The sequence below is a fragment of the Rhinopithecus roxellana genome, chromosome 3, assembly GCF_007565055.1.
Source record: "Rhinopithecus roxellana isolate Shanxi Qingling chromosome 3, ASM756505v1, whole genome shotgun sequence".
In the NCBI taxonomy this organism is placed as follows: domain Eukaryota; kingdom Metazoa; phylum Chordata; class Mammalia; order Primates; family Cercopithecidae; genus Rhinopithecus; species Rhinopithecus roxellana.
The window spans coordinates 179099329-179171417 of record NC_044551.1 but is presented as its reverse complement, the minus strand read 5'-3'; positions in this window follow the sequence as shown (position 1 = coordinate 179171417).

The following is a 72089-nucleotide window of genomic DNA, read 5'->3' as shown; positions in this document are numbered from 1 at the left end:
AGTCTTAGGGAGACCAATTCATTCACTGTTTATTTAAGTTACTATATTAGCTCTATGATACTGGGTTCAAAAAAAAAAAAATTAGATCCTCAAATGGAATTTTACTCCAGACACGTGGGAATGAGGCTGAGACCACCTTTTATCCTAGCTCACTCAATTCTCTTCCTTCCCCTAGGAGCTTCCCAGAACTGGGTTGTATAGCACGGCTTCCCATGTTAGATGTTGGAGTTCAAGAACCAGTGGGTTTGATCTATCAAAGAGGAATGTTTTCTTCTTTTGAAATCATAACCAGAAAATAATATTCTCATGTCTGATTGGTTAATTAGCAACAGAAGCAAACAACACAAGTCCAGTTTGAACTCCTTAAAGATGACATTATCTTCCACAATGGTTCTTTCAGCTTCTTTCCTTTATTTGCACTTTTTCTTAAAGAAATTATGCTTTTTTTAAATAGAGACACTGTCTCACTCTGTTGCCCAGGCTGTAGTGCAGTGTTGTACCCATAGCCTTTTACTCCAGGGCTCAAGCAATCCTCTTGCCTCAGCCTTCTGAGTAGCTAAGACTGTAGGTGCATACCACCATACCTGGCTATTTTTTTTTTTTTTTTAATTGTTTGTAGAGATGGGGTCTTGCTATGTTGCCCAGGCTGGTCTGGGACTCCTGACCTCAAGCGACCCTCCCACCTCAGCCTTCCAAAGTGCTAGGATTACAAGCATGAGCCACTGTGCCAGACCTTTATTTGGACTTTTCAGTATCCACAAATTCTCAAAACATTTTCTATACTTTGATGTTTGGGAACAATGAGGATCTGAAATTTTGAGAACCAAAAAAAAGAATGTATATTTTTACTGCTATCATTTTTATTCAAAAGGGGAAATCTTACTTCTTTGAATTCCTTAAATTGCCACCAAATAAAGGTGGGGCTCTGGCTCACTCTCTTTTTCTATTTTCCTAAGACTTTGCGTTAAAGCTTCTATTCAAAATCGTTTCTCATATGCATATTCCCTAAGACTCTTTTCACATCAAAGTTACACTTTGAAGCTTTCTAGCAAAGTAGCAGCTAGGCAGTCTATGACAACAGCAATAATTTATTTGCGTGGCTTTATCAGAGAAAAAAAATTCTCCCTATTTAAATAGCAGTTTTAAAGCCTAATTAACTAAATTGATAGCGTTATGTATGTAAATTGCCATAACAGAAGAATAGAGTATGCAAGCTGGGGTAGAGGGAGTGGGACAGTCTGTCCTGGTAGAATAATGAGTTTATTAAGAGATCGTACGTGCCCAGTGTCTTTTCAGGCCTGTCCGTGGGGTTCTAATTTTTATCAGGGAGATGTGTATGGAAATAAGATCTTACACATTTAGACGCTAATCCAGCCACAGTCTTAGGAGGAAGAGACCTGTTCATTATTTGGAGATACATTACTTTGATGCCTTTATGTATAAGGTATAGTATGCCCTTTAAAAATAAGATTCTGGAAAAGAAAAACAATCTCACCCAGTCATCCCGGAGGCCAATAGCTGTGTACAAAATACCTTCAAAGTGCTTTTATGACCTTGTAAAGCCTATGTGTCTGGTATATGTATTATAAAGCTCTAATAATTATTTCTGTCTATGGAAAGCATAGCCACAAACAGATGCATTTAGTATAAATTTACTCAGATATATTGAAGTATTATACTATTAAATATATTGTTTGTATAAGTTATATTAAAATGTGATTTTCCTTTATAAAAAGCTTATTTAATACATTTTTATTTATATATTTATATTAAATGGTTGTTATTAGGTAGAACCGAAATTTCTGGTGCGTAGTTGGCTGCGTTTGACCTATAAAAACAGTCATTCCATGTGATTTAATATGCTAGATATAAACGGAAATACCATTTACATTGATATGTAGTCATTAAAATCGAATTTGGGATAGTTTTTCTGGTGATTCTTCATTTTGATCATGAATCCCGTGAAAGCTATGGATCTCTCCTTAGAAAAATTCACAATGATATAAAATTTGGGATCCTATTTTAGGGTGTTCACAGCATTCTAAGCAACAACATGTAATTCATGCAATGCCTCTGAAAAGTCTTTGACCATTGCATGAGATTGTAGAGGAAGACAGGCACAGGAGGACCAAACAGCATGTAGAGGATACAAGGTCTAGGGAAGATGGATGCAAGGACACACGACTGAGCTGGCACTCACAGGGATTTCTAAATGACCACTGTTGGGAGAAAAACTACAGGCTAGGGCCATTAGAGTTTATTCTCTGGATAATTAATGGTTCCCATTGGCCTCTCTTGGCTTCTTTCTCTAAGGCTTGGGTTTTCTGCTGGGGAGGAAGGCAAGAGCAATTTCTCTTTCATGCCCCTAAACTGTAGACCTTCGACTGAATTTCCTCTCTGTCCTACTCCTCCCATTTTTCCCAATGTGTTATTTGGTCTCTGAGACCGTTTCCTTGGCAATCTGAGTAAACGATGGGCACGGACCTAAATAAAGGGCCTTAGGAAAAGCCTAGGAAAGAATGCTGAGTGCCCGAGATAAAAATCTTTGTTGTGAGTGTGAGTTTACCTTGGAAGAATAAATAGTGTAATGGGCTCTTTGAGCTGAGGCAGCTCTTACAGACCGCCCGTCTTCATTCACCTCTTTGAAATGCATGGTGACAACGCATTGATATTGCTGAGGTTAATGACTGACTGATTAACAACAGAGAGCACATTTGCAGGCAAATGAGCTGTAATAATTGTTGCAGGAACTCCTTTGAAGAAAATGTTTTCAATAGGCTTATAAGGGCTCTCGAAGTGGCTTTTTCGCTCTATTCAGACTAGCCGCTCCCCTATTTGTTTTGTTTTTGTTTTTGTTTTTTACCTTCGGTGCTCTCTCAGGATGCGGAGGAGAAAACTCCACCAAGGTTATCCCAAATAACTTAAAAAGCGAGTGAAGTTGGTCATCCGTATGAAGTATTTCAGACACTAGTCTCGTTAATTGGGTGGAATTTACACTTTTAGCTGCTTTGATCTGTAGTCCAGGTTTGCTAATTTAGAAGACATAAGTTAGAACTTAAACTTCAGAAAGTCTCAATGTGCTTATGTTCCTGTGCTTTTAGAAAGAGTGTATTTGTTCAAAACAGTAAAGGTGGAGTTATTATGCTGTTTTTATTTGTAGATATCAAATGCATAGAGCTACAAAAAGGAGTTACCTCTCAGCTTTTTAGAAACCTGTATACAATTTTGATCACTAGAAGTACTTAATTCCTATTATCTCCAAACCCCATCAAATTGAGCATGATTCTCCTCCTCCTCTTAGGAATCACAACTTTGATTACGTTTAATTGCCAATGCAGTGGTGACTGTCAAGATTTAGCATGCATCAAAATCACCTAGAGGGCTCTAAAAATAAAAAGTCTTTAGGATCCTAACTCTGGAGTTCCTGCTTCATTAGGTCTGGAGAGGGGTTCAAGGATTTGTATTTCTAACAAGCAAAAGTTAATGCAGATGCTGCTTGTCCTAGGAGCATGCTTTAAGAACCACTGTTCTAGATATGTGGTCGAAATTGGGTGCCTCATGGGCTAGAGAGATGCCCACTGCTGGTCCTAACCTCTCCCATCCTTTAACCCACTATGCTAACCCCTTCACACACACAGACACAGTAGAGTCCACTGCCTAGAGAAAAACAACCAACCACCAGCCAATCACCCTGGTATTCTTGTGAGGTTCTACAGTTTTCCTTTTATTTTTGCTTTTATTGATTTACTTAGTTGACATACATTTATTCAAAACATCCTGGGCCTAGGTACTAAGCTAAGGTCCAGGAGTTACAAAAGTGACCCTGCCATCCTGGGAAAGGCAAGATATTAATATGCCACAGAAGAATCAAATCATTGTAGCACTGGGAGGATGGGAGTACAGGATCAGACTTCACTCATCCACCTACTATTTCCATGTACTTTTCTTTTAATTACTTCACTTTAAAAATGTATTCAATGTATTTTAAAGCTCGTCATTGTATCATGACCACAAAAGTTGAAATCAGTACTTGTTTTAAATAGAAGGTAACCAATAAATGAAAAGAGACATCTGCAACAAAACAAATCCATGAAATTCTAGCTAGACTCTGTTACCTGCAGGATGCTCTGTGCCTGAGGCCTTATTGGTTTAAAAAAAAAGAAAAAAAGGAGGGTCAGGGGACTGAGAAAATGTTAGAGAGATATTACAGACATTGTAGCAACAAATGGAGATGTTTTCTTTGATCTTATCAGAATTGTTGAAAGGAACACTTCTCATGATGTAATTCATTGTTATTTATTGCTATGTCAAATGCGCTATCTATACCTATTGTAGAGAAACCAGTATGATTTGTTTCCCTCTTTCAGGAAAAAAAAAAAAAAAAAAAAAAACAAAACCAAACAAACAAACAAAAAACAGCTAGATAGAGCAAGAAAATTCAAGAAAACTGGGGTTGACGGACAAGAGTGACAGTTTTAGTCACCAAGAGAACCTGAGACAGCCAGGGTGACAAGAAGTGTCTGACATGGTGAGCAGGACTGGGAGATGGGCTTGTAGTATGAACCATATCTTCTTCACAGACTCACCCCAGGTCATCTGTATTGCCTCAGTTTGGAACAGTATATCGAATCTAATATTCTTAACACTGTAATGACCAGCATCTCATATAGGACAATTTGGCAAGTATTTCAAAAGACATTTTTATTGCCCAGAATATCTATCTCACTAGGAACTGAAATTGTAGTCAGAACAGCAATATTGGGGTCTATATTTTATTAGAAGACTGTTTATGTGATGTATGCTTCTGATGTAGGAATTGCAGAATATCGTTTCATGTTGCAAAGCACCATAGATTGCAGTTATCACCTTCACTAGGCAGAAAAGTAAAGAAATTAACTGCTTTTTGTTTTTGTTTTTCTTGGCCGTTGAGCTTGCAAGTTACTGTGGACTTCTCTGTTACCACTGGGATGAATCTAGCATAAAATGAGATTTGACCTCAATATGGGAAGAGTGAAAAGTGACAAATAATAACATATCGCTCTGCCTCTAACACCATGCATACAGCGTAAATCTATGTTTATTGGAGTAAAATAATGATAAAATTAATTAAAACTCTTATATTTGCATTAATTTTTTTCTAACTTTGATATACATGATCTGAACTTCTTCTTTTTTTCCCCTAGAAATAGAGATAAATCAATTTATTCTTAAACTCATTTAACAAATAATGAAACTTTGTACCAGAGAATAACTCAACATATACAGGTCACTCTTTCAATAGATGGCTTAGTGACTATTAGAAGCCAGTTCTGACTTTCAGTCTCTGCCCAGTGATGACTAGTTGTAATAGCAATAGTATTGGTAAGAAACATAACAAGAATAATGGATGACACTTATTGAATGCTAATTAGGAACTAATATTTTTATAGGAATTATTTCATTCATTTTATAGGAATTATTTCATTCTCACAACAAGTTATGGATCAAGTATTATTATTACTCTCCTAATTTTACAGATGAGAAAATTGAGGCTCAGAGAATTTAAATCATTTAAATCATTTGCCCATGGTTAATAAATGCCAGAGCTGTGTCAATAAACCATAGTCATTTTAACTCTGTGAACTTTGAGATTCTGATGTGTCTCTCCTCAAACCATAATGAATATATTTTTAAAGGATATCTAATTCTTGAAGACAGACTTTGTTACGGAACAAGTATTAGCTGTTAATGTTCATTTGTACCCCAAGAACCAAAGCACTAAAGTGATCTCCCAATCATCTGAGACATTATCTTCAGTCCTCACCTCCCCATCACATAACCAGAGATGCTCCTCTCATTAAGTCAATTTCTGCTGGGAGTTAGTAGCAATGCTGTAATGGCTTTGTACCATTATTTGCAGGCAATATTTATATATAGAACTGTTCCTGTCCTGGATCCCAAGGCCAACAGCTTCAGGGACTCCTAGCCTGCTGGTGGGGAACAGGGACTTGCATTCCCCAAGCTGCTTCCTGGGAAGTCAGTCCAAAAATGTAGACAGATTCTCAACCTCCTATTTACCACAGGATGCCCAAAACACTGAAGAGCCCTACAAAACCTACCATTTCCTTGGTTTCAAAGTATAGTAATTATATAATTTTCTTTTTAATATTAATTTTAAGTAACCAACTCCTAAATGAGAATGTTACCTATGGATAATATTAAAATTAAAAAATGAAAAATAGAGATGAAGGTGACACTTCCACAATTCCATTCTTTTGGAGACCATCGTGGTTTTGACTCTGGTGTGTGTGCACGTTCATGAGTATATGTGTGCCCATATACCTCTGTGTGTTTTATTTCCCCCAGGCCATTTTCTAGTCATTTACATGAATCTATTCCTTAGAAAATATATAGTATTGTTTTCTGTTATTTTCACATAAATTGTATCATAGGAGATACTGTACATCACTCTTTCATACTAGTTTTCCTATTCTAAGTGATTGAAAGAGTTTTCATGAATGCAGTTTTTACATCATTCTTTTAACTACTGCCTGGCCTTCCTTAATATGAACACGCTATCATGTAGCCATTCTTCTACTGATAAATATTTGGGCAGATTGGAGTTTTTTGCTGTTATATACAATGTTGCAGTGAGCATCCTTGCCCATCATATTGTTATCCATATAAGCAAAACTTTTTCTAGGAACAATAGAGATGAGTAGAATTCTGCATTAGGACATGCAGATCTGAAATTTCAATAGCCAGTACCTAATTGCTTCTCAAATAGGTTGTTCCAATTTACACTCCTACTAGCCACACAAAAAATGGACTATTTCCACACCCTTAGAGGCATGTAATATTTTTAAACATCTTCTGCTTTCTTGTGAATATTTGGAAGGGAGGGAGGTAGGGCTAGCACAAGATTTAAACGTACTAGTGTCATCCAAATTGCCTGTATAAGGGCTGTGTTTCAGAAAGGATGAGGCTGGGTTTGCCTGAAATGTAACCCTTTTAACTTCATCATTTAGCATATTTTAGGCTCTTCACCTCACTCACCACTTCAGAGCCCTTTCTCATTTATTTCTGCTCGCTCTTACACTAGCACCCTTGGTAAAAAAAAAAGAAAAAAAAAAAGAAACCTCCAGGAAATAGGGGGACCTGACAACACAATGATGCAATTAAAAGGCTAGAGACAGCATTCAGGATTTTGTATTGCTAAGGGAGATATACTACATTTCAGTGTATTTAAAAATGGATTTTTTTTTTCTTGCCCTGGAAAATAGGATCGAAAGAGTTGCACTCACCCTCCCCACTCCCCCGCCCCCAACCTCAGGCACTGCCTAAGGAATTAATGACCCGCTGAGGTTAATGAGTCTCTACTCCGGGCCATCAACTCTCCCAGATGGCCATTAATCCCCTAGAAATGCCCCACGCCTTGGTGGTTACTCCTTAATTACGGAAGGCATTAAGAATCAAGAGAGAATCCTAAGCAAAAGGAAAAGAAAAGGCCATTTTTCATTGGTGCTCAGCATGGGACACCTCAAGTCCAGGTGGCACCAAGAAACACAACCATATTGTGATTAAACCAACCGCTTGCAAGAAGGAGACATCAATCTCTATTTTCTCCTGTGATCATCCAAATTCGAGGAGGCTATTCGAGGCTACCCCAGGTCTGAGACCAAGCAAATAACTTGTGTCCAATGAATTCTTGATTAAAATGTCTGAAGACCAATACCTCGGATGCATTCAGGTCAGATGTAACTTTATCTTCATGTCTGCAGGGAGTAAGCGCATGTCTATGCCGTTTGATTTTTTAAGGGAGTCTCAGACTTCTCCCATTCCTCCATCTATTTATCCTGACTTACCAGTGTCCAAAACTAACCTGTTAATCATTCCCTTGGGTCACAACAGTGGATTTTTAAATGGATTACTTACTACTGGAATTGTTTTTCCATGTGTCTTATTCATTTTTTTTTTTTTTTTCAGCTGATAGGATTAAAAGCACTAGCCTCTACCATTATGTTAACCAAAGCAGCTATGTTTTCATCCAGTTTTTATTTTGGAATTTCTATGTCTACAAATACTGAAACTTGTTAGATGAAAGGACTAAAGTTTAATGTTAAAATGCAGGTTTTTGCAAAGGCTGAATTAAATTAGCCCCAACCTAGTCTAAAAGGTAAATGTTTTGAATGAATAGACCCAGAGACTTTCTCTTTGTCTAACACTACAGCCATAGCAGAATCTTTATGGCCTATATTTGATATGAGACCAAGGGAGAAGTATTTAGAGGGTGAGGTGCTTGGGTGAGTAGTCGAAGTGGTACTAGGTGAGAGTGAGAGTTTGGAGAGTTGCCCAGAGAAAACCCAAAGCAAACTTTATCTACTTGAAATTTTTGTTCTAGGGCAAATCTTATCAAGACATATCTCACCATTATTTTTTTTCTAGCATGAAGGTAGCATTAGATTAGGTTAAGTTTGATATTATATGACACAATAAACCAACCTCTAAAAGAGATGAAGCCGTTAACAAGTCACATATAGAGCTTTGAAGTCAGAGAGCCTGGGTCTGAGTCCTGATTCAGCCACTACTTGCTGATAGTCCTCCGGGAAAGTGCTTCAACTCTCTGGGGAAAAATAATGCCTCCTTCATGTTATTGTGAAGCTAAAGCAAAATGATGCCTATAAATAATTGTTTATAGTTCTTTTTTAAATTTTTGTGGGTACATAGTAGGTGTGTATATTTATGGGATATATGTGTTAACAGTTCTTCATAATGTTGAATATATGAGATTTATATAAATAAATATAGTTATATATGTGTATATGTTATATATATTAATATCCCAGTATATTTAATGAAAAATAGCAATCATATTAAAGCAAAATACTGGAGTCAATATTACTTATTTTTTTCTAAATCTAATCTGTCATAAAATCTACTTTGTGCCTGTGTGTGTGGGTGTGATTGCTGCCCCTGCTTCCCTCAGTGAAATTTCTCAAATTATCTACTCCTCTAGCTTCTCTACTCGGACCCCTCAGCAACCTGGTCCAAGCTCTTAACACTCATTCCTATTCCACTGTCACCTATCTTTAAGTGACCTCCTGGCTGCCTGTGTCTCTCTCCTTTGACGCTTCCTCCTGAATATTGGGGTGGAGCTTTGTAACATACCAGGAAGAATCTAGATTGTTTTTTTCTTTATTGCTTGTCCAAATCCTCCACATCTTACAAGATTTCACACTAATCCCATCTCTTTCTTGCAGTTGTTCCAAAGCACCCTGCCATCTTTGGCTGCAGTCATATAAGCCTGAATTATTTACATCACTCATCTCTCATTCAGTTGAATTGTTACTTTGATTTTTCTTTTTTTTTTTTTTTTCTGCCTTTTTATTTTTGGAAGGTGGGTGGTATGTGTGACAAGCCTTGACTCCCAATCATCTTGCATATTCAATGACAATTGTTTCTTGTTAATTCATTGACAGTTCTACAAGTATTCTTTTTAGCATGTCTTTCATTTTTGAGGCAACCCACTTGTCCCCAGGAATAAAACACTTTAAAAGAAAGGCATGGTCCTTCTTTCATGAGGTTTATGGGTACAAAGGGAGATAGAGGAATGTCAGTGAAATAATCATTCCATGTGTACATAAGCATAATTTGCAAAAAGAACATATGAGAAAGGAATATGTTCTAGACTTGAGGATTAAAGAAAGCTTCCCTGAACAGCTGGGTGAGGAGTTACCTAACTAGGAGCTAACAACTGGGGGGCCAGATGGTAAGAGTATTCCATACAAAGGGAATAGAGATGTCACGGCTCAACGGCAAGAGGGAATTTGAATCTTGGAGTGTGGATTGGAGAAGCTGGAAAGGACAATGGACTTTGAACCAGGGAACAAGGGAGAAAAGTTGGGAAATAAAACTGGAAAGAATGATAGCCTTATTAAGGCGTCTGCTCTTTTTCTTGGAAAAATGATGTACATTTATTGTCTCCTGAGGGCTCCACACCTTCTGATACTCAGTAAATATATGTTTACTGAATGAATTAATGAAATTGTGATGTTTATATAAATGCTATTTGTTCCTCCTGGATAACTGAAGCATGAATAGGAAATCTGTAATGGTTTATTGACAAGATTCTCAAGGGCTTAGATTCTTGGTCTATCTTCTAGATTGATAAAAATGCTGTTAGAATTTTGTTGAAAAATAATGAAGTAAAAAAGATAAAGCCGAGCGAATGTGTTCTACTTGAGAAGAATTATTGAATGTTTAGTTCTAGAAATAAGTGATTTAAAAGAGAGATTTTCTTTGCTCTAATTTTTTTAAGCTGTACCAAATAAAATATCTCAAAAATCTAAATACTTTCCCACTTCGACTTTTGAAATGACTTTATACGGTGGCTCTATAATGGTTCAACATAAATCTTCATGACTTTGCTGCATTTTATACCTGAAACTTAGCTTCCTTAGTAATGAGAACAAAGTTTAATAAGACCTGACAATAGATCCCACTTTACTGAAGACCACTATTGTCTGTGATGAAGACAAAGATACTGAAGTGTGTAAGTCTATTGTCTCCATATGGGCTGGGGAAGAAAAAAATGTCTTAAGAATAATTTAACCTTGTACCTCAAAGTCTAACATGATTTTTGTTTAAAGTCAAAGAATATCTATATCCCTCACTTCTTACCTCCCATCCCAAGGTGCCTTATGAATAAAATTACACAGGATAGACATTTCTCCCTCCTGTTATTCTCAAACATTATCTGGTCTCTGTCAAAGATTAAACTTGGTTCTTTAGTCAGTCCAGAGCAACACATCTATTTAAAGCATTAATAGATATCAGACTCCTCAGGGAAATTTAATGTGGCTAAATAGCATTAAAGGAAATTTCTAGTAGAACATAAACAATACCATAATGAAAAATATTAAATCATATGTTTGCCACAGAGCCCATTATAGAGCCAATTTAAAATTATAATAAATTTGCATTTGGCACTTGCTAGTGATTGGCAAACTTATTCATGTGAAAAATAGAGAATATGGATTAAATATCTTTGGATTTTCCTGTTATAGAAAACTAAAAAATAATGACTCCTGTGTCCCTATATAAAGATCTATATATAAAACACATATTTTTAATTTATTCACTATATTCTATTCAACTGACTTGAAAGATACATTTTCATTGAGATATGTTTTAAACACTTAATAATTAATGACAAGCAGCGGAAAAATTAGTGATTTGATTTTAAATGCCTTTTTCCACTGAAAAACTGTCTAGCATTTTGTTCAAGCACATGTTGTATGATATATGAAGGGGACTGGACAAAAAGAGAAGCAGCAGGAACCAGGGAGAATGATTCAAAATTGGCTAGTGTAAAAGCCAAAATGCACCCAGACTGTCTCCCCAGTAAAAAACAGGAGGCAATCTGGTCACCTTTTAAAGGACTGGCAACTGCATCCTGCAACCAGTTGCTGGCATTAGTAGAGTTGGTTTTTAGATCTTTCCATCCATTTCTTTAAAGATCTCCCGATTTTTTTTTTCCTAAAACAACCAGCAATAATCCCCAATGCCATGTCCCCTTTCTGATATATAGTTTCTTTTGCTTGCAAAGAAGACACAACAAAAAGTTTATTTACCAGTCACTTAGTGATGACACACTAATGGCTCCAGTTGTATACTGCAATTTGACATTTTGTATCAACAGTATTTTTACCAAGGAATTCTATCCACCAAGAACTTATCCTGATACATACTAGAATGTCTCCTTATTATTGCCCATTACATTAACAATTAGAAACAACTTACATGTTGAACAATAGGACTTTGTTATGCAGTCAACAGAAATGATATAGAAGAATGTTTACTGAGGTAAAGGATACCGAGAGTATATCATTCATGATGAAGGTAGGATATAAAAGAGTGTAAGCATACACACACACACACACACACACACACACACACAGGTAATAAATATTCCTATGTATCCATGATGTAACATTTTATACCAAAATTTTACATATATATATATACCTAATACATATACAATATATTGTATTATAGAATGGATACCTTTGAAGGACCATATTCTGCAAACCACAATAATTAAATCTCTTCCATTGAATACAGCCTTGTAGAGACTTCAATCAAGATGTCCTCTGCTCCCTAGTCCAAGAATTGCCACGTAACCCAGGCAGCGCCAATTGTGCTTTATCCTCTAAATTTATATAGAGGAAAATGATCCAAACACTGAGGAAGTTTGAGAACATCCATTTCAGTGCTAGAACCTGAAAGAGACCATCAAAGAGTTCCCGTTACAAGAGTCTCTAAAGCTACTGACTGTTGTTCATTAGTTTCCTTGCCTTGTTTTTTATTCTCCCTGTATTTCATCTTTTCAGTGCATTATATTTTTTCTTAACTTAGGGACAATTTCCTTGGCTTACAACAACATAATCCAAGTGATACAAGAAATAACAGAATACAAGGGAGAGTGGGGGTGATTAGAAGTGCTTTCCAGGTGAATAAATACGATTTCTTCTATATCATTGTGGTAAAATGTCATAAATACCCTTGCTAGTGGATGGAATTTCTTACATTTCTGACAGCATGCCGGTGGAATCACAGAACTGCACTGCCATTCAGGGGATTCATCATAGAGATGAATTAGGGGTAATGTGGTTATGTTCGTATTATTTCTGTTTGTTTAAATAAACTCATTGCCCTATGGACTATGGGCATGTGTGTAAAATATTAATAAACATAGACTAACTTTTCACAGCAGTCTCTCAAAACCTCCCTGGTTTTTGAGATTCTACACTGAGTATAAACAAAATTTTTAAAAAACTACAGAATACTAGGGTGGCTGGAGGGCTTGAAGTCCATGCAAAACTGATTTTATTAAAAAATAATACTAAATGTTGGCTTTTTTTTCTTACATGTGGTGTTTACTGAAGTAAATGATAACAAAATTTCCTTAAGTGCTACACTAAGGATTCAAACAAGATAAATGGCTCAAAGAGTAATTTATTTTTATTTTATTTTTTATTTTTTGAGACGGAGTCTCGCTCTGTCGCCCAGGCTGGAGTGCAGTGGCCGGATCTCAGCTCACTGCAAGCTCCGCCTCCCGGGTTTACGCCATTTTCCTGCCTCAGCCTCCCGAGTAGCTGGGACTACAGGCGCCCGCCACCTCGCCCGGCTAGTTTTTTGTATTTTTTTAGTAGAGACGGGGTTTCACCGTGTTAGCCAGGATGGTCTCGATTTCCTGACCTCGTGATCCGCCCGTCTCGGCCTCCCAAAGTGCTGGGATTACAGGCTTGAGCCACCGCGCCCGGCCTCAAAGAGTAATTTCATGATGAGTATGGAGAGAAGAAAAGAAGAGGAAATAAAAGAAAAAGAAAATCAAATGAAACGTTCAGAAGAGTAGGAGGGTTCTTCAACTCAGAATTATCAATGACTGACAGTGTTTATACATATGTAACAGTAAGGCTGACCTCAGTTCGAAGACCTTGGCCCAGCTACCTCAGTGGTTTTCAATCAGAGGAGGTGCTGCCCCTACCACATGTGGTAATTTGGCAATGTAAAGGGATATCTTTTGGTTGTCACAACTGGAGTCAGGATGCTACTAATGTCCAGTGGGTCAGGAGCTGGGATGCTGCTGTCAACCTTTGTAGCTGAAGATGTCCAGGAACACCCCAGTAGTTAAACAAGTTGTTTTTATGTTTTTTGCAACAAGAAAGAACACATATCATGGAGAACACTGGTGTAGCTCAGTAGGATGGTGTTGGAAAGAACTGATGATAAGTTCTTTGGTGTTACCTTAGATGAGTGATTTGGGGAAGATCTAAAAATTGGAATTTGCTCTAGATTGAATGCTGTCAGAAAGTGGGGACAATTCTATGACTTGGGTATCTCAATAAATTTTATCTAGAGGGAAGTTATAAATGGCCTTGCTTTGTCTTATTTTATCATGGCCTCAGAGTAATCTGGTTTGAGGTTATTATTCTGTGAGATTTTCTTTTTGGCTAATAAGAGAATAATAGGATCTAGCTTTGAGCGTTGAGAGTTTGACACAAAAAAGAATTATCCACACAACGAGCTATTACCTCTCACACCTGTTGGGATGACTATTATTAAAAAGAAAGAAAGAAAAGAAAAGGAAAGGAAAGAAAAGAAAAGAAGTTGCTGGTGAAGATGTGCAGGCATTGGAATGCTTGTACACTGTTGATGTGAATGTACAATGGTACAACCACTATGGAAAACAGTTTGAATTTCATTTAATTGTTTTCCTCAAAAAATATAAATGGAAATACCATATGATCCAGCAGTGCCACTTCTGGCTATATATCCAAAATAATTGAAATCAAGATCTCAACGAAATATCTGCACTCCCATGGTGATTGCAGCTTTATTCACAATAGCCAAGACATAGAAACAACTTAAATGTCCTTCAGTGGATGAATTGATAAAGAAAATACGGCATATACATACAATGGAATATTATTCAGCCTTAAAAAAATAGAAGAAAATCTTGACACGTGACAATTTGGATGAACCTGGAGGACTTTATGCTAAGCGAAATATGCCAGGCATAGAAAGACAAATGCTGAGCTACATGATTGCATTTATACAAAGTATCTAAAATGGTCAGACTCAAGGAATCAGATGATGAGTGGTGATTGCTTTGGGCTTGGTGGAAGGGAGGAATGGGGAGCTGCTATTCAGTGGGTATAATGTTTTTGTTATGCAAGAGGAATAAGTTCCAGAGATCTTTTGTAGAGTATCCTGTTTATAATCAACAATACTATATTGTGCACTTAAAGTTTTTTAAGAGATTATATCTCATGTTAAGTGTTCTTATGACAATAAAAAAAATACACAAAACGGCAGAAGGAAACTTTATAAGTGATGGATGTTTATTACCTTGATTGTGGTAATGGTTTTTTGGTTGTCAACATTCCCTGAAGCTACAGTAGTGCCTGGCACACCCCAGTTAGTATTCAGTGATGATTGTTGAATAAATGAATGTTGATGAGTGAATGAATGAATGAATGAAGTTTTAGCTTCATCCCTGTGCCTGTGAAGCAATAAGGTAAGACTCTTAAACAACTAACTACTATGGGAAAAAGAGTAGCATGCTGAGATTGTTTGTTCTTCAGTAAGAGAAAGTGACACTCTTCACACATAACAGTGAAAGAAAAAGTAAAAGAGATAATGGAAAACGGTTTCTCAATTCTATAAAGCAAAACAGAATCAAGAAAAATGTCAAGTGCTGATAGGAAGGTAAAGAAATCTGATGACAGACAAATGGGGGGAAAATTAAAAAGAAAAATCTCAGAGATGTTATTGTTTTGTTTTTGCTTCTGTCTGTAAGTAAAAGTTTATCTGGGACAGATAATCAGGAAGAGTGCTGCCTGGAAAGTCAAGACGGCAGCAAGAAGAAGCTAAAGGATGGAAAGACAGAAAATAGTTGAAGATATTTACAAATCATTGCCTATTAATATCAGCAGGGGCTGATGTCATGCATTCTACATACTCAGAGACTGGCGCATAATTTTGCAGAACACCCTACAATTAATTGCTAGAATGTTTTAATAGCAAAGAAAGGCTCCAAAAGAAAAGAGCACATTTAGCCCTTGCCTTAAAAATAGGTATTTTGAAAGGCAAGCACCCAACTAATTAGTTTGGTCAGTTTAGTGGTAACAATCTAGAAGATACTAAAAGAAATTATATTTTCAAAATTATATTGCAATCCCCTCAAAAGGAACAAAGTTCTGAGTAGCAAACAAGGTTTTGTCGAGAGTGAATCATGCCAGACCAACTTAATTTCCTTCTATGATAGAGTGGCAGGCCATGAGATAAAGGAGAAGCAATAGATGTAATCTACCTCGATTTCACTGAGGCTTCTGATTCTCTCTATGTAACATTCTCATCCATAGGCTAGAAAGATTGGTCTAAGCCATACTACTATTAGAAAGGAGCATACATGCCAAAAGACTGCCCTAGAAGGATGGTTATCTGTGTCTTAGGATAGGAGAGTGTTCTAAGGGATGGCAGGGTATTGTAGCTCACAGCATGTTATAGGAAGATCAATCAGTGGCTTAGCAATGGGGACAGACAGGTTTCTTGTCTACCTCTGTCATTAATCATTGTATCTTTGAGTAATTTCATTCCTCTTTCTCTCAGGCTCAGTTTTGCAGTTTGTAAAATGGATGGGTTTAGAGTAGACTTTTTTTTTTTTTAGGTTCATTCTAGCTTTAAGCATGTATAATCTTTCAGCTAACATTACTTTAGAGATTTCCTTATGACTGGGGTAATACAGTTGGGGGTTCAGCTAACATTACGTTAGAGATTTCCTCATGACTGGGGTAACACAGTTGGGGGTTCAGCTAACATTACTTTAGAGATTTCCTCATGACCGGGGCAATACAGTTGGGGGCTCTCATGTTGTTGAATGTTTTCCTTATTTGCAAACTCCATTTAACAAATAAAAATTATACAGGAGACGTTGCCTTTTTCCCCCTGTTTGAAATAATTCATATATATATATTCACCTGCATAGTAGTTAATTTGAATGGTTTTGAATGCCTAGTATATGCATAACGAAAATCGAAGGATGAATTTGTTAAAAGCAAAAACTCTCACCTTTTATGAATCATATACAATATCTATATCAAAATTTCCTGAAAAGGAACAATTATAGAAGAGTATTAAAATGGAATAATTGCTAATAGGTTAAAAGCAAGGACTAATATAGAACCCTAAGTTTAGAAAATTGTACTTAGAATCCGACAAATTAATTATGTCTGCTATCAAACTTACAGCAAAATGGTCGACTATACTGCAATAAATAAAAGCTCAAATGTATAAAATTTAGGCTTCACTTTCATCGACCTAAAAGCTACTTGCTTATTAAAAGTTTATTAGATTTTCTTTTTCATTAAATAGTTTATTCAGAAAGCTAACCATCCTTGGTCAGCTTCAAACTATTCTTAATCCCTGAGAGCTGATTGATTTCTCATGACTTAGCTCGTTTACACGGAAGGATCTTTAAAATTCTTATAAAAACATCCAGATGGAATAACATCCTAAGGTAGTAATATGCTTATTGTTCATTACTTCACTTTTTAAGTTGGCATTTCAGATTAATTAAGCATTTGATAAAGCTCATGTTTATGCAAGTGTTTACAAATTAGAAAAGCTGTTAGCAGCGTTTAATTTGTTTGAATATATATATTTAATTTACTGCTTCTAATGGAAAGAAGCTTAAGGGGATTTAAGAGTCATGGCTTTATTGATAGACATTAGGCATATGCACAGCATAATTATTATTGCTAATATTTTACATTTGCTGCGTGCCAACAGTTAAGAGCAGTAAAGAGCCCCGTGTAATTCCATAGGCAGAAATGTGGGCCGTACATGGTGGGCATTTGCATCATTACGTGTATTTATCTCTTCGAGGGTTTCTTTTCCCCGCCCTCTACACCACAGGTATTTTCCTTTCACCAGTTTCCTCACACTGGTGTTACAATGAGAATGGAATGCTCCTCTGATCCTTTTGCTTGAGATTTGTCCAACCCCCAAAAAATTCTGGACCCAGCTCAGATCATGTCATGACAAATATAATTTCAATCCTCAGCCAATGGCCAGTTGATCTCCAGGACTATGAGATTAAAATAAATCTTGTAGAACAAGGTATCAGCCAGCCATCTTTTTGAAACCCATGCATGGGGGTTATGTTGATAGGGAAACCCACCGATCTGTCCAAAGATGCCCTGCTTCTGGCTATGGATCTATAACAAATGGTAACATCATCTCTATTAATTTTGGAAACCATTTGATTTCATGCCAAACAAAATCACTTCTCAAACATGATTTAAGCACCTACTTTATGCCAGGTTCTGGGCTGAGGCATGGGAGGGCAAAGATGATGAGAAGATGGTTCTGCTCATCATTTCTCAATGGGGCTATAGAGCAGCCTTCTATCTAATTTCCATGACTCTGATCTTCCTGGACCTTTCCAGTTTATCCTCCACCCAGTCATTAAAAATGACCCATCTGGGCTGGGCACAGTGGCTCAGGCCTGTAATCCCAGCACTTTGGGAGGCCGAGGCAGGCGGATCACAAGGTCAGGAGATCGAGACCATCCTGGCCAACATGGTGAAATCCCGTCTCTACTAAAATACAGAAAATTAGCCGGGCATGGTAGTGCACGCCTGTAGTCCCAGCTACTTGAGAGGCTGAGGCCGGGGAATCGCTTCAACCTGGGAGGCAGAGACTGCAGTGAGCCAAGACTGCATACTGCACTCCAGCCTGAGGACAGAGCAAGACTCTGTCTCAAGAAAAAAAAAAAAAAAAAAAAAAAAAAAAAAAAAAAAAGTGACCCATCTCAAAATTAAAGCTGGCTCTGTGGGTCCTCACAGTTAAAACTTCCGATGACTGCCCTGTCATCCAACAGGATAAAGTCTGTGCTTCCAAACATAGCGTGGGAAGTCCTTCATGAACTGATCCCTCTCTGGCCCGACTTGTCACGCTCTGTGCTTATAATTTTTGCTCCGGTAATGCTGAAGTGCTTGTGGTTCCTCTATACACTGTTTCCTACATTATTCTACTTCTGGCAAAAATTCTCTTTACCTGCTAACTTCTATTCTACCTTCAAGACTCAGTTCAAGCCCTTCTAATTTCCTGATCCCCTTTTGCTCCAACAACCAGGCTGGATGAGGGCCAGCTGTGTGAAGGCATGTGTCATACCATCTGCTTAGCCCATAAGTGCATTCACAACATAGTTGTATAATTACCTGTTTATTGTTTCAACTCCCCTGCTAGAAGAATGTTTTTATTTCTGTTTTTAAATCAATGACTATGCATTTCATTTCAATAATACTAATTGGTTCTTTTTTAAATTCCCACCTGTTTTTATTTCATCTTTGCATAAATTTTTAAAAACAATTTCTGTTTTATTTTGGGAGCATCATTTCTTCATTTATCTTTGAAATACTCTAAACATATTCAGTTTAAAGTTTGTGGGGTTTTGTTGTTGTTGTTGTTGTTGTTGTTTGTTTGTTTGCAGACTATTTAATCATTTCCATATTGGAGTGAGTTGATCACCTAATTGTCATTTTTTGATTCTTTTATGTTGTTATTTTTCCAAATGAGTTTTGGAATTTGGGCTTTAAATTTCATCTTCAATGGAAACATCCCTTGAACCCTACAACATTCATCCCTCTAACAGGTCTCTTGAGCTCTCTGGTCCAAAACCAAGTCCTTACAGTCTTATAGCTGTAGCTTGGGATTACTATTCCTGTGGTGTTCACATCTAGTCATGAAACCAGTGAGCAGCCTGGCTCAGACTTGTCTTGGGGACTGTGACTGTTCTTACCTTTTCCATTTCACTTTATAGCAGCTGGAATTGCAGGCATCACATTTTGTTTCCCAGGCAAAGAAGGGGTGCCCCAACCTGTAGTTTTAAAATAACTTTGGGCCGAGTCTGGTGGCTCACACCTGTAATCCCAGCACTTTGGGAGGCCAAGGCAAGTGGCTCACTTGAAGCCAGGTGTTTGAGACCAGCCTAGTCAACATGGTGAAACCCAGTCTCTACTACAAATACAAAAAATTAGCTGGCGTGGTGGTGCATGCTTGTAGTCCCAGGGAGGCTGAGGCATTAGAATTGCTTGAACCAGGGAGGCAGAGGTTACAGTGAGCAGAGATGGCACCAGGTCACTCCAACCTGAGCAATAGAGCGAGACACCATCAAAAAAACAAAAATGAAAACAAAAAAACAAACAAACAAAAAACCTTTGGTTTCGTCTCCATGAGGTATGGGACAATTTTCACCCCTAATACCTTCACCGTATGCATACCCGTCACCTCTCCTTTTCTGTTCTGGGACCCAGAACCAGCAGGTATGGGAGAGGTCAATCCCAGTTAGTACGTCGAGGTGGTTTTTTGTTTGTTTGTTTGTTTGTTTGTTTTCCATTTTTAGCATTCAAATTGATTATCTTTGGGGAGTTGGTTACATCTTTTTGCTGTTCTCTTTTTATATTTTATTTAACAGTCTAATGGTTTTGATGAAAGGAAGCAGACAAGGAACAAACTAATATGTTCGTCTGTCTTCTTCATTTCCTCTGAGGACGAAAGTAGGGAAATCGAGAAGTGGGCGCTGGATAGGGTTGAAGGATTGGAATAAGTCAACTCAATAAATAAAAATGATAGCATACTATATACAAGAAGCATTGTTAAAACCCAAGGGGATAAAAATGCTGATCTTAAGGGGTTAGAATAATGTGTGCTAGTCTCCTTCATTCATAGAACAAATATTTATTGAGTGCCTAGCATATGACAGACATTTGTTAGATGCTGGGAATATAGTGGGGACAGAACAGACAAGGTACCTGAGTCCAACAACAGTTGGAGAAGATAGACATATAGGAGGCCCTAGAGGTGAGCAAGAGTATGGCACTTTGGAGGTATGAAACCAATTCCGCACAGCCAGTGCAGAAATGGCAAAGCTCAGGTCATCCAGCCACACTGCTGTGTGCAATTCCCGCCACAAAGAGATCCAGCGATGGAGAATGCATTAGCTCCTTAGACAATGCAAGTCTGTCTTTGGCCATTAAAGTGTTCCCTAGGTACCCTCAATGATTTCTAGGTACCTCCCATTTTTCATTCCCCTTCAGATCATTTGTCATTACACAGCTAAAAAGGAATTTTTAAGAGCTGATAAAATTTTCTTTCCAAAGATCTCATGTCAAGCATCTCTGAATTGTTTGGAATCCAACTGAATAAATTATGGTATACATGACGATATTTTTCCTCCCACCCTCTCATGAACTCTGAAATAATATGTCTTACTCCTAAACTACTTAGCACTTTTGAAATGCCAACTAATTCTTCCTGGTTGTCCAAAAATGAGTACAGAATGGCAATTCCCCTGGGAAATTTTCTCCTCTGGGAGATGAAGCTATTAGCAAAGCAAGTCAAGGTCCTGTTAGACATTCTGCTGTTATCCAAATGAGACTTCCGGCAGATGTCTGGAGAGTTGAAATCCCCATCACTACTCTGTCTTTTCTCTGCACTGATTTCACAATCTGTGTCTAGTAACACACCACGCATTTGCTCCATGTGTCCCAGCGTACTCTCGTAATGATAGCACTTCTGTGCTCTTCCTTTGTCCTAACCCATATGCTCTCCAGCATGTTCCTGCCCTCAGGTCTGGGCATTTCCATATGAATGTAGATCTTCATGACATTCACCCCTGCTCTGCCTCCTGTCTAAGCAGTCTGTTTCTTTAGGGGTGGGCATACCCTTCCATTACAATGTTGTAACACCCTTCCCTTGAATTATAACACAAAGGTCTAGCCTGCACAATCCAGGTAATAGTTATAAAATCAGGTTAGTCTTGCTGACCTGCCTCTAATGCCCTGTTTCCAAGGATTCTTTCTCAATTGCTTTCTAGTGAGAATTACCAGGAATTTGGTGTTAAACTTTCTGTGTCCTTGCTGCTCTGGATGAGCAGTGGATAGAAATGCAGAATCTCAGGTCTCATCCCAGACCTACTGAATCAGAATCTCCTTAATAACAAGGTCTCCTAGGAGATTCATATGCACATCGAATTCACAGAACGCTACTCTTGAGTACCTGATCTCTCCAGTTTATCTAAACCTTCTTCTCACCTCTAGATGCCATACAATCTTTGGAAGGGCTTCAGTTGACCTCTGCAAACTCACAGAAGGTAATCAATCTATGTCCATATTTATCATTACAATGTAAGGAGACAATTGACTCATCTGGCATGTAAATGCTTGACTCTGTTTGCACTATGTCCTTTCTAAATGGCAGGCATGAATGTATCACTTTGTTGACTTCGAGCATATCTGGGCTCCAATATGTAAACCTCCAGGAGGAGGTATAACACATGCATTACTACCTGTTTTTAAATGGTTAAATGGTATTCTTCAATTGTCTCATTGTTTTTGAATATTTATTATAAAATTAAACTTTATTCTAAATTACATCAGTTGATGTGAATATCAATTGATGAATATGTCTGCAGTCAGAAAAACAAAGCAAAACAAAACAATTTTGTCAAATTCTGATTAGATACTGTTATCTGTCCCCCTAAAATATCTTCGTTACAAAGAGAGATTGGAAGTACTAAAGAGGTGTTAAGGACATGCAGCTCTGAACAGTTTTCTCTTTGATATACTAGGAAACACCGAAAGATTCAAAAGGAGAAGTTTTTGCATGTTAGGTGTTTCAAATATTATAAACAACTAAAATGAATCTTGCATTCTGGCATTTAGAAAACACTGCGCTATCCAACTAAGACTAAGGCCTGCATTAAATTTCTAAAAGAGATAGAGTCAAAAGTCTGAGGGAAGTCTGTCTACTTGAATTAAGTGCATCAGAGAGAAATTTTTAGTAACATCTTAAAGATGATGCTTTTTATATGTGGTTTCCATAAGTAGCAGTGGTCGTGGGTGGCAAAGAACTTGTGTCCTGGTATATTTTGCGACCATAAAATAGAAAGCTTCCTTATCAAGAATGAGAACTTACAGTTTCAAATCTGGTGTGAAATTTTCCTTTGTGCCAGGCACACATTTGGAAACAGCCTCTCTATTCTGCTAAGATCTCAGTGTTTATACTGGTACATTTTCCACGGTAACAAGGAAGGTACAAGGGCAGAACAAACAACACCACAGAATCGCAAAAGCTTTATAATAACATTGTATTGCTTTGAACCATTCAATCCATTGTAGACATGGTTTAAATGTGCAGAAAAACTAAATGCAATACCATGAGGGAAAAAGAAAAGTATTTTGCAGCCTAATTTCAGCATGAAGAGTTTGGGAGTATATATTTTGAGTGAAGAAAGTTTTACCTAGATCCTCTGGATTATTATCTTTCTGGTATGATTATAATAATTTTCTTTTAAAAATTCAGAGACCAGGATTTCACTCAACAAAGCATGTTTTATGCTAATTAAAAGTGGCCAAGAAGTCATGAATTCCCTATCATCTTTATGGAGAGAAATCAATACCTGTATCTATTTCTATAAAACTCCAGGGTTTTACTGGTGGATATTAGAACCCAGAAAGGTAGGCTTTCATGTTGTGTTTCTTGTAATAATGAACAATCTAGGGTCAAATAGAAGCCTCATGCAGAGTGCAGAATAAAAGAGTCACTATGAACAATTGAAAAATAAATGCAGAATCAGATATTTGTAATGCTCCTTAAAGCAAGGCTAATCTTTATTCAACAGTTTTTACTCCCATGTAAGATGCCTGTTGTGTTGTGTCTTAGCAATGGCTATATTACTGAGACTCTAAAATCTCAGTATTAATGCAAAGAATTATGGTTTTATAAGTCAGTGGGGAAATGCAGGTACACATACAGACATATATACACACATATGCCAGTAATTGCTATTTCTAGCAGCTTTCATTGTAATAGGAGTCCTTAAGGAATCTTGGTTTTACTGAAATTCAAAATTGTTGACATGTATTGTTGAGGAGTGGTGGCTGGTACATATACTCTCTCCCTATAATAAATGACATGGATAGCTTTAACATGTTCTAAGATTTCTTACTATACAACCCTAGTGGATACCATTTAGATTGGCCACAATCATAATCCTAGTTATCATTACCAAAAACTCTAAAGTCTATCTAATCATATTAGATTTTGTGTCCAATAAAATTATAACATAATAATCTGTCAGCAGCACTGATGCTATCACAAAGGAATGAGTTTCATTGCCACAGACTCCTGAAGTGTTTTCAGCAGATTTTTCTAAGGAGTGGGAAGAGGCAAAATTCAATGAGTAAATGTGTTCCAGGAGAGCTTCCTATTTTATATTTATTTGAATGTTAAGTTCAATGCTATAACTGCTATTCTTCCTTGAGTGATATTTTTCCCTAACATGCCAGTGTTTCAATATAATAGTAATGGAATTATTTCATAATTCTACTTGTGATCACTTAAACATTACCAATTGTGTGATTAAACTGATAGTTCTGAAGGAAGACATGAAGGCATATGAAATGTGCATATCCAAGCAACATCAAAAACAGAGTGAAATGGTAAAAATTTCATACTGCTTTCTGAAAACTAAAAGAAACTCAGAGAGTTGCATAATTTAAGGTTCTATTCTCTCCCAAAGAGTTGCCTTTATTTGCCATTGCTAATAAACTAGCAGTAACTCATATTAATCACAGAGGAAGGTAGGATCCAGTATATGTATTTTTTCTGATTGCTGTCCTAAGTTTATCCAACAGAGACTATTGTTAGTACCTTAGTGCCTCAGAATTTATTCACAGCACCGGGATGTGTTCCAAAGTCCTTTAGGAAAAAAGGGCTTCAAAATGTACTTTCCCCATCCCTCTTGTTGAGAGTTCTTTTCTTGTAAGCCAGTAGGAAGTAGCGTCAACAAATCTGTGCTCTTTGATAATTGGAACATACAGGATCTCTGTGCATTCTAGTCCCTGCTGACTCAGGAGAAAGGAGATGACAGGAGACAGTGTCTTGGGCGGACCATTCCTGCTCAAGCCGCATGCTGAACACAGCTCCTGGGCAGCCATCATTTGTAGGCTCCCGTTTTATTGGAAAGTAGGCCTTCACCTTTGGCAGGTGGCTCTATTATGCTAAGCAGCTTACAACTCTGGTGGAGAAGCACCTCATATTTTCTTTGAATACGTGTGCTCCACATTCATAGGTGGTGTTCAGAAAACCTGCATGAGAGCAGTAACCACGCTCTATTTAGAGGGAGTGGTGTGTCCTAAAAAGCTCGCATGGGTAGGCGGTGCATGGCCCCTAAAGCTATCTGCCGCAGTTGTAACAAAACTCACCAGCAGTCATAACAATGAAATGCTTCATGGATTTCTTGCCCAGCTTCCTAATTATGAAGCATATATTTCACAACCATTTGAAATGAAATTCTGAAGAATCGTTATTTCTCTCAGCATGAAGGTGTGCAATGTACATAGTTTACATGGTCATGGGAGGTAAGGTTTTAGTTTTATTTTTCAAGTTAGATATCACTCAGGTCTTGCTCTAGCAGCAGGCATTGGCTCAAGATATAATAAAAGGACCGAACCAAAATATCCTGCCTGAAATACCTCTTCTTATCAGCATCTAAAATCTGCAATGAGAGATTTCCTTTCAGAATTGGAAGGCATTTACACCCTCAGGATTGATTTATTAAAAAGGTGCCAGAAATGGGTAAACAAAGTTTTTCCACAGCTTAGTGTTGTGAGAAGTCAGGGACCCCAAATGGAGGGACACAGTTCTGAAGCTGTGGCAGAAGAACATAAATTGTGGAGATTTCATGGACATTTATTAGTTTTCCAAATTAATACTTCTATAATTTCTTACGCCTATCTTTACTGCAACCTCTGAACATAAATTGTGAAGATTTCATGGACATTTATCACTTCCCCAATCAACACTCTTGTGATTTCCTATGCCTGTCTTTACTGTAATCTCTTAATCCTGTCATCTTCCTAAACTGAGGATGTATGTCGCCTCAGGACCCTGTGATGATTGCATTAATTGCACAAATTGTTTGCAGAGCATGTGTGTTTGAACAGTACGAAATCTGGGCACCTGAAGAACAGGATAACAGCGATTTTCAGGGAACAAGGGAGATAACCTTAAAATCTGGCTGCCTGTGGGCCAGGCAGGACAGAACCATATTTCTCTTATTACCGAAAATGGGTAAGAGAAATATTGCTGAATTCTTTCCCCAGTAAGGAATATTAATCATTAACAGCCCAGGGAAAAGAACACATTCCCAGGACGAGGCCTCTAAAATGGCCACCCTGGGAGTGTCTGCCTTATGCTGATGTAGATGGGATGAAACACGCCCTAGTCTCCTGCAGCATCCCCAGACTTGCTAGGATTAGGAAATTCCAGCCTGGTGAATTCTAGTCAGACTGGTTCTCTGTTCTTGAACCCTGTGTTTATCAATGACAATGCGTGCACAGCGGGACATGGAAGTTCATTAGTGATTCTAGTTTCACCCTTACCTTGTGATCTCGCCTTGACCTTCTGCCTTGTGATCTTTTATTGCCCTCAAAGCATGTGATCTCTGTGACCCACACCCTATTTGTACACTCTCTCCCCTTTGAAAATTGGTAATAAAAGCTTGCTGGTTTTACAGCTCAGGGGGCATCACGGAACTTGCCGACATGTGATGTCTCCCCTGGACACCCAGCTTTAAAATTTCTCTCTTTTGTACTCTTTCCCTTTCTTTCTTTATTCCCTTTCTTTATAAGTGACTGGCTGACACTTAGGGAAAATAGAAAAGAACCTATGTTAAATTATCAGGGGTGGGTTCCCCTGATAGCTTAGCTCACAAAAACATATACTGAGCACTTCTTAGGTGCTAGAGACTCTGCCAGCCCTGGAAAGTCAAGGTTGGAGGTGGACATCTCTTTCAAGGATGTGACAGGAAGTTTATGCTGAATCTTGCGACTAAGTTGGGAGCCAGATCCATGCTTAGAAAGAAGAGGGCAGAGAAAAAAGTTTACTTCCCTCACAATTTCAGCAAGATGTAGACTCGGTTACATATGTTTAAGCTGTGCACTTGAGAGACACTTGTCAAAATATGTCATTTGATTCCTAGTATGCTTTGTGTACATTCAGCAATAAGTTGAAGCATGTAAAGTGCAAGTGGATAAGAAATTCTCACTCTTCGAATTATATAGCAGTTATCTAATGTTTAGAGGGCTGATGGGAATATATAAAATAGCTAATGTTTAAGGATGACCTCACTATCAAGCCATACTGCCAGATACCATAAACAGCTATGAATTGCGAAAGCAGCAAGGATACACAGTGACCCTGTGTTCAACTAAGCACAGCATTCACTATAGTAGTTAACCTTTGACTGTAGTAGTAAATTAATGCAGATCTCCAAAAATACTCCTATGCAAAAGTCACTGTGAAAACACTGCTGCATAGTAATAAAATACTAACAGTAAGTTGACCTCCAAAGCTTCTGGCTGGGGGAGGTATCGTGTAATGTTGGGCTAGGGAGGAGCTTGTGTTCATTAAGAAGGTTACCAAACACTAAATATCTTCTATTTTGTGATTTTTCTGCCACAGCCCAAGAACAGCAACTTGTGTTATAAAGACAACAATGTCAGGTGTTCCAACCTATTTTAGTAACACCCCTTTATTACTGAAAGTGCCTCCGGTAAATGCCCAAATTGCCTATTTGCACTAAATAAAATGTCACTTTGTGAATAAATTAGGCATTTTATGCTACCTTCTGTACGTCTAATGACATCCGTTGTAATATAATGTTTGCTTGTCTCCAGAGGCTGGCTCTCGAAATCAGCTTGCACCTGTGGCTTTTGGGAGATATTAAGTAGAGCTTTTTTGCACTCACTTCTCCTGGTAGAATGTCACTGATAATTCAAGGAAAGACTTGAAAAATATTACTGGAGTGTTTCTCAATATACCTCTGGGGCTTGAAGTTTTGCATGTACATGGACCTTTTGACGTATTGCGGTCCCTGTCCAATGGGAGTTACGGGCAGCTTGTCATTCATACTCTTTACCTTGATTCTGCCCATGAACAACTAGAATCAGATTAATTTTCTGTGCTTGGCATACATGTGACTAACTCAATCATTTTTTTTTTCCCCAGAGTGGTCTGCCTTTACATTTATCTCTTGTTGCTTCTACCCTTGAAACAACTTAAGTTCCAATTATTTTGTAATACACTTTAATTTCAAACAAAAACTATAAGTTTCAGCATGACTACTAGACCAGGGGGATGCATCAGGAGTGTACATAGATCCAAATAAACCCTCAAAGTTGCAAAGCTTACTCAAATCTCATGTCATGTGTTGATACCTGAAAAAATTTCTCCGGTGACTTTCTTGCCCCTGTACATACCAAAAGTCAAAGTTTTCAACTAATTTCTTGAAAGCTACTCTCTTGAAAGGCTTTTCCGGGTAAGACTTATACACAAAAGTGTAAGGGATAAAGTGTTTGCATTTAGCATTTCTTTTCTTTCTCTTTTGTTGGATTTGACGAGAACTGGTAAAAGTAAGGACACAGGTGAATGATATCCTAATGACTCCTCTCATCTAAGAGAGAGATAAATTATAAAAATAGTGTATTTTTCTCCCACACATTCAACTTCTAAAAATATATAAATAATAATAATTACTGATATTTAACACATGCCAGTAATTATTCAAGGCATTTTACACATATTCTCTCTTTGAGTACTTACAATAATGCAATAATAGCTAATATTATTTCGTGATTTTTACAAAATAAGGAAAAACTAGTACTGCAACAAGCCAAATCAAATTTGGGACTTGTCCTCTTATAAAGTCCTATTTTTCGTGTTAGAAATACTCCTTTATATTGGGGGAGTTGTACAGCATTTTTTTTTAATTAGCATAAGCTGCAGAGTCAGACTTCTAGTTTGAATGCTCTCTTTGCCACTGGCCCTTCAGTTTAGTTTGTGTATCATCAGGATTTTTTTTTTTTTCTGTTGCCAGTGAGAGAAAAACGCAAGCTGAAATACAATGATATACTATACATTCTATATATGAACAGAAATGTATTCCTCATATAACTAAAAATTTCAGAGTAATACAAGTTTGAGGCATGGTTAGCATCAAGATTTAGATAAGTCATCAAGACTCAAGCCTCTATCAACCCCTCAACTCTATTTTCCTCCCATTGCCATGCTGTTTTAGTTACATGACAGAGTCCCACAGTTCAAATCCTAAATGCTCCCAGCTTCAAGCTCAGTAGAAAAGAGAGCTCTCTTGGCCCAACAGTTTGAACAAAAGTCTTAAACCTGATAGATGCATTCCGTGGGGCAATAACTGAAACCAGAGGAATGCCATGCATTGAGTGGACAGCACACATCTCTGTCACATGCTCTTTCTCATAGCTGCAACTTAAGCCCATAGAATAAGAGTGGATGATGGACAGTTTGCCAGTGGAAAACTGGAATGCTCTTAATTTTGGGGTGAGGAAGGGAGTAGGATGAGAATGAGGGAGTTGATTGCAAGCATCAGAAACAGCAGATGTCCAATTCCTTCTGGGAGAATCTCTTTGTCTCTCTGAACATCACTCCTCATCTGTGAAAAATGGAAATAATCACTACGGCCTAAATTTGTGAGAAATCAATGAACTAATATATGTAAAGTACAAGATGCAGTGTCTGATTAATTGGGGTCTCTCCCTGTTTCTTTTTCCCTTCACCTTTTCTCTTCTTCCTTTGTCTGCTTTTATCTTCCATTTGTTATGTTTGCTTATTTTTACTTTTGTCATCTTCTTTTATCATCATCATCATCATTATCCTCACCAGCATTATCATATACATAAAGTATTTGTCATTGGTTCTGGCCTATGGTAAGAACTAAATAAATGGTAGTGATATAGTTCTTCTTCCTGTAGAAGATGACCTCCCCTAGAAGGAGTTGAGAAGCATAAACCTGAGTTTAGCTCAGTTTATGATTCCTGGAAAACAAACTCCTTGAAAGAGGCATCCTGGTTCACAGCTGAATATCAATTTTAACCTTATTCTCAGATTGCCTAACCAATACTGCACACGATAGTCTGAATTGGGAGATAATAGGTTCTATGAAATCCAAGTTCTGATATTAATGTTTTTTTCTTTCTTCTGACAGGTCTCTCCGTCCCCACCCCCCCATTTTTTTTGAGCAAGAACCAGATAAAAATGTTTCATTGCCCCTTAAAAATTGTGTCCTAGGAAAAAGATTTAACCCTAATCTAGCACACACATCTATCTTAAGCTTTCCTCACACATTACCATGAAAATTATACATTTTGTGACTTATAACAAAATTACCAAAGACAATCTTCTCCCCTGTCTTTATCTCTGATTGGGTATCTCACATAAGCCATACTTTATTACCAATTCCCAAATGAGGTGATTGGATTATACATTCTAAAATTCACAACTTCTTCATCACTGCAAAGCAGCAACCTGATTAGTAAAAATATACTTAATCGTTAAACCCAGTCATCACCTTTCCTAAACATTAAAGCTCGGCATATAGTTCAGTTCAGATTGGTAAGGGTACAGTGAGCACCTACTTAACTTACCTTGATTTCAAAATAAAATCCCAGGATAAGGATTGGCTAGTCCAGGCTGGGCATGGTGGCTCACGCCTGTAATCCCAGCACTTTGGGAGGCCGAGGTGGGTGGATCATTTGAGGTCAGGAGTTCAAGACCAGCCTGGCCAACATGGTGAAAGCCCGTCTCTACTAAAAATACAAAAATTAGCCAGGCGTGGTGGCACACTCCTGTAATCCCAGCTAGTCGGGAGGCTGAGGCAGAAGAATCACTTGAACCCAGGAGGCAGAGGTTGCAGTGAGCTGAGATCATGCCACTGCACTCCAGTCTGGGCGACAAAGCAAGACTCCATCTAAAAAAAAAGAAAAAAAAGAAAGGATTGACTAGTCCAGATGGATCACTTGCTCATTCCAGGACACATGACTACAGTCCCAGAGGGGTGGAAAAGGTGCCACTACAGTAACTCACTCTTCCCATAGTAGTCATGGGGATGGATTGAAAGCCCAGTTCCAAAAACACACTGGGACTGGACAGAAAACATTTTTCTTTACCTACTCCCAATACAAACCTCTCAGAACAGCTAAACTGTAATTTCGTTGTGCTTTCAAAACACCATTTACATTTAGAGTGATTTATTCAGAGACTGAATAATCATCTAAAGTTACATCAGAGTAAATTTTAAAAATCTTTGGGTGAAAGGTTCAATGTTGAGATTTTATGAATTTTAAGTGGTTGTGAGGTTTTTGGTTTTTTGTGGGTTTTGTTTAGTTGTGTTTTGTTTTATTGGGGGGATAGAGTCTGGAACAAAACGTAACCACCTTCTGTATGTCTAACACCTCATCCTTGCTTTCACAATTAGTTTAACTTTGTTTCCTCAACTGTTTCTAGCTAGTAATTTGGAGCACGATTATTGCATTGCCTTTTTTCTATGGTTTGAATATTTGTGTCCTACCCTCTAAATTGGATTATAAATAGAGGGAAAACAATGTGTTCAATTTTTAGTTTCTATCCAAGGTGTTAAGCCCAGAATCTTGCATAAAGATTTTTCTTGAGCTACAGCATTGTTGCAAATAATAATAGTGACCGCATGTTGAGCTTTACCTGCATGTCATACACCAATATGCGCATTTATAGTCACTGTTATATATAATCTTCAAGAATCACTAGTGAGCCAATTATTACTATCCCTAATTTAAGGATAGGGAAACTGAGGCTTAGAGAGATGAAGGTCTTGTCCAAGGTGGCAGTTAGAACTCTAGGCTCTATTTTACTTTTTTAATCTCCAAAGACTGACCATAAGTCCACAGGAAATCTCAAAGCCTTTGAATATATTTCTTTACAATGAGAAAACGAGAAATTTGCAAAATATTTTTGCATTGAGAGGTTTGAGATTCTTACATTAGAACAAATTTTCAGGCCCATACTGAACCCCTCAAAGCCAGGCCCTTTCCATAACTTTTTAAATAGTCTCAGCACATCAGTATTTCTGCACCTACCTAGTCATCTATTGGATATCTGCTAGACTGTGAACAAATGATGGGTAAATATTATGTTGTATTTATGTTTTTATCTCGATATCTGATGTAGTACCTGACATATCCTAGCAGTGACTGAATAGATCATATTTGCATCCATAAATAAAAGAATTCATCTATCATTAAATGTATCAATGAATAAGTATATCAATAAATTGCATGAATCAATTTCTCACTAAACATATCAGTGAATAAAGACAAGATTGGATGATGCTACAGAAATTTGCCTACAGAACACTGTCTAATCAGACCTGAGTAAAAAAATTGCAAAATGGTGCCTTTCCTAGAATCTCAGCACCTTGGGTCTTTGTAGAACGCTGTACGAAATGCTCCCTGGGGTTGATTGACTATACATTGCTGCCACCACAGTGCCACAGTTTTTTGAATTGCATTTTTCAATACCTTATTTTTTATTTATTCTTTCTAAATATGGACTAATATGAATTAGTATGAATTCATGCACCTGTACACTGAGTTTTGCTATTAGCAATGAACGTTTTCATGTGACATAAACAAATGTGAATTTTAAAGTAAGCAGCAGATGATCCAGCAGTGAAGTGTGCCCGCCACTTCTAAAGCTGGGGTCAAACCAACATCTTCTGAACATTGACTTAGCAGGTTGAACTCAGCCAGAGTTGTCGGAGATTACAAATGCACCTTTGTCAACAAGCATATGGAAGTGCATGTGTTGACAGCAGCCTGGACCATGTAATAAAGGAAGATCATACAACATGTAGAGAGCCCTCGAGGTTGCGAATATACCCATATCTGCAGTACAGACTGGGAAATAACCACTGTAGTCTTTTTCTACTCTTTGATTTCCCCCAAATATTTGTAAGTTATTGTTTACTCCAACCTTAAAAAATGTGAAATATATTAACTGAACGTATCATTATCCCTTTAGAAAATGCTTGATCTCAAAGCCTTGTTCTTCTCAGCAAAGGTAATTTTAGCATATCTGAAAACAACGTAGAGTAAGTCACTTCACTCACCCTATCTTACTAGATGGAAGATCCATTTATTTTTATTTATGCATTTGTTTTCCTTCTGTTTAATATGAAGTTTCCATAACCTAACCCAAAACCTGAAATCTTTTAGATTGTTCAAAAAATGTTTGAATAATTATGAGTTAGTAAATTTGGCCCAGTGTTCTCATCCATAAAATAAAGATGCTATCAGATTATTCTCACCATTGTGTAGGTGTGTATGTATATATAAATATGTGTATATATTTATAAATTATTGTCTGATTATGCATGATGCAAAATTTATGCATACCATAATCTATCTCTACATATCTGACCTCCAAGTAGATAGAATAAAATAAAAAGATACTGAAAAATAGTACAATATAAACAATATATATTAATGTATTTTTATTATTAGATGATAAAATGTATATTTGTCCTCATCACTCAGCCTAGATTGATATATATTAATTAACAAATAAGTACAATATGAACCTGATGTTTCTTGCTTCCTGCTCCTCCTTCTGTCTTCCTCTCTCTCTCTCAGTCTGCTTATATAAGGTTGGTTGGTATCTGGTTCCAACCTAAAGAAAAGTATTTACAAATCAATATCTTAATGAAATAAAAAATGTTTGAACACGTAACCACAAAGTAGTATGGGGGAGAAAAAAACCTATTGGATAAACTTGTATGACTTTATTGCTATCATCTTATAATCACAGCCAGACCTTCATTAGGGAATTAGCTAAATGTTCATTTGGCACTGAATTCCTGTCTGATGAGTCTAGCAGGAAGACTTTCAGGATGTTGTGATTTCTATCCTTTTGCAGACAGATATACTTACTGTCCTTGTAATTGGTTTATCCCAATAGATAGTCTCCTCAGAGACCATGCAGTCACGGAAAATATCACCCAATTTCCTTCCAAGAATTGTTGGAAGGTTTAATCAAGAAATGTTTGTGATGTGCGTTGAGGAGGGAAAGAGTCTCCAGTGGCAAAGAGAAATGCTTATTACTGGAATTAGACTCTACAAAAATTTCTATTCATCACTCAAATGAGATAAGGTGATGATAGAAAAACCCTAGGCAAATTTTTAAAGAATAAAATTTGACCAGTATTTCCAAATATATTTTGCCTTTAATTGGAGAACAAATGTTTTCCCTTTCTTTTCATGTTAGTTCCCACTAAAGGTCTAATATTTTAGATGAATTTTAAGAGCTAAAAGAGAGAACATTAAAATTAAGGGTTGTGACTTCATTCATTCTATGCTTCTGCAGTTCTAAATTGCCTCTTATTTCCTTCTTTACACACGCAGTGTAGGAATGGTTGTTTTTCACAGACCTTGCTTTTCTACTAATTAGTTGCCAGAATTAAGATCGCAATTACCCAACTGAAATATTTTAAGAAAATGTGTCATGTATCAGAAAAATAATTGAAATGCGTAATTTGAAGACAAACGTTGACCCTGTCTAGTATATTGTAATAGTTTGGATCTTTGTTGCTAGTGACCAAGATCTGACTCATACGAACATAAGCAAAAGTATAGATTTATTATTAGGATACTTAGGTCATTCCTGAAACCCAAGAACAAGAATATGGCTAGACCTGAAGTACTGAAACAACAAACTCAAACATATTTAGGACTTTCTTTTCATATCCTGCCTCATTTCTCCACTGGTCAGGGTCAGTATCTGCTTTCTCTCTGTAGAAGTATTTTCTATGATTCACTGGTCCTAGTGGAAGGAAATCAGATTACTAATAATATCTAAGAATTACGTCTCATATCCTAGGCTTTCAAAAAGAGATTGACAAGCTTTCTCTGTTTTGGTTCTGTAATAGAATTCCTAAGGAGAGAATCATCAGTCCAGCTCAGGTTAGGTGACCACACTGAATGGTAAACTGTAGTTAGAATATGGGCTACAATTGTGACCAGTCTAACAATTCCCAAAACAACCGTGTGGATGGAAGGAAGATCAAAGGACAATCTCCAGTATAAAAGTACTCCTCGGTCGGGTGCGGTGGCTCACGCCTGTAATCCCAGCACTTTGGGAGGCCGAGGTGGGTAGATCACGGGGTCAGAAGATTGAGACCATCCTGGCTAACACGTTGAAACCCCGTCTCTACTAAAAATACAAAAAATTAGCCGGGCGTGGTGGCGTGTGTCTATAGTCCCAGCTACTCGGGAGACTGAGGAAGGAGAATGGCATGAAGCCAGGAGGTGGAGCTTGCAGTGAGCCGAGATCGCACCACTGCACTCCAGCCTGGGTGACAGAGTCAGACTCTGTCTCAAAAAAAAAAAAAAAAAAAAAAAAAAGTACTCCTCTAAGGAGTACTGCACTGGAGTATTCCACTGTATACATGCTAAACCTAATATTTCTAAAACTTTCCACAGGTTGCTTTTCTAAATGCTTATAGATAATTTTATAGTTTGTTTTATAAAAATTGATCTTAGCTGCATCTCAAAAACGTAAGGCTGAAAGTTTAGTAAATAGTCAACTGAATAGGACATTATCACCACACAAGGATAATGCCTAAAACAAAACTCAAATTTATTCATGGATAATGTCTTCCTTAGTTCAAGCATATACTGACTATTAAATATATGGAAAACCTTGGGCTCGGAAGGTAAAGAAATAACAATGAGCAAGATAGCCTAGTGGAACAACCAACAATTAACAGATAACAGACAATAATGTGGAAAATACAATAATGGAAATATCTACGGGTTATTACGGGGACACTAGGGAAGAACAAAACCCTGCTAGAAGTGACGGGTGACCATAAATGGCCTCCCGGAGGAGTCAAACCCTGAGCCACATCTATAAAGAGAAGTAAAAGTTAATTAGGTAAGAAATGGATAAATGATCCAGCAGAGTCAGCAGGGGCCAAGTGATGGGGGAGCCTGAAAACCTGGCTAAAGATCTTGGACTTTTCTGAAGGTCCCTAAGAAAAGAGTATGAGAATGGCAAGCTCTGATTTGCCCAGAACTAGGTCTAGGTTCCAGTTCCCATTAACACAACCGCAGAGAGTTGGTTTCGAAGGAGCTTCTCAAGTAATCAAGCAAGATAGGCTGATTTCATGAAAAATGTAGTCTAGCATTCTGTAATGTCCCAATTATAGGACACCCCTGTCTCCACCCCGTATGCTCTGCAGGTGAAAAAAGAAAATCTGGTGCCTGCAAGAAACAATCATGTTCAATCAAAGAAATCAACAGAATTAACTATTTGGATACGTTTGCCTCCTTGCTCCAAGAATGCAGAACACTTTACCACATTTGCTTCCTGCTAATTGCTCACCTCCAGCAGATCCAGGCTTTCAATTATAGTCAAGCTAAATTGCCTGCCTTTCTCTGCCTTTACTCATCATGAAGTCATTTGAATTTGCTCATGGGAATTTTCATGTCCAGGACTGACTCTTTCTTCCTATCTGCCAGAATCTATGGTTATCATTATTAAAAACTCAGTCTGAGGCCTTTCCTCCTGGGGCTGCTCATTACATTGGATAGGGAATGTATAGAACTCTCCTTCTGTCAATCCCAACCATCTCTTCCACGGTATTCATGATACATGAATGCGTTTTTGTTCTAACAGTTTTGTATGTGCATTCTTCTTAAAATACCCAAAACTAAAACTCAAAGCTCTGTCATATTTCCCCTTGAAAATGTTTATTAAATTGGGTGATACTAACTTTAATCTCAGGAACAGCAGATGGGCATGGTCTGCTTTCCTATGTGCATGTTTTTATGTGTGTTTCTGAAACATTTCACACAACAAAAATATCATTTTTTATCATTATTTTCTAAAATGTGATAATGTGTCCTGAAACAATATTAAAAAAATCACAATTCCAGGAAACTCATCATTTTCCAATCATACAATGTATTGGCTTTAAACTCTAGCAAGTCGTGAGAAATTGGCCCATGAAATCAAGGCATAATAATTTAATGAAAATCTAAGAGTTTAAAAATATATATAAGAACTAATTATCTGTACTTGTCCTCAGTGATTGATTTGCTTTAGCTAGCACCTGGGCCTCATATTTGGCAAGGAAATAAAGAAAATGTCAATGAAAAATAGTTTTCATCATTCTATTTTTCAAATTCAACTCTTCCATACTCTAGAAAGGGTTCCTGTTCCTACATGCTGTATTTGTGCCAGGCCTTTCCCTATATAATAATGAGGGCAAACAATTGCTAAAAATTACAACTGTCTGTCATTTAACAAAAAACACTTGTTAAATTTTAAGTCTAGAACTATTTGATTTTTTTTTTTTTCTTATACTCTGGTTGCAAGGTATGAGATACAAAGTCCCAAGCAGTTTCTATTTATTTATTTATTTATTATTCTTTTTCCTTGAGATGGAGTCTTGCTCTGTCGCCCAGGTTGGAGTGCAGTGGCATGATCTAGGCCCACTACAAGCTCCGCCTCCCGGGTTCACGCCATTCTCCTACCTCAGCCTCCTGAGTAGGTGGGACTACAGACATCCGCCGCCACACCTGGCTAATATTTTTGTATTTTTAGTAGAGATGGGGTTTCACTGTGTTAGCCAGGATGGTCTCGATCTCCTGACCTCATGATCTGCCCACCTTGGTCTCCCAAAGTGCTGGGATTACAAGTGTGAGCCACTGCACCCAGCCCCAGTTTCTATTTATTTTTTGTATTAAGAATATCTTGAGGATTGCTGTCCCAGGATGGTGTGTGTGTGTGTGTGTGTGTGTGTGTGTGTGTGTGTGTGTGTGTGTTCAAGCCTCATCCCACTAGGATCTTCTGGGTAGATCATTCCTCCAAACCCCTTCCTGAACCTATCTCACCCTCTCTAGACATAACTGTTCCTACTACCATTCTTCTAACCCTCACCCACGTTTGGTTCTGTTTGCCCCTATCAACTCTACATATACTCATATTTACCATAGAGTTAATGTCTTATTTCATATAACATATTTTCAATTTAATTAGAACCTCCTAAAAGCTCAGTTTCAGCCTTAAAGCTTGGCTGCCTAAATAGCAGTGAAGTGTGATAAAGAAATAGTAGACCAAGAAGAAGGAGCCTCATTTCCTATGCACATGTTTTATCTGAGACGTAGAAACAGTTCATGTAACAAAAAGATCATTGCATTTGCCATCCTGTAAAATGTGATCGTGTCTTGAAACAATATTAAAATCGCAACCCCAGGAAACTCATCAGTGATGACACTTATGAACCCGGTGACTTACGGCAAAGCATTATCCCCTCTCTGGGATAATTTCTTCCATGAGACTAGATCAATGGTTTTAAAAATGTGCTATTTTTTTTCTTTTAATAGACTTTATTTTTCATAGCAGTTTTAGGTTCACAACAAACTTGTAAACAAAGTTGTGAGTGAAAAGTGTTGTAGTCTGCCCTTATCTCCAGGGCTACATACTAAGAACCCCAGTGTTTGCCTGAAATCTCAGATAGTACTGAACCTTATACATTCTATGTTTTTTCCTATAATACGTACATACTTATGATAAAGTTTATAAATTAGGCACAGTAAGAGATGAACAACAATAACTTGAAACAAAATAGAACATTTTTAACAACGTATCATAACAAAAGTTATGTGAGTGTGCTCTCTCTCTCTCTGTCTTTCTCTCTCAAAATATTTTGTACTGCACCATGGGTAACACAAACTACAGAAAAGGGAGAAGACTGCTGTTCAGAGACTTCCTACATACTTCTGCCCTCACACATACATAGTCGCACTCATTACCAACATTCCCCACCAGAGTGGCACATTTGTTACAATTGAGGAACCAACATAGACATGCCATTGATGCTCTTGGTATTGTAAGTTCTATGTTTGGACAAATGTATAATGACAGGTACCCACCATTATAGTATCATACAAAATAGTTTCACTGTCCTAAAAATCGAATGTTACAAACGTGTTTCTTGTCTTTGTTTCTTTTTTTTCTTTTGGGGCAAGAGTAGCACACACCTTTTAGTTTTCCTTTTTTTAAAATGAAATGTATTCAATCTGAATATCTAAAGCAGAAAATAGGAGAATGACTGGTTAATGAAGAGGTTAAATGTTCGAAACCCTACCTCCTGGGATCTATCTCATCAGATAACTCCAAATTATTTCATGGTGGCGAAAGAGACCACTATAAACTTGAAAGAACATAGTTTGAGAACTGCTACTAAATTACTCTTTAGGTGGTTTCCATTCTTAAAGCATAATTGAGATGCAGCTGGGAAAATAATCACTTGTTCAAAATGGTGCCTCTTCAATACATTCTCATGGTATTATAGCTGGTAAAATGATGAAGATGGAAAGCCATTGGTGTTAATGGTGTGAAAGCCGGTACCAAGGCTGCTCAATAGACCATAATATCCATACAGACGGTACTCAAATGTTGGCCCTATATTGTGTCCTATCCAGTTCCTCCCACTGTTGACCAACAAGTGCCACAACTCCCCCAGCCTAGACTCTGCACTCCCAGAAGATTAGAACCTGTCCTATCATCTGTTTCAGTCCAACCTCTCTTAGTTTCAAAACTGTGGTTTCAAGTGAGATGTATATGTTCTTTGGGAACTTGGGCTCAAACTAAATAGTCTGGACTTTTAAATAACAGAAAACTTATCTTTCCCCTTACAAAAATAAAAGCACCTGTTTAAGAGTGGCAAAAGAAAGTAAATCACATAGTAAAGAGCAGCTAAGGACACCTGACAGCTAAAAGTCCATATAGATTTTAGTATTCTTGTTAAGTAAATGTAATCTGTGATTCATCTTAAAAGCATTTGTTTAGACCCCACGGCTTTGGAAAGTTCAAACTCAATGGCAGATGCTGAGTACTTAAGTATTCCTTTCACAGATTTGCTAAGAAATTTGTCCTTATGATATCATGCATTTTGATACAGTAATTATCCACACAAAAACACACACATAGAATTTATGAACAGTTAATATGGACATGTGGAATGGATAATGGCAAAGGTTTCATTATAATGTGCACAATAATTTTTATTTTGAGTAAGCTAACTGAATGTCATTATATGTAGCATTTGAGGTTTGCATGGTTGGGGCAGATATGCACAATTTTATTGGTTGTGTAAGCACAGATAGGTATTAAAATTAGGAAAGCCAGAGGGAAAAGGTTCACTTCCATGCCCCAGTACAAATTTTAACACTACTTCAATCTTGCTCTTAGACCTTCAGTGTCCCCTAAAGATTTACACTTAGATCTGGACTCTAACTGGATTTTAGGCCATCTGTGATTGGGGCTGAATTCCGTATTTCCTTTCACTCAGGCCGTTTATCTCACTATGCTTCCTCTCTTCCAAAATATGACCATAGGAATTGTTGGCATTATACAATTCAGCATTAGATCTCAGAGTATCTTTTGAAACTTGCTAATTATTTAATATCTTAGTCTTCTCTCATAGCCTATGACAATTATACATTTTTTTCTTGCCCACTCTTGGAAGGATTGTAGAAAAGGTCATTGAGAGACAATCTCTCAAAGGGCCCTTGAAACCTAAGCTAGAGGAATTTATTACAAAGAAATGGAAATAGGAATGAAGATCCAGCCCTAGAAATCAAAAGAGGGAGTACAAAAACAACCAATGTAAGCTACGATGTAAGTTACTTCTCTGAGTATCAGAGAAGTAGCTCTTTTCACAGCATGTGTTTCCATTCTGGTGCTGGGATGTTACAGGGTTAACTGTAAGACATGGATTTCATGTGCAAGCGTCTAATAAACATTCTGTTAATGGGAGTTGCTATGAATGCTGTTGTTGTTATCAGTGTCCTTGCTATATTGCTTATAGAATTGATAACTATTGTTATTATTATTGTTCTTTTGTTACTATTAAATTATTGACTACAGGACACAAATCCAGAATGACTGAAGTCTTTACCTTCCACTCAGTGTCTTTTTGCCAGAGAGTGGAATGATAATTATAATTTTGATCAATGAAAGAGTTTCTGACTCTTCCTCTCTTAGCGGCCCTGAGTGACAAAATTTTCATTCATTAATAAATGTATTTATAATATCTGAATTGATTAAACATTCTGTTAAATTATACTTACAGTAGCTCTTCTTTAATTAACTATGCTTATAGTATCTCCTCCTTTAATTAACTATTTTCAGGTAGCCCTACTTGTGAGTCTTTACATATATGTGTGTATGTTTTAAAATCTTTTTTTGTTAAAATAGAGGATATTGTGAATTCATATGATGGACTTGAACTGTGATCTAAAAAGCATACTTTCTTCTTTATAAATAAAATTACTGGTCTTGTATTTATGTAGTCTCCCGCACCAATTGAAGTGAATAGCAACTGTGATAATCACTGAATGTCTATGTTTAAATAAAACATCCCAAATATAGACATTTACTCCTATCAACATATATACCAGCTTTTATAAAATGCACTTGGCATGTTTAGCAATGTATTTAGTATTTCTGTGAACTTAAATATGGATTGAAAAAACCCTATTTAACAAAATAAAAGTAACATCTTGTCATTATTAACATCTCAGAAATGTGTTTGTAATTCAATGAAGTCAAAGAAAAGTGAGTTTTTGCCTAGAATGCTTTATTCAGTTTATCTTTAATTCTTACCTTGTTTAAATTCTGCCTTAGCCTATTTTGATCGCAAAATATCCTGGATTTTATTTCATTGTGTCAACTTCTTAACTATTAAGCTCAAAATGCCACTGGTTATCTATCACATGATCAGCAAATATTTAGTCTCTAAGTGAGTAAGGTATTTCACTTCATGCTGACTGACATTTAAAAAGGTGGGGTTCAAAAGATGAATTCTCCATTCCAACTGGTCCCTGGTGAAAGTGAGACAGGAGGGTTCCCTTGACCCCATTCACAGGACTTGTGACAGAGGTGTGGCTCACTTAATTGGCTGCCACCACACTCAAACCCCTTGTGGGATGGGGCACACACAGACAAGTGGGTGCCAGGGCCAGGGTAAGTGCTTTTGGGTTCCAGCCCCATGGCAGCATCTAGGAGTGTGTTACAATTAATGCTCTTTTAGCAGTTGCTGTCCACAGATGACTATGTGTTGTCTAGCTCAGTGGAGAGTCAGGGTGACAGCCTTTTACACCCTGCCCTCTTGGTGCCTGGGTTCTTGTCCAGCATCCAGGAAGAATCAGGTCACAGGGACTTGAAGGATGGTGAATGCAGAGATTTTATTGAGTGACAGAGGACAGAGGTGGCTTTCAGCAGGATGGGGAGCTGGAAAGGGGATGGAGTGGGAAGATAATCTTCCCCTGGAGTTCAGCTGTCCCTAGCCAAACTCTTCTTGACGTTCAGACAATTCTTCTCTTCTCTCCTTTTCTGCTGCACTTCCCTGCTGCTCTGCTAGCAGAGTTTGGGGGGTTTATGGGTACAGGATGGGGAGTGTGGCAGGCCAGGGCAATTTTGGAAAAAGCAACATTTGATTGGGAAAACAGGGATAGCTGTTCTCATTTAGGGTTATGGTATCCAGGCTTGAGGGTGGGGCCTTTGCTGGGGAACCACCCTCTTCTACCCAGTATTTCCCTGCCTCGTGTTTGAATCAAAAGTAGATGTGACATTTAGGATTGCTCTCCTAATGAACTAGAAGAGTTGATTACTATTGCTGTTTGTTGTTCGTCTTATCAAATATAGGCTCCTTTAGGGCAAACACCTTGTATGTTTCCTTCACTCTGGCACTCCTGGTGTTTGCCACAAAGCCACATCTTAAATATCTGTCAAATTAATTTTTTATTTTATTAACTTCGTGTTGGGCCAAAACAAGCTTTTGAGGATAATCAAATTGTACACTTTTTTACATAATGACCAACTTTTAGAAAATTCTGCCATATGTTTATTTTATGCTTAGTCATATCTGATTTGCCATATATGGTGGCTGAGTTTCATTTCTCCACTTACTGGACCCACCCTTTGAGGTCCTTATAGTTACTTAATATTTACTGAGTGTTTGGTATCCAATGGCTTTGCATTAGTCCTTCTGTTTAAAATATTCCTCTTGCAATGTAAGAGTCTTTCATTCACATTAAATGCAATCCTCCATCAGATGCATAAAAGTTTGAAAATCTGGACTGCCAGGTGCCAAATTAATGATACCATGTACCGGTACTTGTTGGTTTGAGATAGGCGCCCTCTCAGCCCTGAACAAAAGGCTCCGTGAGTAGCACTGACTGTAAAATGTTCTGACTCGAACTTAGGCCTCTTAATAGCCATCATGAGAAATTTACATGATCCTATAGCACACTTTAGGGAAGCTTATGCAACTTGCCATTTCACTTTGTTTGCAGTAGTCAAAGCCCTAGAGACATCAGCATTTAACTGTGATTTGAAATTGCTGAAGTGGGCCGTTCCACCAGGCTGCGTGGCCTATACAGCAAGTCTAATAACAGACGGCTCTGTTTGGGGGGAAATGGCCAGACAAGCTGTATTCAGATTATCTTCAGGGAGAAGGCATTAATGCCTGAAGAAGCTGCTTTTCTCCCTCACCTCAGCCCTACTTTATTTTGCTTTTCTTTTTCTTGTTTTTTGTTTGTTTGTTTGTTTGTTTTTGATGATAGAGCATAAACGTAACCTGTGCTGACCTTGGGCTCAATGTTTTCATTCATGGTTTGTTGAACTCTTGGTCAAGTTTCCATCACTGTTATTAATCATTCAGATTGCAATTGTCAAACAGACAATTGAAACCGTTCTGCACAAAAGCTGAGTAAACAGGGTGCAGTTGGGGGGAAAGAAAAAAAGAATGAAAACAGAGGATTAAAGCAAATCAAATGGATTAACCCTTGACATGATAATTTATACTAGGACTAGAAGTCCAACAGAAGAGCTGTTGTAGATTACATGTGTGATTAATCGCTGCTATAGTTTCACTGGTGACAAAATGATTAATAAACTTTAAGACAAAAACACATCCTTTTGCATCTGCACCTAAGTGTGCAAAATCTAGCAAGGGTTTCTCATCCAGACCTTGGTTCCCCTGCAGGACGGACAAACTTTTTTTTTTTTTTTTTTTTTTTTTTTTTGAGACAGAGTCTCACTCTGTAGCCCAGGCTGGAGTGCAGTGGTGCGATCTCGACCTCGGCTCACTGCAAGCTCCGCCTCCCGGGTTCATGCCATTCTCCTGCCTCAGCCTCCCAAGTAGCTGGGACCACAGGCGCCCGTCACCGCACCCAGCTAATTTTTTGTGTTTTTAGTAGAGACGGGGTTTCACTGTGGTCTCGATCTCCTGACCTCGTGATCCGCCCGCCTCGGCTTCTCAAAGTGCTGGGATTACAAGCGTGAGCCACCACGCCCGGCCAAGATGGACAAACTTTTAATTCAGATTTCTGTAGCCCTAGTTAAGATAAAAGTATCATCTTTACAATAGATCCACCCTGGCTCACTTGTAAAATAAATGGTTAGGAATAGGAACTCCCTTCTGAAAAGACTTCCTGGCACAAGGTTTATTTGTCTACAGCCACCAAGGCGCACAAATGCTGCCAGCCAGGAGATCAAGCAGTATTCCCTCTAGTCCTTCTCTGCCCAAGGAAGAAATTGTGCATTCCAATAAAAAACAGAATATCGGAGAAGGGATAGAAGAATGTATAAAGTAAGAAGGTTTTATGGAATGTAGCATTTTATTTTTGGTTTTCTGATCATAGCCTGTTTCAGTAGGGTGTGTACCGGTTTGTAATGTGCTTTCACATACATCATCCGCTTCACATCCTTAGGACTCGGAATAACTCAGACTTTACCATTATGAAAATTACTTGGGGCACTTGGTAAATGGGCATATTCCTGAGTCCCTCCCCGACAGATTTAATGTCACTAGATGAGGAAGGGGGAGAGAGAGATGAGTGCTCCATGTCTTAACAAGTATCTGCAGGTGAATGTGAAGCAGGCGAATCTCAAAGAAGCTTTAAGAAAATCTGTTATAAGGCTCAGATAAGTTATGTTTGTTTTATTGGTAAAGAAACTGAGGATTGAAGAAATGAATTTAAGATTATAAAGCTAGAAAACTTTGAAGTTTTGAAACTGTCCAGGTGTCCTTGTGCAACGATAGCTTTGGATGGGAAGAGTCCCAACATAGTCACCATAGACAGCACAGAGGGCTGCGACTTAAACAAAATGAACCAGTGCTTTTCAAATTTGGCTGCACGTTGAAATTACCTGGGGGACTTTAGATATATGGATGCCCTTGTCCCACTCCCATTTATTGTAATTTTATCGATCTGGGGAGTGACTTGGAGTTGGACATTTTTCAAAGATCTCTAGGTGATCAAAAGTGCAAATAAGTTTGGGAATCACTGGCATGAACCTTTGAATTAAAACAGTATTTCCCAAATTGATTCATGCATGTCATGTCGTGTGTAAGATGGCTTCTGTGGTAGAGAAATATTTTTGAATAGTTACATATTTATTTTTATATGTAGTTTTTTAAGTGTTATAATAAATCAAACCCATTATCTCATACACATTCTTTCACACAAAGCTAAAGTAGACATTTGCATTATTTTAAAGAGTGAATTACTTTAAAAATTGTTAAGCAAGAAATAGTATAACTGTATGTGGAAAGAGAAAGTGATATAGAAATAAATGTAGAGAAAATTAGGTTAAGTGATTACGTTTCTAGAAGATGCTGTTTCATAGGTGTAAGTAGGCTCTTGAGACAATGTCTGTTCCCTCATTCATTTGGTTGCTGTATTAGAACACTGGTAAATCAACTCTATGTTTCAGCTACCTAAAGAGGTCAGATCCTAGCGAAGTGAGACCATGAAGCATCTGGGGTGACAGAAGGTGACAGAGGCATGAGTGGCAGGAAATGACTAGGAACAGTTTTATCTTCTTTACAAAGGCGGTTAGCTGTCCCTGGGTTTAGCATACAGAGGTGGGAGCAATGTGAAAGAGGCAAGATATTTCCCCAAAAATTTAAGGTTTTAAGAAAAAAAAAACTGAGATATTATTGAAAATAATTCTGGCAGCTATCTGGACTCTAAATATAAGATAATGGCAAAGAAAATCTTAAAGAAACTAGTGGATAAGAAATTGTTTAACCAGATATTATAGCATAAAAATCACAATCACCACCAGAATAATAACAACAGCAATAACGTTATGTTGGTCCAACAGTAACTGTGGTCTTTGCCATTACTTTTGCACTAACCTAATAATATGATGTAGTACTGACAAAGCAATACCTGAGAAAGATCAGGACCACACTATATAGTATTCAAAACTCAATCCCAATATATTAGTATTTAATATATGATCATGATAAAAAACAATACATGCCTCAGTCAATGTCATTGGAATTATTCGCTTGTAATTGAAAAAGAAAATGCATGTGTATCCCCAAGATATACATGCTAAAAACCAAAAGTACTAGAAAAAGTTTAGACAAATACAAACATATATATAATATTCAAATGGAGAAACTTTGCTTTAATGAAATAAAATCAGAAATTTTATTTGTCAATTTTCATATGACAAAATTAATGGCAAATAAAAAATGGATTAAAATATTTGCAATTTATGTTGCAAAATGTTAATATCCTTGAGATAGAAATAAGTCTTATAAATCAGTAAGCAGAGACAAGTATACCAATAGAAATGGCCAATAGACAGAAAGATGTAATTCTCAAAGAAAAGCATATTAAATATTTATTGAACATGAAAAACACAAGTAATGAAACTTAAATTATAGTAATAAAATACATTTTTATCAATTTGGCAAACAAATTATAACACAAATAGATTATAAATAGGTACAACAATTTTGGAGGGTTATTTGGCAATAAACAGCAAAATGCAATTTTGCAAGGCCCTTGATCTAACCATTCCACTTTTAAGAATTTATCAGAAGAAGACAAATATTGACAAGAACAAAACTTTAGCTGTAGTATTGTTTGTTTGCACATTATTTAGAGCATTGGAAATTTGTAATGCTCTACATGCTAAAAATAGTACAGTAGTTAAATAATTTTTGTCTATTAAAAAACAGAATAGAATACCATTATTGAAATTGATGTGCTAAGAAACATAAATATGAGGGACTTAACAAAATAAAAATGGAAAAATATTGATATTATTAAACTTGGTCATTGGATACAATTGGGTATTGTCATGATATTGTTTTCTCTAATTTTGGAATGCTCAAAGTTTTTCATAGCAAATGTGTGTTTTGTTAATCAATGTGGTAAGCTAATATGCACTGACATAGAAAAAGTTTCTCAATATAGTTAGTATAAAAAGCAGGCTAATGAAATTTAAATGTGATGTAATATGAGATTTTGGAGTGAAAAAAACAGTATGTGTCTTTGTGTCCTACACAAAGGGAAAAAATAGTTGAAAGAAATAACAGAAGGTTTAAAAATTATTTCAGAAATGTTGATGTTGCCCATAATTTTTCTTTTTAATCCACATTTTCATCAATGAGCATTGTGACATTTTTAATAAGAAAATATGCTATGAAATAACATTTGATATTAATATTTTACCTTGACATTTTAAAAATATAAATCCTCTTCAAGCAGTCAATTATTTATTTGACATGTATTGAGTACTAACTCGTGTCAGGCCTTGTGAACGGAAGTGTAAGGAAAAAGATGAACATGACATAGTTCTTCATCCTCACGGGGAAACTAAGTACACACGTGAATAATTACAGAACATCGTGGTAAATGCTATCACAGCACAATACCTAAAGAGCTATAGGAACCCACAGAGAATAAGAGTATTATTTTGGTTTCATTAATGGTTTGATAAAAAGTTAGCAAGAACTTGGTTTTCAACTATTACTAATGAACTAAAAGTTTTCTTGTCATGGACTTTTTCAGTTGCCATTATTTTAGCTACTCAACACACCTCCTGCAGGCTGGTAGGACAGGCAAATCACTTGGATGCTGGGCCCAGGGATGTCACTGATACTCTTCCTGGAACCATTCTAGCTCTAGACAGCTCCATTTCCTCAACACTATCTCCTAACTCTTGAGCTTGTCCCACCAGGCCTGGAGAGCAGCTTTGGGAGAGTCTTGTGCTGGTAGAGATACTGACAAGTATACAGAGAATAGTTTTGGCCCTGATTAAGCCCTCTCATTGCTAGAATATCTGTAGTGACTTTAGTTTCCCTTTTAGTAATTTTTTGAGAGAAATGAAATGAATTGTTTTAATATACCTTACCTGCATGCAGATCATTCAAAACAGATTTCTATTCTCCAGTACCATAGGCACTAACTACATGTGGCCACTGGGCAATTGAAATATGATTAAGTTCAAATTGCAATGAGATAGAAGTGCAAAATAACATACCAGATTTCAAAAACTTCGTGAAAAAAAATATAATCTCTTATTTAGCTTTCTTTCTTGCAAGAAAAAAAAAATCATGTAATCTAAACAATTGTTATATTGGTTATATGTTAAAATGATAATATTTTTTTATTTGGGCTAAATAACATATATTGCTAACATTAATTTCACCTTTTTCTAACTTATTTAATGAAGCCACTAGAAAATTTAAAATTACAGATGTGGCTTACATTTGTAACTTCACCTGAGAGTTCTATCGGATACTGAATTAAAAGCTTCAACAGATGAGCCCCAAGGTACCTCCAAATGCTGAAATTTTTTAAGTGCTTTATTCCGTCTTCATAATAATTCTATTTGGTGAGGATGGCATTTTACAGATGAGGAAACCATAACAAATGGCCCATCAGCTCGCTTCCTGAATCCACTGAAGAGCATTGTACAAGTTATTTTGTTTGTTCTGTTTGGTTGGTGAAGTATTAGCTCTAATACTTCTTAAAGTACAGTGGGGAAATGGGCAATCCACAACATTCAATCACTTGGCAGTTACTTTGTCCTTCTTATTTCCCATGTGATAAGGAACAGGCGTATAAACAAATAAGCTCATCCGTTCAAATTCTCAATCTCCCTCCTCTCGCTCTCATGCGTGTGTGTGCGCACCTGCACACACACCTCTGAAGATGTCTGCCATTTAAAATAGTCACTTAGTAATGTAGAATATGCTCTAATGGTCCCTGATTGGATCATTATACAACATAGATATATATCAAGAAATCACACTGTACCCCATAAATATGTACAATTACACTGTACCAATTTTAAAAATTAGTAAATAAAAGAATGTAAAAATATATAGACTATTAATTATATAGCTAAGGGAAAATGTGAAGTCTTCTAGTAAAGGAGCCTCTTCTCCTAACTTCCCCCATCCCTTATACCCCACCCCTGTCTTCCTCCAGCTATGGAAGCCTTTCTTCACATTAGCTGTTGGATAGAATGCTGGTACTGAATACAGATGAATAATGTGCTGCTCTGGTGGATGCAATGGAGATCTGGAATCCTCCTCCCTCTACCTCCCCTTGCAATTCCTGAAGCACATCTGAGTTTCTTCAAAATTTAGTTTGAAAAGAAAAGTTAGGCCCAGAGAAGTGAATTTCAGGAACATTACTTATTTGTATATCATTGAAGGTCATATTTCTTCTATCACCAGGTACATTTCCAGAACGAACCCCAGTCTTTATTCAGAATAGCAAGGATGCACCTTCTTCATTCTAAGGAAAGAACTAAGTGGGAATCTCTCTTGGGTATGTAGACAAAGGAGATAGGATAGACAGAATGCCTTAGAAAGAAACCAGCCAAAACAGATCAAACTATGGTGCATTTATTCACTTACTTTTGTATTTCACAGTAATACAGCCTTGGTTTCCAGAATTAACTTGTACATTGTCAGTAAAAGCCCAACACTTTTTTTGTTGTTGTTTCAAGCTAGAGTCACTTTGTTTTGGAGCTAAGTAGATACTGGGCCTCTTTCTTTCCTGACCTTTATGACGATTTTGTAAGAAAAACACTCCACCAGCAGCCTGTCTTCACTCCACTTTTAAGCTTTTCTTAGGATGCTCACATCTGGTAAGTGCAGATGGCTGTCACTAAAGGCATAATAAAAAAAAGTAGAGACCTCCTTAGGTTTCTGGCTACTCTATGTCGACAAGCTGAGTCAGTGTTTGTGATTTTATCCTCATAAGTTTTCTTTTTTGGGTACAAATCAGGCTCAGCCTCCTAACCTTTTCAGAGAACGTACTCTCATTTCTCAGAAATCAATGATCAGGAGGGCATTTGATTCTGAAGGAGTATATGTCAGTCTACTCTGAAGAAAACCCAATGTTTACATTTTTATCTGTTGATATTTTAATTAACAATTTAAGTGCAATGTTTGCCCTGTGAGTTCAATGGGAAAAACTCTGCAAATAAACAGCAGTTCCCTCTTGGACAATCACTCTGTAAATTAGCTTACTTTGTCAATAAAGTGCATGCCTATCAGACTCTTCAAAGCAGCAGGGGTGAGGATGTTCATTTACTTAAGCAGTAGGTTCTACCATTAGCGTTTGTGATTGGTGTTAATTAGAACTGTGTGTGCATGTCTCCCTGCCACAGAGCCCACGTTTTCAAAATCCTGGTAACAATCAAGCTATTAATAAATTAATTACCCATATTTGTTTCTGTTTCTTTTTTAATCTAATTGAACCTTTTTGAGCAATACCATCTTGATGAACATTCGAGGACTGGTTTCTCAGAACTAGAATGGTTTAAATCATGCTTGATGACACTGTTTAAAAGAGCCTTCTATGACTGTTTTAACCTAGTCATCAAACTTTTCAGAAGCCTAAGTATTTTAGCAATTTGGAACAATTTTTTAAAGTTTTTTTTTTTTTAATTAAATGGGCTTTGATAAAGTAAATGTTTTATTTTTCCCAAAGTATTGAAAGTAAACAAATTGGATTTACTGGCATCCAAGAGAATTTAGAGTATTGGGAGATATCTAAGAAGATATTAAGGTTGTGTTGACAAAGTTGGGTAATTAGAGCAATTAAGTAGATAATTCAGATGCTCCTGGGGGAGATTTGGGGTCCCTGATATTGGAGAGCTCAGCTACCCCGTGTGGAAAGTATTTTCCTTTGACCTAAAATATCCAGACTGAATAGATTATTTTTAGCTCTCTCTCTTTGCCTTGGGAGATATAACCTACATGTTTCTCAATTACCTTGAAACTGGACATCAGACGAGCCAGTGTAACTCAAAGCTGTTTTCAGTACTGCTAGCATATGAACTGCAGAAAGGAGTGAAACATGATTTATATATTACACTGTTGGAGTATTTGATATTAATATCTAAGTGCTACTTTTTATTAGCAAACACATGATTCTCTAGAAGAGTTGAGGAACATCTCAATCCAGCTTGGTGCTTTGCATTGGTCTGTACCTTCCAGAAGTGTTTAAAACTTACAATTCTTTATACCCCTTGAGAAATTCCCTGTAGATCAAGTAGGAAACTCACAGTTGTGTTTTCTCTATGGCTTATTTTCTGCTTAGATATCACCAGTCACCCTGAGAACTATGTACCTCTTCATTTCCTGACTCAATTCTGTTGATTTGACTCATGGACACCTAAGCATTAGCTGTGATTGTGCTTGTGGGTTCTTACACCTTGATGGGTACCTAGACCCTAAGGATGTCTTTTTAATAATTAGAAAACTGGAAGAAATCTTACAGAAACTCTTAGGAACAATTATATCTCAGTATCTTATTTTCTTAAAAATAGTTATTGCATTTGGCTTTAGACAATGGAATTAGTCATTTTAATGGATTTTAGCCTGGACAGATGCTCCTTATTCTTATGTACTCCTGAATTTGTGCTCCTATGAAGACAGCATCCCTGCATAGTAACCATGTAGCATGCCACAAAGGATTATTATGGTAGATGGAAGAATAATCACAAGATGAGAACACTTTCAATAAAGTGAAAATGAAACTAGACATTTCCAATAGCCATGAGTATCATGTTTGTTGCTAAACTGTATGCTCTGGCTGAAAGGGAGAAGGATTTTTCTACAAATTAATAGATATTCTTGTATTTGTGTATTTCTTGTAGGTGACAATTCTATATTGAAGCATGTTTTGTTTTGTCTTCCTCCCCCCTTAATTATATTGAAGTCTGTGTTTGTAGACATGGGGAAAAAGCAGCATGTTGTCTATACCACAGTACATTTCTGCCTTTTAAAATAATATCTTACAGCAAGGAAGAAATTTATACAGACACAACATAAAATCTTCTTAAGTGGTAGAGAAATCAAGACATTCAGTGAATTAAATTCCTAATGAAAACATTTTGTGTTATGAGGAGACAACTAGATTATTTTTGTCTACAAAAAATGCTTAGAATTTACAGACTATATCTGTATTCTTCCTTTGTTTTAAGAAAAAGAATTAGTCTTTTAAAATTAGCTAGTTATTTTATATACATGTATATAACTTAATATGAGCAATTTTCATCAACCAAGAAAACTCTCCCAACCTATATCTGTACCTACATATGCAGCATGATTATGGCCATCGGTAATGATTATATTTGCTCACATGATATATTTGTTTGTTGTTTTTTTAAGAAAAATACAATTCATAATGTGAAGCTTTAAAATTTAACTTTATAGGAGCTCTTTCTAGCATTTAACAACAGTGCTCCAAAAATTAAAAGAGAAATATTTGGACTACATATGAAGTGGAAAAAAAATAGACCAAGCAAATGGAGTATTATTGGTTATTCATTTTGAGTGCCTTATTCTAAACAGGATTATAGGTCCTGCTTTCTCTACTGATAAGAATTAATTGCTGCTTCATGCATTTTGACATTTTAGGACCATCAAGTCCAGACTCACAACATCATGATTTAGTTTTCTTATAAAGATCAATCCTTTTAAAAACTATAAGCAATCTTGTGGGTGGTATACTTCTGATTAAATTAAAGGAAAAGCAATTAATTAATTTATTTTTTCTTTAAAGACTCCATGGAAAGAGAGGGGTAGAGAAATGAAGAGAGGAGAGTGAGAGAAAGAGAGAGAGAGGGAAGGAGTAAAGGATGCTTATGTCCATTGAGAATAGGTGTATTTCTATATAATATCAGAGATTTGTGGGTTTTTCCTGGCCTGAGGCATGGAAAAGATAAAGCATTGATTTGGTTTTAAAGGATTTTGTAAGCAAATGTATACAAAGTGTTTATAAAGGTCCTTGGAGTATGTTGGGAAATAATACTGAAAAAAAAAACTGTTGAATTTATAAATGCAGCCATTAACAGTAGCCAAGATTGCAAGTGTTCGTATTTATTGTGCAATGATTAATTCTATTTTTATACTGTATGAAACATGTTAGGGTTAGCCCCAATGGCACTGCAGGGCTAAGGGCTGCTAATATTTAGAAATATTATTGCATGCTCCTTCACCATAGTAAAGCTACATCTGACTTGCATGAACTTTGGAATGCGGAAGAATGTAACTTCATTTTTTAACTTGGCATTATGCAAATATTTATTTTCTTAAAAAAAAAAGAAATATTTTAAAAATTGAAACACATACTGCCAGTGCCCTGTTCATAGTCCCCCCAAAACAAACCATTTTGGAGCATGCCTACTGGATTTGCAGCTGCCGGCACTGGAGATTCTTGGACTGAGAGATCTCTCTATTGTCTGCAATCCACCTCTGCCTGTGCGTACAGCAGACTGGAATGCCCCATGGGATTATTTTCCAGTTGCCCACAATGGCTGTTTGCTAATGTACATTTTATTGGATTCCTTCTTTCTTGTCTTGCTTCCTTATTTCTTTATCAAGATTTCTTGAGATTACATCACTTTAAACTACATAAAAATTCTTATTTTAGGGTATGCTTCTAGAAAAACACAAGTCGTATGTATTTTTTGAATTGGTTATCTATTCATGTGGTTAAAAAAATCAATAGGGAAGAGCGTAAACTGAAAAGTAATTCTTTACTACCCTTGTCCCAAGCAGTAAAACACTTAGGTAAGAATAAAGTGAGAGGAGTCCTTGCCTTGTTCCACATGTTTTAGATTTAGAGGGTCTTGCACGTCTCAAACACACAGAGATGTGAGTTTATTAAAAAGACAAAATGCTTCTACTCTCAGAAGAGCATCAGCTCACAGGGCTGCTCATCATCCTTGATATCACAATCCAAGCCCCAGGGAGGTGCTCCTTCGTGTCTCTTGTCTGTTGTCTTGAAATAAAAGGCAACTGTGTTCACAGGCTCTGAAGGTTCGTGAGTTGTGTCACAGCTGACATCGAAGACAGACACTGCTTCAGAGTATAGAGAGGTTTTGATCAGGGAAGCACTTAAATAACCGAAAAAGACAAATTAATTAACTCGTCAAGTACTTTGTCTGAGGTAGTATAGAGGTAATAGTTTCCTGAATGATCCATGTCTTGTTCTCTTCCTGCTCCAACTTGTGTTCCTGGGTGTTTAGGAATTAGCATGGGGCTCACCATAGTTGCACATGAAAACTGAAGAACTTTCACAATCACTAACAATTTAGATTCTTCTTAAATTTTGATATATTGCACAAATCTTTACAAATGTATTTGAAGTATGATGAAGTATGATGTCAATTTTTTACATTAACCACTAGAAAGATGATAAATGTTAGAAATATGTGTTTTTATAAAATTACTTTAAAATAGTGAATTAAATTTCAAAAAAGTAAATAAAGCATTTTCGTTTATTTGAATAGTTTGGTTTCAGATTGAAGTATTTTAAATTTAAATTTATATTTGGTGTTTTTAATGTTAATAAATATTTTAGAATAAAATAATTTTGAAAATATACAGAATGCTTTCATTTTTGTTCACTTTTAAATTTATAGTTTTAATAAAAATTATTTTCAAATTTGGTGAATGTTGAATTCATTTACTTTTTATGTAACTGAGACTGTGTACAAGTCAAGATTGTAATGAAAATAAAAGAGGCAAGCTCAGAAAAGGAAAAAAGCAGACAATAAAAAAGAAATAGCAAATCTTCAAAGAGGTGGTTTACTTAAATTTTTAAAAGTATAAAAGAGTGAAAGCAAGTGGACTTCTATCATATATGACTCAAGAATTCATGTAAAAGATATTACACATTCTTTGTTTAATGAATATTAAATATTGCTCGAAACAAGGAAGACGAGCAAGGAAATGATTCTTATCAATTCCACAATGAACAGGTCAGATAAATATCTGCATCTGCATCTGCTCTACTAAGTAAAGACATAAATGCTTATAAATACAATGAGAATGGAAAAGAAATATTCACATCAGGTTTACAATTCAAAAGCAACAATAGCATCTTCATTCTGTTGATTAGAAGGTAAAGAAGATTGGATTCACAAAATCATTTGTGATGGTTAATATTGAGTGTCAACTTTATTGGACTGAAGGATGCAAAGTATTGTTCCTGGGTGTGTCCGTGAGGGTGTTGCTAAAGGAGATTAACATTTGAGCCAGTGGACTGGGAAAGGCAGACCCACCCTCCATCTGGGTGGGCACCATCTAATCAGCTGCCAGTGTGGCCAGAATAAAAGCAGGAAGAAGAACACAGAAAGATTAGACTGGTTTAGGCTTCTGGCCTACATCTCTCTCCTGTATTGGATGCTTCCTGACCTCGAACATCAGATTCCAAGTTCTTCAGCTTTGGAACTCAGACTGGCTTCCTTGATCCTCAGCTTGCAGACGGCCTATTGTGGGACCTCCTCTTGTGATGGTGCGAGTCAATACTCCTTAATAAACACTCCTTTATATTTACATCTATCCTATGAGTTCTGTCCTTCCAGAGAACCCTGACGAATACAATTATCACATTGAACAAGAAGTATGAGACAAACTGGAGTTAAATTACACTTCTTCAATGATGGTTCTAGAACACACCCACCAGTAGTTCTGAAAGTGCAGGAATGTTTCCTGGTACAAAGTCTGTTTTCAGATTTCAAATTCAAATTTGTAAGTACAACTTCCGTTGGTTAAACATGGCATAACAGTTAAGTAATTTTAAAACAAAATTATTTCTAGTTGGATAAAAAAACTTTTAGAAATTAGCTTTCATGTTCTAATTTCAAAGACAAAACACATAGGTATTACTGTTGTATGTACCAATCTTCAAGATCCACTTAGGCCAAAAATCATATTTGTGACTAGAAACATTTAGTTTCTCAGGTAACATAATACAGAAATATCACCTGCACATACATACATGTACGTCATATACAATTATTGGAACTGAAGAAAAAATGCTCAATAAGTAGCAAATGATTAATAGTATTTAGCAAAGACAAGTAAAACTTTGATACAAAACATTAGTCTGGTTCTTAAAAGACTAGTACATGTCTAATATTAAGCTAAGCAGAAGGATGCTTCCCACAAAATAGACAACAATGGAAATAATGTAAATTTGTTGGCTTGAAAGAAGTATTTTAGAAATGTGATGCAAGAATGACCAACATATGACAGATAAAAAATATAAAGTAATTATCTAGAATAGTGAAATCAAAATTAGAATGATAATTTAATGGATATTAAAGTGAGATAAGTCATACAAAAATTTTAAAAATGAAAAGTAAATATTACTTATGGAGATTTTATGACCACAAATAGAAGTCATGTTGAACACCTAGTATTTGTTGTAGATGTATATTATCTACTGAAAGAATGAAACAGAATAGTACAAATTAGTGATTATTTCCCTGGGTTTACACCTGTTCATTTAAAGAAGTATAGGTTTTGACTTCAATGAAAATCTAAAAAGATGCCTTTTAATTTTTGAGATTGATTTAAAATATTGACAAATGCATGCCTTTGATAAGGGGAAAAACATGGTTAGTAAAGAAAAAGACATGTAAGCTAGACTTTTGACTGAAAATGTAAAACCATTCTTTGTGTTTATGTGTGGCACATAGATTGCATTTGTTACTAGGAAACATGGCATTAACCGTGAATAGTTTCTGAAGCAATTCAAAGAGTAAATATGGCATTTTCTAGATCTTCTGTAAAGTGGAATATGGTGATGAGACACATATCAAAATTTAGCCTTACTAAAACTCCTGAACGATTGATGGAAAGAGAACTAAAGTATGTCAAAGCAATAAGAATTAGTTAAGACAGGATATGAAATGCACTAAAAGTATTAGGTGAAACAACAGAAGTCTTCTTAGTGAGTAGATCAGGACCTTTGGTGAAAAAGTGAAATTATTTTGGAATTCGAACTTCCACACTTTTTGATGATTCTGAATAATGCTAACAAAAGCTTTAAAAAGAATGCTAAATAGATCTAAGTTTGGTGATACCACTTTTTAAGACAGTTTTTTTTTAAATAAAAACTTTTTACAAGTCAAAAGAAACTGTGAAATAGACAACATAAGTGATATCTCAATAAAACATAAGAACATTTTAACAAGAAAGTAAAAATACTTGCATAACTTTGAAGAAGATCCAAAAAAAGCAATACAAATTTCTATAGAAATTATTTTCTTGTCGTAGATCAATGTGAAATCTCCATTGAAGATTTGAAAAACATTAAATAATGTATGCAGTTTTCCATTTTCTTTGTAATACACCAGCACTGATGAATTCTAAAGAAAACGCTAGAAATACTGTATGGATCTAGATCAAAGGTCGGTAAACTATGGCTCTAGGGGTAAAGACAACTTGTTGCCTCATTTTGTAAACAAAATTATAGTACAACTATGGCCAAACGTATAGGTATTGCCCATGACTGCTTTTATACTTCAATGGCAGAATTGTGTAGTTGCCACAGAAACCAAATGTCCTGCAAAGCTATTTACCCTTCGGGCTTTTACAGAAAAAGTGCCCTTAAGTGCTTAGATAGTGATTTAAGATACAGTAAAACATGCTATATAAACAACAATTAACATAATAAAAGAAAGTTTGTGTCAATAGAACACAGAGTCTGAATAAAATCTTGACCATGAAAATATAATTAGGGAATTTGGTATATGAAAATATAAAAAATGGCTAGAATAAATATATAATAATCTATGTCATTATGTTTCAATCATTATGTCGTGGGATTCTTGTGGTGTCGCTTTTCCAGCTGGACGCCTCTGTGGCCAGCGGCACTTTTGCCTGAGTTTTGCTCATGCCTGCTGGGGGCATTCCATCCACTAGGCCTGGCAGGCTGCACTTGGCTGGTGCTACCAGCCTGGATCCCATGCTGAAGTGGCTACGTTGTGTGGGTTATATACCCTCGGGTTCATTGTCATGCACCAGGAAAATTTAGGACACAGACACACGTGAGGATTTTAGGAGCAGAGGCTTAATAGACAGAAGAGAAGAGAAAGAGAAACAGCTCTCTACATAGAGAAGGCTGTCTCTGAGTGGAAAGGACCGGATGGTGCCAAATGCCCTGGATTTTATAGCCCAGTTTGAGGAGGTGGTATCTGATTTACATAGGGCTCACAGATGGATTCAATCAGGTTACACAGTATTCGAGGAAGACTGGTGGCCCCACCCTAATCTTATTATGCAATTTTCCAAGTTGATTGGTGCCATCCTGTCTGTTCCTTACTGCAAAAAGTTGCTGACAAAGGCAAGGGAAGATGGACCCGCCATCTTGAACGTTATTGGCACAACTGCCATTATCTATGTCTGCAGCTCAATTTTATAGGCTGCTCTTTGTTAGAAAGGAAAATAATCTGGGGCTGCTTTTCATTACAAAGAAAAGCCATACTGAAAACTCCCATACCTTTGCTATCTGCCTAAGTGATTTCTTTTTAACTCTATATCAATGCCTGCCAAGGGCAAGCCAGGCACAGAGCAGTGAGGAGTGCATGAACGAGAGAGCACATGGTCTGGCCTCTGTGCACAGTCAGGCATGCCAGCTGCTGTGGCAGGGCGGGCAGCTCCAGGTGCCAGCACAGGTGCTGGCTCCATGCAAACCTGTGGCTGGATCAGATGAACTGTAAGTTGCTTCCACTGTGGGGACCTGCCTCTGGACAAGGGGAATGCAGTGACATTCAGAAGCTTGGAGACACAGAGCCTCAAGGAGGGTGTCACAGCCATGGCTCAGAGAACCCCTAAGTCTGGGTCTAAGCCCCTAAGTCTGGGCCCTGGAAGGGCCACAGCTCTTCTCTCCTTGTTACCTGCAACATGGCAAGTGAGGGATGCATGTTTCAACCCTGTTTATGTTATAGCTCTTTCAGTCCCACCATTCAGTGAGTCCTGAGTTCTTGTCCCACATCCAGGAAGAATGAGGTATGCAGACAGGTGGAAGGTGAGCAAGGCAAGGAGGTGCTTTATTGAGTGACAGTACAGCTCTCAGGAGACTGGGAGTGGGTAGCTCCTAACTGCAGGCAGATTATCCCATTGAGTTTGCAGCCCTCAGCAGAGAGGAGACCTGGAGTGGGTAGCTCCAATCCACAGGCAAGTTTTCCCAACATCTTCGTGAGTCTGGCTAAGTCTGGGGTTTTTATGGGCTTCAGAAGGGAGGAAGTGCATGCTGATTAGTCCATGGTCGGCCATAGGTGGATCCAGAAAAAGCACCATAAGTTCTCACTCCAGGCCATGGACTCCACCAGGAACTGATAGCCCAGTCCCCATGTTTCAGGCCATACCTGGCTTGAAGGTGCAGCTTCACTGGGGACCAGCCCCTTTCTGCCCAGGAGCCTATCTGCCTCCTGCTAGCATCTATGTGTCATCCATGGTGCCCAGACTGTGCCAAGGGGTGCCTTCAGGCCCACAATGAGCCAATCAGCCACCCTCAGCACCCCCTTGGCTTCCCTCCTATGCTTGTTAGCACCCAAAGTCTGGAGGGGCCAAGATGGCAGGGAGCTGGCATGTCAGCACCTCTCTGAGTGCGGGTACACTTGGCTAGGTCATGACAGCACCGGGGTTCCGCCACAATTTTGCTCTGAAATTGGAGCAGGTGCTGGGAGCAGGGAGAGGCCAGGCAGCAGGAGCAGGCACTTCTGAACCTATGGGGGTCAAAGGGGCTTCCTTGGACCCCAAGGGCGCAAGGATGCCCAGGTTCATAGTCACAGCTGGGTAGTTGCAGCTGTTCCCAGGAGGACAGGGCTCCCGCCCTGCCAACTAGGAAGGGAGGTGGGGCTCCCATTGTTCTTGGCTCCTGCCAGCTCTGTGGAGTGCGCAGCCCCTACAATGCCTTCCCTGCTGCAGCCGGCCTCTTCACAGCTCCAGTTGGGCTGCTGCTGCTATCAATTATTATTGTTGTTGTTTATTAAAATTAAATTATGAATAAATATATGGTATCTATTTAGTTACTACTTTTTATTTGCTTTATTTTAATTATTTTATTTTTTAATAATTTTATGTAATACATATATAATGTGAATAATTTTATGTAATCAATATATGATAATTTAACATATTAAATATATAATGATTATGTCTTTATTACTCATCTCAACATTGTTGACTCTTCAACAAAACTACAAGAACTGTATCATTAATAAAATTCAGTCATCTTTGTTATTTTGTCCACTTTTAGAAATATAACCATATTTTTCTTTTATTTTAATTTATTTTTTATTACACTTTATGGTACATGTGCACGATGTGCAGGTTTGTTACATATGTATACATGTGCCATATTGGTGTGCTGCACCCATTAACTCATCTCCTAATGCTATCCTTTCCCCCTCCTCCCACCCTACGACAGGCCCCAGCGTGTGATGTTCCCCACCCTGTGTCCAAGTGTTTTCATCGGTCAGTTCCCACCTATGAGTGAGAACATGTGGTATTTGGTTGTCTGTCCTTGCGACAGTTTGCTCAGAATGATGGTTTTCAGCTTCATCCATGTCCCTACAAAGGACATGAACTCATCCTTTTTTATGACTGCATAGTATTCCATGGTGTATATGTGCTATATTTTCTTAATTCAGTCTATCATTGATGGACGTTTGGGTTGGTTCCAAGTCTTTGCTATTGTGAATAGTGCCGCAATAAACATACGTGTGCATGTGTCTTTATAGCAGCATGATTTATAATCTTTTGGTTATCTACCCAGTAATGGAATGGCTGGGTCAAATGTTATTTCTAGTTTTAGATCCTAGGAATCGCCACACTGTCTTCCACAATGGTTGAACTAGTTTACAGTCCTATCAACAGTGTAAAAGTGTTCCTCTTTCTCCACATCCTCTCTAGCACCTGTTGTTTCCTGACTTTTTAATGATCTCCATTCTAACTGGTGTGAGATGGTATCTCATTGTGGTTTTCATTTGCATTTCTCTGATGGCCAATGATGATGAGCATTTTTTCATGTGTCTCTTGGCTGCATAAATGTCTTCTTTAGAGAAATATCTGTTCATATCCTTTGCCCACTTTTTGATGGGGTTGTTGGGTTTTTTCTTGTAAATTTGTTTGAGTTCTTTGTAGATTCTGGATATTAGCCCTTTGTCAGATGGGTAGATTGTAAACATTTTCTCCATTCTGTAGGTTGCCTGTTCACTCTGATGGTAGTTTCTTTTGCTGTGCAGAAGCTCTTTAGTTTAATTAGATCCCATTTGTCAATTTTGGCTTTTGTTGCCGTTGCTTTTGGTGTTTTAGTCATGAAGTCCTTGCCCATGCCTATGTCCTGAATGGTATTGCCTAGGTTTTCTTCTAGGGTTTTTATATTTTGCTATTATAACAATATGGTTGTCATGGCAGAGAATAGACTATTTAACAGTTTTATTAGCTTGGTTTATGACTTTTAAACAGATAATATGCAGCCTCCATTTGTACTCTTAACCCAGATCCTTCAAATATTAGGGCTGGGCTTGTTCCCCTCGTCTCCCAGGATCTCCTCCCCAAAGTTCAATTCTGCCACCAGTTTCTGGGTCATCCTTGCAAACATAGCTATACGTAAACAAGCATGTAAAGTTGCGTTTACTCTTCTAGGCTTCCATGAGTATCATCTAGAGAGAATCATAGTACCTGTCTCACCTTCTTCTCTGCTGAGAATGTCAGAACTTCAGATAATAATGCCAAAGGAAGCTGCAAATGCTACTGATATGGGTTCCGAAATTGCATTCAAATGTACCCTGCCAAGTAAATTAAATTCTCTTCTGGCCTCCATAGTATTTATCTGTATCTTCATTTTTGTCAGAATTGTTTCTGTGTCTTTTCTTTTTATAAATCATATAGTTTTAAGGGGTGATGGGTATTTCTTTTGAGCATGATAATGTGTGTGTGTGTGTGTATGTGTGTGTGCTTGAATCTGTATGTAGAAGCTGTGAGAGGAATGAGTTGGTTTGCACAATTATTGAAGAGTTGTGAGAGCTGAGAAACAGTGACAGTAAGCAGATCAGAGAAAACAACAGCCAGAGGGCCTTATGCCTGGAGAAATGGCAGAGAAAACCTTACTGGCCTTACCTTCAGTGTGCCCCCACCCCCAGGGGAAAGAGGAGGTTAGGATTACATCATACCTGGTGGAAGTCTTTACGTCTTTAAGAGTAAGTTATGAGGTGTAAATCCCTCTCCATTGCTACCACCTCATCTTAAGTGAAAACTAGAGACTTCACTTACACTTTTGGTATCAGAGGCTCTTTTGGGCAAATGGCAATGGAATTATATCAGTGCACAGAATTTGAAACAGGTTAAAATTGTACATGGCATGAGGGGACAGCTGACATGTGGATTACATATTTTATATGCCTTTTTAAGTTCCCAAATCTGTGAGTTTCAGACCACAAGGGAATATGTCTGATTCATCCCTGTATCTTCAGTTCTAGAAATGTACTTGGGATGTAATTATACCACCATTAATTATCTGGAAATCTTGTTGGATGAACCAGCTTCACACCAGAAGATGTGATTAGTGAAGCTGATTTTAAATACATACTAAAGATACAATGAATAAATCTGTAGATTAGGTTGGATGGTACTCAAGCTCTATCTCTCCTTTGTTAAAATAGAGACCAAAGTATCAGCTATTCTCTAGTGTAGTGCAATGCTGATGTTAAAATCTCCATCGTGATAAGCAGGTGTCCCTAAGCATCTAATTCCCAGGAAGTGACTTATATACTGAAAAGATGCTTGCTCATTTTAAAACTCCTGTTTGTTTTCTTTTTTTACAATATACTAATAAGTGTCACTTTGGAAGAATCACACACAATTTATTTTAGTCTTTGCAATGAATTGAAACTGAGGCACTATGGAGTGCTTGCAAGGATTCCTCATTTTTGAATTTGATGCTCTCAGCATTTAAATGACACCTCTTGAAAAGATTCATAGCTTTTTTAAAAAAAGGCCAGTTTCAGATCTGTAAAGAGAATATGAAAAAATTAATGCCTCTAAAAGAAATCTTGAGACACAAGATGGGTCTATAGAAACAGATCATGTAGTACAATTTTATTTCTATTCCACTAACCTCTTTTCTGTATCTTGGATTGGTTTTGATAGAACACTGTACTGATGTAAATGCAAACATCCAGGAGAAAATAGATTTTTTTTAAGATCAGAAGGAACAGATTTTCCATAAAAATGGGGTTCACTGAATTTCTAGGCACACAGAATTTTTTATTATACATGAATTTTTAATGAATCAACATTCAGAAAATGGGTTCCATGGGGCTAAAGGGAATATAATGTGTCAGATTATATAGAATGAGTGAGGGATAATAATGATAATAATCATAGCTGAAATTTAACCTGGGTTTTTCTTCTAAAGAGCTCAAGGCATTTCACATATATGGAGATTTATTTTTCACCCTGTAGGAAGAATATTTTCAGGAGGATGCTGACCCATCAGGAGGCCATAGAGAAATAGTTTCATTATCCCTTGGTGCCAGGCTGTGTAAGAATAGTTTTCCTTCCAGGGCCTGAGATGAAGTGAAACGTACATAGTCACTTTGATCATATAGCCGTAGAGTCCCTGGGACCCCATTTCAGGGTCTGCAAGGGATTTAAGTAAAAACACCGAGAGTATATAAATGTGAAAAGTCTGCTAAGACATTTTCTCCTTCTTATAGAATTCTCAAGGTTCACTTCTCTTAGCCTTAACAATCTGTCCTCCTAATGGGCTGTTTTGAGGTGATACTGAACTAAGAACATACATGCTAGCCATTTTCCAAGAGTAGCCTCAATCTGGGCTATAGAAAGAGGGCAGGCTTAGAACCAAAGAATCATAGTGTTTAAAATGGACAGTAGAATATCTTTCAAACAATCCATTCCTGAGGTGAGAAAACAGATTCATCAAAGAGAAAGTGTTTGTTTAAAATCATTCAAATCTTCAGTGTATGGATGAGAATGAATGCAGGTGTCCTTTCTCCTCCCTTGAACAGTTAGAGAGGGCAGGACTTTGAAGGAAAATCACTAACTCTATTAGCTTATATGACATTTGAGCCGAACAACCCGTAAGGCATGTATTAAAGTCCTTTCTATTTTACAGAGTAAAGCGTGAAAGGATTATGAGATGTGTCCTCACTTCTCCAGCTCCTTCCATGTTATACCTGTCATGTGCTTATAGACACACTGTTCCAGAAGGGTTGCCTCTCTCCTTCCCTAGAGGGAGAAGTCATTCATTATATCACTTTATTTGCTATTGTCAGTTTGAACTCCAAATGAGTAAACAAAGTACTTTTCTTTAATAAAGAGGTAATTTGTACAAATTTAGTAGGAGGATCTTCTCTAGAGTATTCCTAACATCTCTTTCCCTTACCTCTAAATGGACATCTCCAAAGATGAGCATTCTTTTCATTAAAAGGATGTGATAGTGATTACCAGAGCATTCTTCAAGTTAATGTTTAAACATTCCTCATTATAATGAACTGCTACTGCTTGACTTCTTCTCACATGTAACCACTGGCCCCAGTTTTGACCTCTAGGGTAACACATATTAAAAAAAATATTCCTTGAATAGTCATTTTCATATCTGAGGACAGCAACCTCGTCATTCTTCTAATTTGTCTATTGTCCAAGATCACGTATTTCAAAAGAACGAAAAAGTAAGGTCCCCCCACCCCATGTTTACTTTTGAATTAAACTTAGGAAAAAATAACCAAGTCTCCCATGTATACAATATAATTATACTCATACTTATTACCATATACTAGTAAGTGTCACTTTGGAAGAATCACACACAATTTATTTATGGACACACTATTCCAGAAAGAATAGTTCATGATTAATTGGATTTGTACTAGTGAAAGTTTTGAATAGAAGAGTAAGACAATCAGAGCCATGTATTTTGGAAGATTATGGCAGCAGTCCTGGGTAGGAGGAATTGAGGAAAACAAAAACAATAGACTTAAGAGAAGTGGTAGGTAGCCTCAGTGTCTTTTAGTATGAGGCATGGAGAACCCATCAGACATCCAGTCTCTGCCGTCTATTGCCACGAACACATTTGCCTTATGGATTATTTCTTGTGTAGTATTTGTGAACTCAGAAGATTGGATCAGATAATTATTACGTCTCCCAATTCTACATGTCATGTCTTTGCCCTTTATTTAGGAAAAGAAGTGCCAGGTTTACTGCCTCCTTGGAATTCTATTTTGTTCGTATTAACAGGTAGTAGCTTTAATCCATGCATACCAAGTAAATTTTAAAGCATCTTGAAGATAAATACCTTGAACAAGCTACAATAGGATCTTAAAGTACCCACAAATCTAAAAATGAGCAACAGGAAATACTCTGCCTATAGACATTTCCTGAAATTTTAAACAAATCTGAATCAAATAGAATAAACAGATTTTTGGACCTGTGAAGGCTCTAAGATCCTACCTTGGTTAGTCCAAGACAGCATACTTCATTTTGTTAACAAAAGCAGTCTATACGGTTTGTTTGCTTTGGGGGATATACAAATTAATTTTCTAATATTATTATTATTTTGAGATGGAGTCTTGCTCTGTAACCCATGATAGAGTGCAGTGGCACAATCTCCACTCACTGCAACCTCCACCTCCCGGGCTTAAGCAATTCTCCTGCCTCAGCCTCCCAAGTAGCTGGGATTACAGTTGCCCACCACCATGCCCAGCTAATTTTTGTATTTTTGTTCAGACGGGGTTTAACCATGTTGGCCAGGCTGGTTTCAAACTCCTGACCTCAAGTGATCTGCCCACCTCAACCTCCCAAAGTACTGGGATCACAGGCTCAAGTGACCGTGCCTGACCTCTAATATTATCTTATATAAGGCTAATGGTTTGATGTTGTCTGTAGGAATATCATAGTTAAAGTGAGACCAGGTCTGAATTGCAGCTCTCCTTAGGGGAAATGTTGATTAAATACAAGGGGCATGGACTTATTTAAATTTAGTAAAATTTAATGAAATAAATAAAAATTAAAATATTTTAAAGTAGCCAATTTTAGTTGTAAATCTAGGTACAGAACTCAAGTCTTCTAATGCTAATTAAACTTTTTCTGTTACAGTAACAGGCAGCTGCCTGGAATCTACATATAATTATGAGATTAAATGTATCATTTGAGTTAAAATGTTGGCATTTTGAAACTTACCTCTCCTCTGGACTAATCAGATGAAGTTACAGCTATGAATATTTTCTATTCAGGAATACAATCTGAAGGACAAAATAGCTCTTTTGTTCCTTCTGAAGAAACACTAAATAACAAGGTTAGGGAAGAATAAAGTCGTACTCGGGTCTCCGAATGTATGCTCCACTATCTCTTGCTAAAACTCATTTCTTGATTTTGGTGTTTATGTGTGTGCGTGTGTGTGTGGATCTGTTTCTCTCTCTCTCACTCTCTGCTACTTTTCTACAGCACAACTAATAATCTCTTGAACACTGCACAGATGTTTTCCCCATTCTGTGTCATACTTATTTTTCAAGTGGCTTCTGAGAGCAGATGTTCCCATGTGTCTTTGTAACTTCTTTGCAGTTGATGCTTTTGCAACATCAAAAAAAAGTGTGGAGGTAAAGAGGAAGAATACTAAGAAGACCAATTACACAGCTGATGTTCTATTAGAACAGAAGGAAAATAAAGACCAGTACATGTTTAACTTTTTAACTATGAGTTTGTGAAAGAACTTCCACTCAATTCAGTTGAATTGAACAAATATTTATTGAAACCTATGTATAAGGCTCTTGGCTAGGTTCTGGGGGAGTACAAAGTAGACAGATGTCACATAAGTTAGAGGAAGGATATTTGCCAAACAAGAATGCTTTCACAAGGCATATATGCGAGTTTGTATCTCAAGCAGAAGGCAAGAATAAAGTACGAAAGTTTAGAACATATGCAAAGAAAAGCAAAATTATCAGCAGAGTCTGGAGATTGCCTCGTGGTGCAATAATTGGGAATTTAGATTCAGAAGATGGCTTAGGGCTAGAATATAAAGAACCATGAATGACAGACTGAGGAGTTCATGATTAATTGGATTTGTACTAGTGAAAGTTTTGAATAGAAGAGTAAGACAATCAGAGCCATGTAGTTTGAAAGATTATTGCAGCAGTCATGGGTAGGAGGAATTGAGGAAAACAAAGACAGTAGACCTAGGGAACCACAGCTACCCATTCTACTGGTGACAAAATAATAAGGTAGGATGTAATCTGTAAAAATAATAGGGTTGTAGAATCAAAGAGATTGAGGTTAGAGAAATCACTGTAGAGTGCTCCTTTCATTTCTTTCCCTTCCTAAAGATGTGAGTTAGAAAAGCAGGAGGAACAGTGCTTCCAGTAATAAAAATTGGGATGTCTAAAGAAATTATTAGTGTAGGGGTAGAGATTATGAGCTTGGTTTTCAGGTAACATATCCAGTTGTTGATTTTCAACAGGCAAAGCATATTTAGAGTCAAGAAGATGGTTTTGTGCTGAAGATAAACATATTATAAAGTTCACTGTATAGAATTGAAAGGTTATCAAGAAAAAGGCTGAAAAAGACTGTGGAAGAAAACTAACAATAAGACCTTGGCAATTAGTGTGGTCCTGATAAAAAGCCAGAGGCAGAATATGAGCCTGCTAAGATGGCTAATACTGACAGTGCAAAGGGTAGTAAGGAAAGCTTTCAACAAAGTTGAGGCTGGGCACAGTGGCTCACGCCTGTAATCCCAGCGCTTTGGGAGGCTGAGGCAGGGAGATCACCTGAGGTCAGGAGTTCAAGACCAGCCAGGCCAACATGGTGAAACCCCATCTCTAACAAAAATACAAAAATTAGCCGGGCGTGGTGGCATGTGCTTGTAATACCAGCTACTCGGGAGACTGAGGCAGGAGAATCTCTTGAACACAAAAAGCATTGCAGTGAGCCAAGATTGCACCACTGCACTGTAGCCTGGGCGACAGAGCAAGACTCTGTCAAAAAAAAAAAAAAAAAAAAAAAATACACACACACACACACACACACACACGTACACAAAGTTGAAAAAGAGTTCCATCTGCTACCTAAATCCATCCAACTGGAAGTTTAAAGAATAAGGAAAGACTAAGGGATTTCGCTATTATAAGGTTTTGCTAAGGATAATTCACATTCATCTGTTAATATAATAATTAATTTGTTAAAATGAGAATTAAGTTAAAGTAAGTTGAGGAGAATTCCCATTCTTCTATTGGATTCATTTCTGATTTCTCACCAGTCATGGCAGTGGGAGACTGAGGGCCTGCCATCTTGCTGGAGAGAACCTGACTCCTAAGCTAGGCACCAGAAATTGCATAATTTCCCATTTTCCACCCTTCAAGATGCCCTCGTTGCAAATATCAACCAAACTTTCTTCTCTGTGGATCTATTTTCCATTCATCTATGGCAGGAAATGACCAATCTATTTCCTACTGTCCTAATTTTGCCTGATTTTAACAATAACAACACAGCAGGGATACCATCTCTCAGAATCTGTAGATTGGCTTTCTCGGGTTATCTTATAGTCATGCCAGTGGGAGACTGGGAGTCTGCCATCTTGATAAGAGAGAACTTGACTCCTAAGCTTGGTTGGAATTGGACTTGCAATTCTCTCCCGGGCTTGTGGCTTCAGAACTTTGGAAAGCATAACTTTGACTCTCAGCAGGTGAGTTTCTCTATAATTTCAGATTTAGTTGCGTGTGTAATTGTTGAAGAACATCATAGTATAATAGAGAAGAATATGATAAACTTCATTGTTGTACATTTTCTAATTCTTAGAAATTCATTCTTTATTTCAACCTGAGTTTCCTTCCAAATAACTTCAAGTCTGGTCCTTCTCCTCTGAAGGGAGAACATGAAGCCTCAAGCAAGTTATTTAATGCAGACTGTCACTTGTCTTTCTTCTAAGATTGATATAAATATATGTGAAAATGAATGTGGAAGTATTTCATGAAACTATTTAGTTGTTTAATTGTTGGTGTTATTAATTAAAAGTAGGAAAACAGGCAATTAGAATAAACAAACATGGATGTAATAGCTGACGGCAAAAAAGGCAAAATATGTATTAATTATAAAAACATAAAAGCAAATAGTTTGTGGTACACAGTGGTCCACATTAACATTAATCACTACCTGGGTACCTCAATCGGACATGAATTGATTAATTAGTATTTATAATACCAATGTAATACTCTACTAATTGTAATACAAGTGTAACATTTGTAATATTGACCCAAATTCATCCGTAAAATGTTCCATTATATTCAGTCTATTCTCCACAAAAGCATGGAAGAATGGAATGCATTCAGAAACCTTTTCAGCCAAAGAAATTGAAAATCATTTAAAAGAGTCTTGTGCTACACATTTCAGCCTCTGTTATTTGTAACATGTTTTTTGCAGGGCATTGATGTTTCAAGCAATGCTGGGTCAACCCAACCATTCAGCACATTCACTGGACCTGGCCGTGCCAAGCTCCTCCACGGCATGATTCCGAGTTGAGATAGGCACAGCCCTTTTCAACACAGAGCCTTTCTTCCAACACTCTTCATTTTTCTTTATATGGCCTTTTCATCTTTGCACTTTATGGCCACGATCCCTGAAAACTCCCACCTCTCAAATATTTGAGGAATAAAGAAAGATTGAGCAATTTGGCTATTGTAAGATTTTGCTAACTCATACTGGGTTAACTTTTGGTTGGCATTAGAAGTGGAACCACAATGTAGGTTTCAATTGTCTAATATTTTATACAGAAGTTTTGTATCTATTTTACATGAAAAGACTGTAATTTAACTTAGTTTAGAGTTCAAAGTACTGAAAACATAAAAGGTGGGGAGAATTCACACTCTTCTTTTGGATGAATTTCTGATTTCTCACCAGTTATGCCAGTGGGAGGCTGAGAACCTGCCATTCCATTTCTGGAAGAATGGAATACATTCAGAAAACTTTTCAGGTTACAGCACCTTACAGAACAGAGAACTTCAAAAAATAAAATAAAATAAAATGAAAATCACACTTTACCCTTCTTATGAAAGGATGGATAGTATTGCAGCAAAAAGCTATATAATTCTAGCTTAATTCTGTATATTTTAAATGGTTGAAAATCAGCAGAACATGCCTGGAGTTCTCCTTCATTGACCAAATGAGTATATGAAAGTGATGACTTCAGGAAAGAAGGAAATCTTTTCAGTGGAAGAAGAAATATGTGATATAAAAAAATGCTTATTTGTTCCCATAAGAGTGCCTACTACAAAGCTATATGCCAGTGGGTGCTTGAGGAATAATATGGAGTTATCTTTTAACATGTTGGTGCTCAACATTGTTCTCAAATGAGAAATTTGAATGTCTTCCTTGTCTACCTTGGAAAAGTTTAGCCAAGAGTTGTTTCTAAGCAAGAAGTTGTATCAAGACAATTATGTCTTTTTTTTTCTTCTTCTTCTTTTTCTTTTCTTTGAGATGGAGTATTGTTCTGTTGCCCAGGCTGGAGTGCAATGACACGATCTTGGCTCACTGCAACCTCCACCTCCCAGGTTCAAGCGATTCTCCTGCCTCAGCCGCCGGAGTAGCTGGGATTACAGGCACCCACCACCACGCCCAGCTAATTTTTGTATTTTTAGTAGAGATGGGGTTTCACCATATTGGTAAGGCTGGTCTCGATGGTCTCAAACTCCTGACCTCAGGTGGTCCACCCACCTCTGCCTCCCAAAGTGCTGGGATTACAGGCATGAGCCACCGTGCCTGGCCAATTATGTCTTGTTTTTAACTATTATCTTCCTTAACAGGGAGACATGGTACACTTAAAGACTTATATTAATATAAGACTTAATATTATATTAAGCTTGTAAATCATCTAGAAGGCCACTTCGTTCTTTCCAAGGAAATTGGCAAAAACTGTTTTATGCCCAAGATGAGAGATTTCTGTGTGAAGGGCAGTCTTTCTATGGTTACAAAATAATTGAACCAAAGGGTACGATGGAGTAAAATCATAAAGAGGGGCCAGCACATTCAGCTAATTATTTTATTACTTCTAGCTACAAAGAGCAATACATAACCTATACAAAGAGTATAGAGTATGTCAGTCACAATAAATTCCCTCTGTAATTAAAGGAGGACATATCCTTCAAAACTGAGAAAAATCGAGATCCAAGTGTTCAACTTTTCTTTTTTGGTTTAGATCACACATTTATAATATTCCTTTCTCCACTACCGTTTCTTCATTGAGCAAGGTTCTGATATTTGGACACCTGAATAGATTTCTCAGTAAGGTGTTATTGTCATTGAAGTGTTCAAAAGTTCCTTCTGCTCTTCATTAATTTTTAAAATACACTCATAAAAGCATCCTGGCACCAAACCAGTAAAACACATAAACAGAAAGGAAACCCATCACCCTTAGAAGACACAGAATGTGTTCCAAAGATGTATAGAAAGTAGTTGTTTATAATTTGTTTGTTGGACTCATACATGATTCTGTGGTCTACCCATTTATGCATACATCAGACATCTAGTGACATTATTCCTCCTTATTCTGTCTCGAGAGCTCTGAAAAGGCCACTTACCTAAAAGACTGTGGATGAGATGATTTACTTTCCCCTAGCAAGGCAGTGATACCTACCCATCTACCCATCATTCATTCAAAGTTTCCTGTGTACGAGACATGGTGTTCTCTAGTTCCCACAAAATAAAATGTTTTCATCAATATTCCTACATATGTTGAAATTAGCATATATAATTTTCATAATTAATGAGCAACAGTCAAAAATTAAAAATGAAAGTTTTTGTAGTAGATTACCCATTCTTTCCTCAACCCTGCTGAATTGTTCCATAGAACCAGTTGGAAGGTGAGAAATTTGGCATTTGGGCTGGCTGTTTATTTTTATCATTATTATTATTTTTACAATATACACTGCTATCACCCCTCCCTGGACTCTTACAATCTGTCTTGCCCTGATCTATGCCATACAATTTAGGGTTTTTTAAAAAAGTTTATGTTTATTATCAATCTTACCTATGTTAGAAGGTAAGTTCTGCAAAGAAGAAAATGTTTCCTGTTTTATTCTCTTACGTGTCTCTAGGCCCTGGAAGTGCTTGGCAAAACAGGGGCACGTAATAATATGTATTTAATGAACCAATCATGTCCTATTATGAACCACAAGAATCCCTACTGTGTGCTTGCTTTAACTATTGGCAGTGCTTCTTTTGAACAAGTGCAAGCCTGTACATCTTCAGTCTGTAGAGAGATCCTGGATGATTTCAGTTTGCCAAGTGGAATAAGGACAGTCATTGTAACAGAATCTGCATATAAGGAATATAATGTCCCTGCTATGTTCCAGGTATTGTGCTAATACGTGCTTTGCAAATACTATCTCATTTAGCTCACAAAAATCTCTAGGGGCACTGTCATGTTTTATAATATTTTATCATCTTACATTTTTACTGAGGAAGTCCCTTGCCCAAACCACAC